At 42.1% G+C, this 72,089-nt stretch overlaps 2 protein-coding genes and 1 long non-coding RNA gene across 3 annotated transcripts; 2 read left to right on the forward strand and 1 right to left on the reverse strand.

The window, feature by feature from the left end:
* Positions 1 to 7,265: 7,265 nt before the first annotated feature.
* Positions 7,266 to 8,315, forward strand: LOC309481068 (trace amine-associated receptor 13c-like; the record flags this gene model as incomplete). The annotated part of the gene is made up of 1 exon (XM_082145805.1): positions 7,266 to 8,315. The coding sequence occupies exon 1, from the start codon at positions 7,305 to 7,307 to the stop codon at positions 8,313 to 8,315; it is 1,011 nt and encodes a 336-aa protein (XP_082001931.1). The 5' UTR covers positions 7,266 to 7,304.
* Positions 8,316 to 50,838: 42,523 nt separating this feature from the next.
* On the reverse strand, positions 50,839 to 51,345 carry LOC309481460. Its single transcript, XR_014200023.1, has 3 exons — positions 51,285 to 51,345; positions 51,060 to 51,189; positions 50,839 to 50,964 (listed from the first exon to the last, which is right to left on the reverse strand). It is a non-coding gene; the product is annotated as an uncharacterized lncRNA (long non-coding RNA).
* Positions 51,346 to 54,878: 3,533 nt separating this feature from the next.
* On the forward strand, positions 54,879 to 56,060 carry LOC309480051 (uncharacterized protein). The gene is made up of 2 exons (XM_082144413.1): positions 54,879 to 55,539; positions 55,755 to 56,060. Exons 1-2 carry the CDS (start codon positions 54,899 to 54,901, stop codon positions 55,867 to 55,869), a joined length of 756 nt encoding a protein of 251 aa, XP_082000539.1. The 5' UTR covers positions 54,879 to 54,898; the 3' UTR covers positions 55,870 to 56,060.
* Positions 56,061 to 72,089: the final 16,029 nt, after the last annotated feature.

Genomic DNA, 72,089 nt, shown 5'->3' on the forward strand with positions numbered 1-72,089 from the left:
ATCGGAGGCTGTAATATGCTGTCCTGGCTTCCCTGGCTGTTTTCCAGGAAGTCGTCCTTGGGTGCTGAATCTTGGAGCAGTTCTGATGTGTCTGTCTGTGATGAGCTCTGTGGGCAGGGCTCCGCTGAGATTGTGTCCGTGAGCAGAGGTTGTTGTGGCTCAGTGGTGTTATCATTGTCCTTGTGTGATATGTCAACATCATGTCCATTCTGAAGTGAAGTCCCGTGGTCATTCATACTGTGTCCAGGTGTGTGTGTGCCGTTCTGATTGAGTGGATTGGCACACACTGCAGAAGGATGATTGAGGGAGAAGTAGATATTGTCCTTTAGCACTCTTGAGCCAAGTTTGTTTGGATGGCGGCCATCCTGATGAAACAGTTGTCTCTGACTCCAGAAGAGATTGAAGTTGTCAATGAAGTTTACTCCTTTTATCTTGCAGGTTTTTTGCAGCCATGTATTAATCCCAAGCAACCGTGAAAACCTGTTTGTTCCTCTTGCTGGGAGTGGTCCACTGATGAATGTCTGAACTTTCAGTTTTTTAAGTGTTTCAAAAAGTTCATTGAAATCCTTCTTAAGGAGTTCTGACTGCTCTTTATGAATGTCATTCTTCCCCACATGAATGATGAGTCGATTTGCAGTCTTATGTTTCATTAGAATGTTCTGAAGTTCCCTGTTTACATCAGAAGTTGTTGCTTGTGGAAGGCAGCATGTAGTTGTATCCCTGCTGCTAATGTTTCTGATTATGGAGTCCCCCACTATCAGAGTCCTGGGCTCGGCTGTGCTCTGAGCTGAGTGCCGCTGTCTGCTCGACCTTGAGCACCAGTTAGCATCAGTGTTAGCTACTGGCTGATACAGTCTGTGTTCAATCACATTCATCACGTTTGGGGATTCCTCATTTACATTCATTAGTACTTCAAATCTGTTCTCAAGATGTATAGGTGTTGGTAGGAGACCAGTGTTTGCAATCCTTGTCAGAGCTGTATCTGGGGTAGAGGATGCTACTGCGGTAATATGTGAGGCTCGTGACAATCTGATGTCTCGAGTGCCTTTGGGTCTCGCTCCCTGTTTGTGCCATCGATTTGTAAGTCGATCGGCTTGTTTCTCTACCTGTCGAGGAGCACTAGTTTCATGGGACTCACCGGCTATATGCTGAGGGCGTCCATGACGAAGCTCTGTTGTGTGTTCCGTCTGGTTTGGTGGTCCCGTAAATAACTTTGTTTCAAGAACTGCAATCCTTTGTAAAAGTCTGTGGCAGTTAGTGCAGCAAATAGATTCCAGAAGAGGCATTTTCTCTCTTATCCTTGTGGGCAGTTGTGTTTTCCTTTCCCCGGAATGTAAGCTGGTCGGGTAGAAGAATTCTGCTTTTTTGTAGTAATCCAAACTTTGTCGTTTGAGCACTGTGCTGATTTGCTGAAGTTAAAATTAGGTGATAAAAGGAGCTAAATTATAAAAATGTAGAAGATAAAATATAAAAGCGATAGAGCAAAGCGCGGAGCAGTAAGCAAGAGCGTCCGAACAGTAGCTGAGCAGGAAGTCTAAACTTTTGTCAGATCGTTGTTTGGTGTCCTCAGTGTGTGTTCTTCGTGTGCCCGTCTGCTGTCCTGTTCCTGGTTCGAGTTCCTGTTCAGTGTCTTCGTGGTTTTCGGCTCGTCTGGATGTTCACCTGCACTGGATTCACCGTCACCACTCTTCACCAGCACGCTCACCATCTTGTCCCTGCGCCACTAGCCCACCCGAGTTTCTGAGTTTGTCTTTTGATCCACCAAATAAAGAGTTTACTTGCATCCTTGCTTCCGCTTTGTGTATTATGACAGAACGATCTGACCAAGCGATGGAAGCAGCAAGCGGACCCTCTTCTCCTCTGGAAGAATTCATCAAGTCCAGCATTTCACGGATTGGATACCCAGGAGAGGAACATGAATGAGTCGGGTCGGGCTATTCAAGCTCTTGTGGCGCAGGTGTCCTAGCTCACCCAGCAATTACAACATCCGCCCGCTCCCCCCTTACCACCAGAGAGCGTCTCCAAGTCAGAGCCCCGCCTACCTGTTCCCGAGCCGTACAACGGTGAGCCAAACTATTGCAGAGCATTCCTAACACGCTGTTGGATGCATTTTTCTCTGCAGCCTAGGACCTTTGCCAGTGAACGGAGCAAGGTGGCATTTGTGCTCACGCTACTGACTGGGAGGGCAGCGCTATGGGGGACAGCGGTGTGGGAGAACCAAGATCTATGCTGCGCCTCGTTCCAGACACTCTCCGCCGAAATAAAGAGAGTATTCGACCGCGCGGTCGCGGGAAGAGAAGCGGCACGGATTCTCGCGGACCTCAAGCAAGGCGAAATATCTGTATCTGATTACTCTATCGAGTTCCGGACTTTGGCGGCAGAGTGTCAGTGGAACGAGGAGGCGCAGTGGGATATGTTCCTGCATGGGCTGGCTGACTGCGTCCAGAGGGAGATTTATGCTCTGGACTTACCCACTACACTCAATGAGTTGATCGAACTGGCGCTTCGTGTGGATTCCCGACTCTCCCGAGTCGAACGTCGGATGTTACCTGCTCGTGTTTCTGGAGCGGCTGCGACTTTGCGAGCCAGCGGCAGGGACGCGGTCAGCCCCGTCTACGATCACGAGCCCATGCAGTTCGGGCGAGCTCGGCTTTCCTGGGAGGAGAAGGAAAGGCGGAGATCCCAGGGCCTTTGCCTTTACTGTGGTGCAGCAGGACATAACTGCTTATAACTGCCCGGTAAAAGGGCAAGCCCGGCAGTAAATCTGAGGCAACTGTCGGGTGGGATCTCCGCTGAGAAGACCTCATCAACATCTACGCTCCTCCCGGTAAGACTAAGATGGTCAGCCCACACTCACAACTGTCGAGCACTACTGGACTCCGGGGCAGAAGGCAACTTCATGGACTACACATTTGCACTCAAGATTCAGGCTCCCCTTCTACACCTCACCCGTACCATCGCAGTTCACACTCTCAACGGCCAAGCTCTTCCCACCATTTCATTCACCACTGGACCCATCACACTCATCGTATCTGGCAACGTACATCTTAGTTACCCCTGATCCATCACGTCAGTTCGTGGTGGAGGTCGATGTGTCAGAGGTGGGGGTAGGTGCAGTGCTATTCCAACGTTCTCCTGCAGACGACAGAATGCATCCGTGCGCGTTTTTGTCTCACCGTTTGTCCCCTGCCGAACGTAATTATGATATTGGTAACAGAGAGTTGTTGGCAGTCAAGTTAGCATTGGAAGAATGGCGTCACTGGTTAGAAGGGTCAGGGGTACCTTTTATCGTTTGGACCGATCATAAGAATCTGTAATACATTAGAACCGCTAAAAGATTGAACTCCAGGCAGGCTCGGTGGGCACTTTTTTTCGGACGTTTTGACTTTACTCTCTCGTACCGCCCGGGTTCCAAAAACATCAAGCCCGATTCTTTATCGCGCATTTTTGACCGCTCCGATCGCCCGTCTACTCCCGAGTGCATTTTTCCGGAGACCCTAATTATCTCCACACTCACATGGGAGGTCGATTCGAAGGTCAAGACGGCCTTACAAGGGGTAACGCCTCCGGTCGGTTGTCCACCGAACCGTTTATTTATGCCAGAGGGATTACGGTCCGACGTTATTCAGTGGAGGCATTGTTCCAATGTGGCTTGTCATCCAGGAGTCAGTTGCACTACATCTTTAGTCAAGCAACGATTTTGGTGGCCACGTATGGCTCGCGACGTTCACAGTTTTGTTTTGGCTTGCTCAGTTTGTGCCACTGGTAAGACTTCCAGTCGACCCCCAGATGATCTCCTTCAACCGCTGCCGATCCCTTCGAGACCCTGGTCCCATATCGCACTAGATTTTGTCACCGCCCCCCCACCCTCTCAGGGTAACACAGTAGTTTTGACCGTGGTGGACCGGTTCTCGAAGGCGGTCCACTTCATTCCCTTGCCCAAATTAGCCTCAGCCAAGGAGACAGCGTTAACAGTCATTAACCACGTCTTCCGGTTACATGGCCTCCGGATAAGACGTGGTTTCCGACAGAGGACCCCAATTCGTGTCCAAATTTTGGCAAGAGTTTTGTAGATTACTGGGTGCGACTGTTAGTTTGTCCTCAGGGTTTCATCCCCAGAGCAATGGCCAAACTGAGAGAGCCAACCAGGATTTGGAGAGAACGTTGCAATGTCTGGTCTCCAAGAATCCTTCCTCATGGAGCTGATATGGCAGTTTTTCACCTAAACAATCATCTTTGGCGTAAGAGATAGTCTGGAATCAAATAATCATTTCAAAAGTAATTTATTTCTTGCAAGAAGGCCCAGTTGCCACACAGAGGTAGACAGTACAGTCTGTGGAACAAGTGCGACGCGGAGAGAGGGGCAGGCCAGTCTTTATACTGTGTTATTGTTATCTCCAAGGTTCTTTAAACTCCATAGATGGATAAGACACCACCAGTGATCCTATTATACACTGAACTTTAGTTTAGCTTAACTTACAGCCTGCAAGTCCTAAATTGGACAGCCCTTTGACCTTAGGGGTCAGGGCTTCAGCCTTCAAAGCTCTCCCCCTCTTCTCCTGCTTCGCAGGCGTTTCACATCAATCATTATATCACATGGTCAGCAGCACACATAGAAGTCAATCCTGTGTATGTTAATGAAAATCAAAGTACGTAATGAAAATCAAAAATCTCCCATTACAGAGCCAACAACTGTCAATGGTGGAGTACGCCCACAATTCGTTACCAGTGTCATCTACGTGCCTATCTCCGTTTGAGTGTAGTCTAGGTTACCAGCCACCAATTTTTCCTAGTCTGGAATCCGAAGTCGCGGTCCCCTCCGCTCACGCTTTCGTCCAGAGGTGTCATCGCACTTGGACTAGAGCCCGCGAAACTCTACTCCAAGTGAGAGCGCGCACCAAGGCCAAAGCCGATCGCCACCGGTCTAGGCCTCCCGTATACGTCGTTGGTCAAAAATTGTGGCTTTCTACCAAGAACATTCCTCTCCGTTCCGTCTCTAATAAACTTGCTCCCAAATTTATCGGCCCGTTCACTGTCACCAAGATCATTAGCCCGGTGGCAGTCCGCCTCAAACTCCCTCCAGTGTACAGGAGAATTCATCCCGCCTTCCATGTTTCCAAAATAAAACCCATGTTTCGTTCTTGTATTAATCCGCCTGTCCCGGTTCCCCCCTCTGCCGCAACTCGTAGAAGGGGAACCTACATATTCGGTTAATCGTATTCTGGACTCAAGGCGGAGGGGACGCGGGTTCCAGTACTTGGTGGACTGGGAAGGTTACGGTCCGGAGGAGAGAACTTGGGTGCCTGCTAGAGACATCCTGGATCACTCCCTTATTGATGATTACAATCGACAGGTAAGGGAGTCTGGGGACGCCAGGAGGCGTTCCTAGGAGGGGGGTACTGTCACGGTTCATGAATTCACTGTTTTCTTCGTGTCTCGTGTATTTGTTGTTCTGTGTGTGTGGGTGTGTGTGAGTGGGCGTTACCGCTCGTTCCAGCTGATCAGCGCGCCAGCTGATCTCATTCCCCGCACCAGCTGCTGCCAATTCACTCACCTATAAGTTCTCATCGCACTCTCCTTTTGTCAGATCGTTGTTTGGTGTCCTCAGTGTGTGTGCCCGTCTGCAGTCCTGTTCCTGGTTCGAGTTCCTGTTCAGTGTCTTCGTGGTTTTCGTCTCGTCTGGATGTTCACCTGCACTGGATTCACCGTCACCACTCTTCACCAGCACGCTGACCATCTTGTCCCTGCGCCACTAGCCCACCCGAGTTTCTGAACTGAGTTTGTGTCTTTTGACCCACCAAATAAAGAGTTTACTTGCATCCTTGCTTCCGCTTTGTGTATTATGACACTCTTTAACCTGGCATACACATAGAGCATTATACATTCCTATTATTCAAATCAGTTAAATGATTATTAGGCTGCATATCGTCGTTGTCAGGCGGAATCCTCGTATCTCCAAAATCATTATTTAGGAAATTATTTAATAGGAAATTTTAAAAAACTGCATTTTTTTTTTTAGTTATTAAACATTGTTTTGTTAAAGTTGGTATTATACCTTATATTGCTTTCATATACTGTTGTATACCAACATTAACACAACATTTGCCCCAAATCATGTTTAATCGGAGATACGAGATTTATGACTTGGGAGCAGGGAGATACGAGGTTATGCTGTCATTGATAAGAACAGTACGTCGCTGCTGCCAGCAATGTTCATCAAAGTCTGCGGTCGCGTTGAGCCTTTTGACAAGAGATAAGGCTTTAAGAGCTATTCAAATCTAATGATTGTGGTTACATACATCTCCCTAAACTCCATTTTAAACGTTTAAGAGTTATGAGTAACCTCAGATGACTTATTATCAGGAGTAAATGAGAAACTTGCCATTGCATGTTTGACCAAAGAAACAGTCAAGTGACCAATCCTAAGTCACAACTTCACTACATGCATTCTACCAGCACTGCTTCCTACTGTTTCCTTCATTTTTCTGCTGTGTAACAAGAAAAGGGATATGCGCCACCCAATGGTCAAAGTTGACACAATGAACCTTAGATGGCACGAGCAGAAAAAAACATATATATTTTTGTCCATATAATGGATGTCATTGGGTGCTGAAACATTTTATTACACATATGTTCAATTCAATAGCTTTTTCACTGTTCAGTATAAAGATTATTTCACCATTTTTGATAATGTGTTCTGTATACGGGACAGTTATTGCCCACCTACTACATTGCAATAGTTAATTTACAGGGTAAACTGGGAGGATTATGGACAGCTCAAGCATTCTTGAGTTCCAATGGATGACATAACCCCTCTATTTATGGACCCCATTCCTAATTCACAGAAATCATCTTAACCACACCAAGGAACCCCTCGATGAGTTCCAGGAGCCGCTCAAAGGAAGGGTGATCTACAGTGGCTGATTACTGATTAAAGCAGAAACCACCACACCGGTGTTCAGTTCAGTTCCACCTGTGCTTTGCTTTCATGTGGAAATACTAAACAATACCAAAACAGCGAAGAAATTAAGCAAAAAAATGTATTAATACTAATAATAATCCATTACCTTTTGAACACAGTGTAAGAAAATTTGAATCTGGACTGAAGAAATCAATTGCATTTCAAAGCTAATGTTCAACAAGAAAAAGATTTAAAATAAGAAATAATTAATAAATAAATAAAAATGTTTGAATGTTACATCATCAGTGGGCAGTAGATGGGTGGGCCATCTGATCTAGACACTGTATAAATGATATGACAAGAAAGAGAGCAGAACAAACTCCTAACATGAGGAGACTCACTCATGGCTAATGAGACAGAGGATCATGAGACTCATTACTGCTTTCCTGCCATCAACTCATCATGTATCAAGAGCTTTGAATTCTCTAGACATGAATACATTATTATGTATGTGTTTTTTTCATTGCTGTCAGCATGGACTGTGTTTCTGAACCTGGTGGTGATCATCTCTATCTCTCACTTCAAGAAGCTTCACACTCCAACAAACCTGATTATTCTCTCTCTGGCTGTGGCCGACATGCTTTTTGGACTTTTTGTGATGCCCGTAGAGGCCATCACAACGATTGAGGCTAATTGTTGGTACTTTGGAAAAACTTTGTGTAGTCTGTATCTTTTAGCCTTTACATTGCTCTCCACAGCATCTCTCAGTAGTTTAGTTTTAATTGCTGTTGATCGTTATGTGGCTGTGTGTTACCCTTTACATTACTCACAGAAAATAACCACAACTAAAACTGTAATAAGCATCTGTCTGAGCTGGGTTTTTTCATTTTCTTATGCTCTTGCAATGATAATTGTGTATAAATATTTTAACATTAATTCATCCACAGTTGAGGTGTGTTATGGAGATTGTGCTATTAGTGGGGGACTTCCCTTTTTTATCGCTGATGCCTTAATTACTTTTATTTTTCCATGTATCATATCCCTAACTTTATATATGAGGATTTTCTATGTAGTACATCAGCATGTGAAAGTTATAAACTCTCTGATGAATGGTGGTAAATGTGTAACAGAAGGTTCATTGAAGAGGAAATCTGAGAGTAAAGCTGCTCTGATATTAGGAATCATTGTGATGGTTTATATGATTGGCTATGTTCCATACTATACCTGTTATATATTGATAAACTCTGCCTTAGCCAGAATTATTTTAACATGGATGTGGAACATAAACCCATCTCTGGATCCTCTGGTATATGCTATATTTTATCCCTGGTTTAAAAAGACAGTTAAACAAATTTTAACTCTGAAAATATTTCAGCCAGGATCCTCTCTGGTCGATATTTTTACAGAGCATTAGTTGCAATAAAACTGGTAAAGCTGTCACTCATAAAGGATATGATTATCTTTGTAGGATTTATATTTGTAATTTACACTACTTGTATCTTTGTTTTATTTCAGAGAATATGTTTTCTGCTTTTGATGTTCAATTTGAACAATTAATTAAACTGAAATTAGTTCATAAATTGTATTAAATTAGCTCATTAAATAAACTAAATTGTAAATGTAGATATTATGTGCTTTATGCTTAATCACTTTCTTCAGTCATGTTGCATCTGTGTTATCAAAAACATAATGACAAAAAAGGGACAGTCATACAGAACTAAACTCGGTAAAAAAGTGATGTCCTCTAACTTTCAACTGCGTTTATTTCCAGAAAATGTCTTAATGTATAAATATTGTTATGAACATACAAATATTCAACAACATAAACATAAAATAAACAAGTTCCGCAGACATTTGACTAAAAGAAATGGAACAATGAGTCCCTGAACAATATCAAAATAAGCAGTCATATCTGGTGTAGCCAGGAGCTGCTGTAAGTCCCACAGATCATCCTCATGGACTGTAGCAGACTGGCCTTTTCTTACTGTGAGATGTTACCCCACTCTTCCACCAAGGCTCTCAAAGTTCTCAAACATGGTTCCTGGATTAGAAATCACAGTTTGTGTGCATGTTTGTGTGTGTGTGTGTGTGTGTGTGTGTGTGTGTGTGTGTGTGTGTGTGTGTGTGTGTGTGTGTGTGTGTGTGTGTGTCCTGGTACCCAAACCCAAACGTCCCCACAAAGGTAGTAATATCAGAAATGTCTGACATTATATATGTTATATATTACATAATGTTTGCGCATATGTTTGATGCAGACTCTGAATCTGTTAAATCTTTTACTGCTATTTGTGGTGAATATCAAATTCCTAGAACAGATTTTTTTAAATATCTGCAGGTTCGTCACATTATTATATCTCTACATAAAAAGGGACAACTTAGATTATATCCTACTGAGTTGGAACAATCTATTATCTCTGCTACTTCGGTTAAGGGGAAGATATCTCATCTGTATAAAATTTTGTTAGAAAGCTCCCAGAATTCTTTTTCTTCTTTAAAAACAAATTGGGAATTAGAGCTTAAAAAGAAGTTTAGTGAAAAAGAATGGTTAATGCTGTGTACTGATTTGACCTTACCACTGAGTGACATTAAAGTTAAAGAAACTAACTATACATTTCTGTATAAATACTACATAACTCCAGTGAAGCTTAATACATTTAATTATACAAATTCTCCTATGTGTAGAAAATGTGGAACTGAGTTAGGAACATTTATGAATTTATTTTGGTATTGTAAAGCTGTTTTTTCTTTTTGGGAGAAGATTCATAAAGTAATTCAAGATATGTACAACTGTACTTTTGAGCTATGCCCTATATTATATTTACTGAATTATGATATGGAAAATAAGTGTCCCTTTATAAGAAAATGTGTGTTTACAATGTTTTCTTATTTTGCTAAAAAATGTATACTTACTGCATGGATTTCCCAGTCAGGACCCAGATTGGGTCAATGGCTGGAGCAGATAATAGATTTCTTGCCCATCGAAGAAATTACAAGTAAACAGCATTCAAGACTGCAAGAGTTCCGATCTATATGGGCCTTAGTACTAAATTATATAGAGAGAGACTATAAAATGATAAACTCAAATGGAATAATGGATAACCCACAGACTGTGGTAGTGTAGATTCTTCTATTTATTTATTATTATTTTTTCCTGGTCGATATACTTGGTAGTATTTTCCTTGATGTTTTTTGTGATTGTATTGTTTGTGAAATATGTGTTAAATTGTAATAAAAAAAAAATAAAAATAAAAAAAAGAAGAAATGTCTGACCTTGAGGAAACATTTTTTATGGTCCCCATGAAGAAAACATTTGATAAATTATACTAAATTATGTTTTTTTGAAAATGTAAGTTTTTTCTGTGAGGGTTGTGTTTAGAGGTAAGGTTAGGTTCAGGGGATATAGTTTGTACAATGTATAAATCATTATGTCTATGTCCCCATAAAATATGGACACCCAACATGAGTGGTGTATATACAATATTCATTCATTTACACACACACACACACACACACACACACACAGACACAGACACAGACACACACACACACACACACACACACACACACACACACACACACACACACACACACACACACACACACACACACACACCCACACACTCTCATTACATGCAACAACATTTTTGGTTACATTTTATTTTAAGGTGTCATTGTTACAGTGTAATTATATATTTAAGTACTTGAGTAACCTTAATATAAATTGAACACACAAAGCGAGTGACCAAATGACAACCAGTCAAGATTTTGACCAGAGCTGGGTTTCCCGAAACCTTCTTAACGCTACGTCGTTCTTAAGTTACACCTTAAGCTTTACCTTATCGTTAATACGTGTTTCCCGAAACTTTCTTAGTTAGTCATACGTTCGGAAGGTTGGTCTGGACCACTCTTAGCTTTACCTTATCACTGTTGCAGGTCTATATGGATATAATTCTGAAGTTTTAATACACCCAGACAGTGTTGAATTAGGCTAATTCAAGTGTTTTCAATGTAAAGAATAAAATTGTCATTACACTGATTGTTGTTAGAATTTTAATTATATTATTATATATAATACAATTTTATAAATGTATTTAAATTAAAGAGCGCTTTTAACCCTCTGGGGTCTGATGTGTTTTTGGGGCCCTTGAGATGTTCTGACATGCCCTGACATTTGTGCTTTTTTCAGTTATTTATAAACATGTTAATGGCAAAGGTGTAAATTCACTCTATATAGCACAAACAGGGCTACCATAATATGTGAGGAACATGTATGTAGATGTTTGTATTTTTAAGAGAATAATGTTTATGCGTGATTATTGAAAAAAATAAGAATGAAAGTTGCTGAAACAAGACCACAAAACTCATACTAAATATGCGTCAATAAGACTTTTGACTAATGGATGTTGTCGCTTCGAGTTCTGGTTTCAAAATTATGTGAAAATAGTCTTGCTTTATCGTTCACAATAAAACAATACATTGATTTAAATTGTGTAAAACAGGTTTTGCTTGGAAAGCCAATATGCGAGGGGGGCGTGAAGGAGGAGTGGTTTACACCTGAGAATACAATGTCCCACCCATTATGCGTAATGACTCTGCATAATGAGCCATTCATTCAGGTGTGATACTGACTGAGCCAAGAATGAATGCAAGGACAAAAGATATATTTAGAAGAAGACTTATATTGACCATTTAAGATTTTGCTTACATCTTATCTTGTAAATATGTTTTGCTATTTTATTAAAAAGGTTACAATTACAACAATAATTACAATTTCAACAATATTTCAAGTGTACTCTTTCTTTGTAAAAAAAATGATTATAGCCCTACATTTTATCATATGTATTCATTAGTTTGAATATAGCCAACATTGGAACAGCTAACATCTTAGTTGATGACTTTATTTTTGACAAAAATAGTATTATATATATATATTAGGGCTGGGGGAATTAACGCGTTAATCTTTGCGATTAATTTGAAATGTTTAACGCGTTAAAAAAAAATAACGCAATTGACGCAGCACTTTTTTTTTTTGCCTCGTTTTAATGATTTCCTGTTGCGTCTGCTATTAAAGGCGGTCAGGTTTCATTCTCGGGCAGCTTTCATGAGCGGGTCTTTTCCGCTCGGTATGTGCGTCGCGCTCTGTGCTCCGCGCGCACGCGCGCGTGAGTGTGTGTGTGTCGGTCGGTCGGCCGGTTGGCGTGCTCTGTGCTCCGCGCGCGCGCGTGCGTGCGTGCGTGTGTGTGTGTCGGCTCGCTCTGTCGTTAATGGCCCAGCAGCGGCGAGCTCTCCGTTCCGTGTGTGTGTGTGTGTGTGTGTGTGTGTGTGTGTGTGTGTGTGTGTGTGTGTGTGTGTGTCGCTCTGTCGTTAATGGCCCAAAGGCTTCAATCATGTACTAAGCACTGGAAAAGTAAAGTCCACTCAAGTAACGTGAAATTTCTCTGTTGACTTCTGTTTGCTGAGCTGGTATAGCCATGCTGGGCAACAATGGTAAAATGACCTGCTCTGATCACATGCTCTGGTAATAATAGCTTTGTAGGACTATATTTTGTTTTAATAATTAATAAAGTAATAATAATAATAATAATCTGTTAAATTGATTATGTTGATTGATTATTGAAAAAGAATAATATATTGATATATTGATGTTTAATATTTTAATATAGGGCTATTTTCTGTTCCCTTTTTTTCCTGTGTTGTTTAATTAGGTGATTCTAAGTTTAAATATTGATGATTACAAGCTTGGGGGAAGCGCAATTAATTGCAATTAATTACAGAAATTGTGCAATTAATTAGTTAATTTTTTTTAATCGATTCCCAGCCCTAATATATATATATATATATATATATATATATATATATATATATATATATATATATATACATACACACTACTGGTCAAAAGTTTTAGATCGGTAAGATTTTTGATGTTTTTAAAAGAAGTCTCTTCTGCTCACCAAGGCTGCATTTATTTGATAAAAAACAATAAAACAAAACAGTATTATTGTGAAATATTAAGACAATTTAAAATGACTATTTTCTATTTTAATATATTTTAAAGTGTAATTTATTCCTGTGATCAAAGCTGAATTTTCAGCATCATTACTCCAGTCTTCAGTGTCACATGATCCTTCAGAAATCATTCTGATATGATGATTTGATGCTCAAAAAACATTCATTATTATTTTCAATGTTGAAAACAGTTGTGTACAATTTTTTTTCACAATTCTTTGATGAATAGAAAGTTCAAAAGAACAGAATTTATTTAAAATAGAATATTTTCTAACATTATAAATGTCTTTACTGTAACTTTTGATCAGTTTAACTCATCCTTGATGAATAAAAGTATTGATTTATTTTATTTATTTCCCCCAAAAATAAAACTAAAATTCTTACTGACTCCAAACTTTTGAACGGTAGTGTTTAATGTTACAAAAGCTTTCTATTTCAGATAAATGCTGTTCTTTTGAACTTTCTATTCATCATAGCATCATGAAATAAAATTTTAAAAAACTGTTTTCAACACTGATAATAATCATAAATGTTTCTTGATCCTCAAATCATCATATTAGAGTGATTTCTGAAGGATCATGTGACACTGAAGACTGGAGTAATGATGCTGAAAATTCAGCTTTGATCACAGGAATAAATTACATTTTACTATATATTCACATAGAAAACAGCTGATTTAAATTGTAATAATATTTCACAATATGACTGTTTTTGTTTGTATTTTTAATCAAATAAATGCAGCCTTGGTGAGCAGAAGAGACTTCTTTTAAAAACATAAAAAATCTTACCGATCTAAAACTTTTGACCGGTAGTGTGTGTGTGTGTGTATATATATATATACTAGGGGTGTAACGATTCGTTTTAACAACGATTCGATTCGATTCACGATTCATGGTTGTCGATCCGAAACGATTCAGTGACTTGAAATCGATTCAGTCACTTTTTAGCCAAAAATTATTGTAAGTGAATCAGGTATCAATTAATTATGGATATAAACAAACAAGTAAAACACAAATTAATGTCAAATGCATTCACATTTTATTTTAATAGGTAGGACTGAACGAATATGACAAAAATGATAATTGTTGATTATTCCCTTGAAATTGTAATTGTGATTATTAATTACGATTATCACAACATTGAATTATGTTTTGAATAGTTTGGCTATGGGACCCACATTTCCCCATGGTCATCAAGCCGCAACCCACCTTTTTAGGAATTATATAAGCCTATTATAATACATTTGTTTACACAAAAATTGTTGACACACAAGTTCTGTCCCCCTTTACTTAACAAAAAAAATTTAAGAATATGACAAATACTGATAGACAGTAGGCACTGCGAGGTTAAGCTATTAAATAGCAGTCCCAAACTAGTTTTTGTTAATACAATCTTGGTATGAGCCACCACAGTCATATAAAAATATACAAAATAACCAGTAAGTGGCATTTTGTTATGGAAACAAACAACAATTAGGTTACCATGGTGATACACAATACTTAGAAGCACTGGTAAAGAAACATGGAAACTGCTCCTGATAAATAGTAACACACATGGTGTACCAATAACGTAATTTATTGGTATTTTACTTTTTTTTTCTTAACTTACTAATTTACGACGTTGCATTCTCGTATGACTTTAGTGAAGTGACAGGAAAGTCCGTTCCCTTTCAAGGGAACTTCGAGCTGCGTCGAGACGCGGTGGGAACGCCCTGCGTGATTGCGTCGTGAAGCACGTGTATAATCAGTCCAATGGAAAGACGAGACGTCATAGGCGGGTGACGTCATCGACCAGGAAACTATAAGGCAGCCCCGCTGACACAGATCGCGTTAGCTTCTGTGCCTTCAGCAAGCGATCTGTGTATTCTGTCCTTGTCATATTTATTGTTGTCTGTCAAATTGCAATATATATATATTATGTCAAAAGAGAGCGAGCAAGCGTTGTGTTGTTCCCTCCCCACGTTATATCACGGGTGGGGACACACACTTCAGCTTTGTGTTGCTTGTATGGGAGTGGAGCATGCCAACAGTCAGTTCTCGAGGGGGCTGACTGTGAGCATTGCGAGAAGCTGTCCGTGAGGACGCTCCGCTCCCGCCGGCCGTTCTTCGAGGAGGACGGTTCGGTGCGCGCGCCCCGAGGCGCGGGTCCCGCTGCTGCCGAGGCACGGCGTCGACGCGCATCTTGGGGATCGCAAATGGTTCCAACAAACACCTGTTCGATCCAGTGCCTTATCTCGGGGAGAAGCACGCTCTGCGGTTTCTCCTCCCCGGGATGAGGCACTCATGCTGCGATTTCCAGTTCCGAGGAATTGGTATCGTTATAGTGTTTTTGTTTAAAAAAGAAATAAAAGAAAAAATATAAAAATAAGGCAGATGTTTATGAGTTTTCAATAAATAAATAAGTCAGCTCATAACTCTGTTGAATAAAGAGGAGCTTATAAAAGGAGGTTTTATATAGTGCTGTTGCTAAGTTAAATATTACTGGCCAGCCGAACATATATGAGAGTGAAAATATAAGGAAAACTCTATATCTCAGCCTCCTCGTCGGGGAGTGCCGTTTTTTCCCCTATCTCCACACTGAGGTGTCGAGATCGTGGAATAAACCGGTTTCTGTTTATGTGTTTTATCCCTAAACTTCTACTATAGTAATGTTATGGGTATTAAGTATCATGGTATGACAGTGCCTCGGGTTAAAGAGACGCTTGCGAGCTATCTCTCTCCCGTGTTGGCGTCATCATAACCCCGACGTTACCCACCAGCCACTATAAATAATAGATAAATATTATTAGGCAGCACTGGTAGGTAAAGTATATAAGCATGGATGAATGAAAAGAAAAATTAAGATAAAATATGGATGCTTTTCTTCTGGATGCTCCGCTTTAAAACGAAGAGATAAACTCTTCAGCGGCGTTCCAAAGGTTTCTTCCTCACCGATCGATGGGGACCTGGGTGGCGGTCACAGTCTAGCCAGTTAGAGATATGCAAGATCTGAGGACTGCTTTATCTCTAAAATAGCTAAAAATGGAAGAAGCCCTGACGCCGAGGCGGCAGGCTTCTGAGGGTGGTCCCCTCCGGGGTAGGGACGGTTTTGAGAAATCGTTTCTCCTCTGCGCCCTCTGGGGTGCGACTCTCTGAGGAGGGTCGCAACGCTGGCTGTTCGGTTTTCCTGCCGGTTCGCCGTTTCAGGACACCGAGGTGTCAGCGTCCCCAAACGATCCTCCGAGGAGGGACGTAGAGCAGTCAGTTCGGTTTCCCTGCCGGTTCGCCGTTTCAGGGCGCTGAGGTGCCTGCTTTTTCCAACGATCCTCCGAGGAGGGTCGTAGGAACAAAGCTAGTTAGAGGTAGGCAAGATCTGAGGACTGTCGTTATCTCTATTAAAACTTAGACAAGAAGTCCTGACGCTGAGGCTATCAGGCTTCTGAAGGTTCCTCCGGGGCAGGGACGGTTTTGAGAAATCGTTTCTCCTCGGCACCCTCTGGGGTGCGACTCTCTGAGGAGGGTCGCAGCGCTGCCAGTTCGGTTGTTCCCTGTCGGTTCTCCGTTCAGGGCACCGAGGTGTCAGCGTCCCCATACGATCCTCCGAGGAGGGGCGTAGAACGGTCAGTTTGGTTGTTCCCTGCCGGTTAGCCGCTTCAGGGCACCAAAGTGACTGTTCAACCAAATCCAGAGGCCAGTCTCGAGAGACTGGTTCTCCTAGTAGAATTTCTGGCAGCGTGGAAACTACTGCCATATATTTCTCAGTGGGTCCTGCACACTTTAGAAAAGGGTTTCAGAATTCAGTTCGGTTCTCGTCCGCACAGATTTCTAGAGGTCCTCCCCACAGTGGTGGACCCCGAGCAGGCTCTGGTTATGGAGCAGGAAGTACTGACACTTCTGCAAAAGGAGCTATAGAAGGGGTTTCTCCTCCCAGCAGACAGTCAGGGTTTTACAGCCGTTACTTCATTGTTCCGAAAGAGGATGAGGGGTTGCGTCCTATTCTAGACCTGCGTCAATTAAACAGCAGGTTTCAGAATCTCAAGTTAAAGTATGCTTACGCTAAAATGATTGTGTCACAGATTCAGTCCGAGGACTGGTTTGTCACAATAGACTTGAAGGACGCTTACTTATCTATCCATCCTCATCACAGGAGGTTCCTGAGGTTTGCTTTCGGGGGCGAAGCATACCAGTATCGGGTTCTTCCATTAGGCCTTTTTTATCACCCCGCACCTTTACAATATGCGTGGATGCAGCTCTGGCTCCTCTGAGACTCCAGGGCATTCGCGTATTATACTTTATCGACGATTGGTTGATCCTAGCTCAATCTGAGCAGATGGCAGTTCGGCATCGAGATGTCGTTCTCTCTCATTTAAAGATGTTGGGGTTGTGGCTCAACGCCAAGAAGAGTGTGCTCCTTCCAGCTAAAGAAAGGCAGAGGACCACTTTTCTGGGTGTTTTATGGGATTCGACAATAATGCAGGCACGTCTGTCTCCTGCACGTATTTCTGCGATTCTCACAGCCGTAAAGGGGGTAAAACTAGGCCAGTCACTCACTGTGAAACAGTTTCAGAGACTGTTGGGGCTCATGGCAGCTGCGTCCAACGTAATCACTTTTGGCCTTTTGTACATGAGACCTTTGCAGTGGTGTCTCAGGATCAAGGGGTTTTCTCCGAAGGGAAATCCATTTCGCACGATCAAGGTCACGCGGCGATGCCTTCGTGCCTTGGTCATGTGGAAGAAACCTTGGTTCCTCGCCCAGGGCCCAGTGCTGGGGGCTTCTTGTCGACGCGTAACGCTTTCGACGGATGCTTCCCTCACAGGATGGGGGGCGGTCATGAGTGGCCGCTCGGCGAAAGGTCTTTTGCAGGACCATCAACGTTCTTGGCACATAAATCGGCTAGAAATGATGGCGGTATTTCGAGCTCTCAAATACTTCCTGCCAGACCTGAGAGGTCACCATGTGCTTGCCCTTCCGGACAACACACTGATGGTCTCGTATATCAGAGCAGATATCCTGTTGAGGCAGGGGCTGAGGCCCGGGGAATGGGGACTTCAGCCCAAGGTGGTGGAGCTCCTTTAGGAGAACTTCGGTCAAAACTCAAGTCTACCTTTCGCATCGTTTATACAACGCATTGCCCATTTGGTTCTCCCTGATGCATCCAGCTCTGCTTGAACTGGATGCAACGTATTAGGTGTGGTTGAGGCTACACCTATACGCATTTCCCGATATCGTTGCTCCCGGGAGTTACTCTCATCTAGAGTTATGGATACTGTGGGCTCGGTCTCTGAGGGGGCCCAGCTCATAGATTCAGGTCTCTCGACTGAGGTCGTGGAGACCATACTCCAGTCTAGAGCTCCCTCCACGAGAAGACTGAATATGCATTGAAATGGAAACTGTTCTCTGCCTGGTGCGGAGAATGCCTTCTGAAATCTTGCTATCTGCCCTATGGTACAGTACTTGATTCCTGCAATGAATGTTTCTTTGCTGGGTTATCTCTGAGGAGAGATCCTTATTTCATCTTCTCTGTGGTACTTGAGGCTGAGGCCTGCACGTACTTGGATTTGCACCTGGTATGGTGATAGTCTTTCCTCACCCCTTGCCGGGTTGTATTCCTACTAAATTTGTGGGTCATTTGTGCTGCAGGCCTTCTGTCCTCCACCTTAATACAAGCCAGATCAGGAAGAACTTAATCTGTTTTGCCCTGTCCGGGCTCTTGGATGCTTATGTCCACAGAGCTGCCCTGTGGCATATATATAAGAGCAGTTATTTGTCTGCTTCAGGTTACCTAAGATAGGTTGCCCTGCATCTAAACAGATAATGAGCAAGTGAGTAGTTGAGGCTATCTCACTTGCTTATGAAGCGGCCGGACAGCCTTCACCTTTGGCTGTCCCGGCCCATTCTACCAGGAGTATGGCTGCCTCTAAGGCTTTATTATCAGGAGTTTCACTCTATGACATCTGTAAGGCGGCAGGCAGGTCCTCACCGCATACATTTGTTAGATTTTATGACTTGGACCTAGGCTCCACTCCAGGGTCTAGGGTGCTTGTTTCCTAGTATGCGCATGGTCTTCATACAGAACAGGCATTTGTCATATGGCGTCGTGGGTATAGGGTTCCCACCGCGTCTCGACGCAGCTCGAAGTTCCCTTGAAAGGGAACGTCTCAGGTTACGTATGTAACCCTGGTTCCCTGAGAGGGAACGAGACGCTGCGTCGCCTTGCCATACTCCCTGCATGCCTGTGATCGACTTGCTTCGGCCTTTCAGAAGCTAACGCAATCTGTGTCAGCGGGGCTGCCTTATAGTTTCCTGGTCGATGACGTCACCCGCCTATGACGTCTCGTCTTTCCATTGGACTGATTATACACGTGCTTCACGACGCAATCACGCAGGGCGTTCCCACCGCGTCTCGACGCAGCGTCTCGTTCCCTCTCAGAGAACCAGGGTTACATACGTAACCTGAGACGTTTTTCTGAGGTGAGAGACTTTGCGCTGCTTGACTGTTGTCGCGCTGCTGCTGGCGCGTCACGCATGGCGACGACGACACAGATAGGCAGACTGAATCAAGTCACGTTTAACACCTTTATCATTAAATGTGCAAAGAAAAAACATCCATATAAAGTCTAACGTGCTTAAATCCAATGCGCTATTTCCTAGTATCGATACAATCGATTCATTACCTTTTAAAACGATATTAGATCGATATATGTCGTCCGGAAGGCCAACTTGCCGAGCACAGATCAATCCAGTTGGATCATAGGAATATAAATCGATACATCGATGTAGGTGATGAATCGTTACACCCCTAATATATACAGAACATATGAGCAGAAATTGCTAAACAAATTTGCTTATTTGATGTGGCAGTATATTCTACAGTAAAAACTGTACCCAAATCTAGTCAACAAAATGTTGTCTTTCATATTTCGCCTGACTGTAACGTTGTTTTTATGAAATATTAGGGCATATAAATATTAATTTGCAGTTTAATACGTTGCTTATACAAAGACATTTTATTTCAACATATTTCAGTCGGTTTTTACTCATCTCAGTATAGCAAAGCATTTTAGTTGATTAAAGCGGTTTATTCTTTCACACACAGACACGCGATTCATATTATAGAAACACGATTAATCTTTTTGCGGTTTACATAGGCCTACACTAACGTTATTCCATAACGTTATTTATTCCACATTAACACTTGAGAAAAGATAACTTAGCCTACCTCACTCCTCAGTGGGATCTATTGCTCCTCATATCAGTACTGTTCTGAGGAAACTTTTTTCCAGGATTATTAGGTAGGCTATATTATGCCTCACTCGCGGCGCGCTGTTTATTATTTGTTTATTATTTAGGATCCCATTAGCTGAAAGTCTATGCAGTCAGCTAGTCTTCCTGGGGTCCGCTCTAAAAATGTACATTATTACATAACAACAAAAACATTTCGTCATAACAATTAACACATACATATTTCATATCAATACCTACATACACAAACAAACACATACTCATACATACATACAATTTAATTTCAATTTATAATCCGAATAAATATAACATTATTATAATAACCTTACTTAAAATCAAAATAACAAAACCTACATCAATAAAAAACACCTAACACCTTTTTTAAATGAAAGCTTATTACAAAGCTGACGCACTTGAATGGGAATGTTATTCCAAATGACAATAGCTCTATACAATAATGTTTTCTTCATAAAATTAGTTTTTGGATAGGGGGTCGTTATATAACCATTAATTGCCTTTCTGGTGTCATGGTTATGCACGGAATTACAATATACTATTTGATTAAATGATGTTTTATTAACAAAGTTCGGGAGGAGCAGGTTCAGATAATTAACCAAATTATGCACAGCTGGAGATTAATCAGTAATCAACTCAATGACAGAGTATAAATTCACAGCAGACCTATCTCTGTTCATTGAAAGTTTGTCAGCATTTGGCTGCGCCCTATCTTGCCAAGATGTCCGAATCAAGCTCTCCCATCCGATGAAGGAATTTTCCGTCCTTTTGGAATATTTGCCAGAATCCTCGGGTGTTATATTGCGGGCATCAAGCCAAATAAACGGGTCTTTGCCACCACGGGCGAAATACCAGCGATCTTCTTCCGCATTTATTTTTATTTATTTTTTTCTAAATCAGATCATTCAAGTAACGTTTTTCCCTGCCATGGAGAATGGTCATAGGGCCTGCAAGCACCACGCTCACGTTTCGGGCAATGCCGCCCTCTTCACGCGAAAGAACGGGCTTCTCCAACAGCTCCAGGCCGAAGCCGCAGGCCCTCAAAGAGCAGCGCCGCAGATTCAGTACCGGTCGACCAGCCTACGCTCTCAACCCCGTTGGCCGAACACCGCGAGCGCTCCGCTCCGTGGTTAAATTTCGCATCGCATTCAGTTGTTCAGTTATAACGAGGGGGACACGTTTTAAATGGTGTTGGTCCAAATTATATTCTGTCATTAACGCGCTGCTTTCTTGTGACTAAAACTCACAAGTAGGCCTACAGTAGCTCGCGGCCTCGTGCATTACGTGCTGAACGCATGCGCTCAGAATCTTTAACCTAACTTGTATCATTAACCATGTCCTGCAATTTATCTGCATAAATCGCGTAGAAACTTAGTTATAGCATAAATGTTTTTATACATGGTTACAAGCAATGTGCTTTACACCAATAGTTCAATGATCCTTAAATGAAACAAAATGAAACAAACACAAAGTGCCTAAACTAAATTCAGGCAAAGAGTTGTCTTTTCCGTAAGCTGTCTCCTTAGAAACCAGCAACAGATAAACGAACAATCGTTATCAAAAATCAGTGTACTTGACGTTGTTAATCATCGGTTCTCTGTAACTCTGGCTATTTGCTCCATTGCCGCAGCAGTGATGTTTTCTTCTGCTACCACAGGTTTTATCTTACTCCGGCTTTTTCTCCATTGCCGCAACAGTGTCTCCTCTGCTCCCGCAGGAGCTCTGTTCCCTTAGCTAATCTTGTTTACTGCCACTGCAGTGTCTCCTCTGCTCCCACAGGATTTCCGTTTCTCTCGCTAATTTTCTCCCCTGCCACAGCAGTGATGTCTCCTCTGCTCCTGCAGGAACTGTTTCTCCGGCTAATTCTCCTCTGCTCCCACAGGTTTTCTGTATACTCCGGCTAATTCTCAACTGCCACAGCAGTGATGTTTCCTCTGCTCCCGCAGGTTTTGTTACTCCAACTAATTCTCCACTGCCACAGCAGTGATGTTTCCTCTGCTCCCGCAGGTTTTCTGTTACTCCGGCTAATTCTCCACTGCCACAGCAGTGATGTCTCCTCTGCTCCCGCAGGTTTTCTGTTACTCCGGCTAATTCTCCACTGCCACAGCAGTGATGTCTCCTCTGCTCCCGCAGGTTTTGTTACTCCAGCTAATTCTCCACTGCCACAGCAGTGATGTTTCCTCTGCTCCCGCAGGTTTTGTTACTCCGGCTAATTCTCCACTGCCACAGCAGTGATGTTTCCTCTGCTCCCGCAGGTTTTGTTACTCCAGCTAATTCTCCACTGCCACAGCAGTGACGTTTCCTCTGCTCCCACAGGTTTTCTGTAATTCCGGCTATTTTCTCCACTGCCACAGCAGTGATGTTTCCTCTGCTCCCACAGGTTTTCTGTAACTCCAGCTAATTCTCCACTGTCGCAGCAGTGATGTTTCCTCTGCTCCTGCAGGAGCACTGTTTCTTTAGCTAATCTTGTTTAATGCCAATGCAGTGATGTTTCCTCTGCTCCCACAGGTTTTCTGTTACTCTGGCTATTTTCTCGACTGCCACAGCAGTTATGTCTCCTCTGCTCCCACAGGTTTTCCGTTACTTCGGCTATTTTCTCGACTGCCACAGCAGTTATGTCTCCTCTGCTCCCACAGGTTTTCTGTTACTCTGGCTATTTTCTCGACTGCCACAGCAGTTATGTCTCCTCTGCTCCCACAGGTTTTCCGTTACTTCGGCTATTTTCTCCACTGCCACCGCACTGATGTCTCCTCTGCTCCCGCAGGAGCCCTGTTTCTTTAGCTAATCTTGTTTAATGCCACTGCATTGATGTCTCCTCTGCTGCCGCAGGAACTCCATTTCCCCAACTAATTTTCTATGCTGCTGTAACAAGGCCGTCTCCTGCTCTCGCAAGAGCTCTTTTTCTCTGGCTAATTCTCTACTGCCACAGCAGTAAGGTTTTCCTTCGCTCTCATGGGTTTTCTGTTACTGGTTATTTTCTCTCCTGCCGCAGCAGCAATGTCTCCTCTGCTCCTGCAGGAACTGTTTCTCCGGCTAATTCTCTACTGCCACAACAATGAGGTTCATTTGCTCCCTCAGGATTTCTGTTACTCTAACTACTTTCTCCCCTGCCGCAGTAGTGATGTCTCCTATGCTCCCGCAAGCTCTGTTTCTCTGGCTAATTCTCTACTGCCACAGCAGTGAGGTTTCCTTTGCTCCCACAGGATTTGTTACTTAAGTTCATTTTCTCTACTGCTAGCAGGGATGGGTCTGCTCCAGCAGGAGAACTGGTCTCCCAGCGGACACTGCATGCATCCATTTTACTCTCTTCTCTTTCCAGCGAGCATTGGTCTCCCAGCGGACACTGCATACATTTTTCTCTCTTCTCTGTCCAGCGAGCATTGGTCTCACAGCGGACACTGCATGTATCTGTTTTCTCTTTTCTGCAAGCATCAATCTCACAGCGGAGGCAGTCCTTCCGTCCAACCTCATAGACTGCCCAAATAATTCCAAACACGAATTCTTCTCGCCACTCGGCCACCTAAACGATGCTATACACAAAATTCCGCAAGGCCGCCCTTTCATCACGCACCTCCTCGCCCTAAGTTTATGGATAACTTACTCTAATCAGTGGAATGGCTTAACCTTTTTCTACGATTACATCTCTCTCCCCCTCGATTAAGCCGTTGACAGCTCCTTCCAATAGTCGTCACGGCTTTCCCAGAGGGGAAAGTGGTCAACTAACAGAATCCTGGTCCATCGCGACAAACTAAACTATGCACTGCGTCAACAAAGGTCGTTCTTACTCACCCGCGTTAATTGCCACTCCTCAGATGCCTCATCTGGAGCTCCGCTTGATCAGTTTGTAATACAGTAACTGCCAAACGCGTTCCAGGAGCACCCATTACTCTTTGCAGAAATTCAGGACGTTGGTGCCAGAAGCATAAAAGCTCAAAAGAGCTATCTAACCAGCATTCAGTTTTCAATAAATTAGTCTACGGTAAGCCTGCCCCCCGCCATAAATAAATCTCAAACATTCCTGCTCATTAAAGGATTCAAGAGCTTATCCCACTCGTCTGGATACCAGTTAATCTATTGCAATTGACATACTCACCAAATGTATTCCGACACTGTCTCGCATACCATTCCACCAACTCCGTCTGCGCACTGGAAGCACGTCTGTCTTAGCTGTCTTCGGTTTTCTCCACCGCTCCGAATTGACTATCACATCTAACGTCGACTCAAATACCCATACTTCAATCTCATATTTACAGATCGTAGATATCGAAACCATATTTTCTTCATTAAACAAGTAGTAAACTGATCGAGCAAAAAGTTCACTTCGTTTATATTTTCAATCTGCCAACCCCATCCAACTGTACCACTCTCGTTTGATTTACTGCAGTATAAACGTTCAATGTTCAAATCCCTACTCGGCCCACATCAGAAGCGTTCAAAACCTACATCAGATCCAGCCGCTTCCACATCAAAACGCTTACCAAGCCATAATTAAATTATTCATTTCCATCACCTGCTGCGCTCCATCCATTGTCACTCTCAGTACCAAGTTCCAACCCACTTCCAGTATCATTTGGTTCGCTGCGTTCAAGCTCGATACAATAAACATCTACAATACAGCGTATTTTTACAAACAATGGCAGGCTCCCCCGTTCGCACACGTAACGGCTCCTCGTTCAAGGGCCGGGCTCTGTCCCCCTTCCGAAGCGCTGATCGAGCCCTTCCGTTCGAATCGCAGTGAGAGTCTGCCCGTCTTAGTCGTCGTGGGACGGCCGCGCTCGTGTCGCTGTGTGGGCTCCCCATTCGTCGGGCCGCGAGGGTTCTGTTCCCGTGTCCCAGCCCCCTTCGAAGCGCCGGTCGAGCCCCCCGACAGAGTCCAGCGGGCGCCCTCCCTTCCGCTGGCGAGGCCTACCCATCCGATGCCGTGAGCATCCAAGTTCCCGTCGGACGCTGCGAGGGCCCTCCCAGTTGAATGGCTAAACTCTTTCTCAAATCATGCTCGTAAAAATCTTGCGTCATCGAGTTGACAATTCAACTGCCGAATGGGCTTATCCATCCGATGCCGTGAGCATCCAAGTTCCCGTCGGATGTCGCGTGAGCCCTCCCGGTCGAACAGTCAAGCTCGTTTTTAGTAAATACCTTCTCATGCCCTGCACTTTTTGGGGGGATTAATTCCACATCATTTTACGATTGCTGTCCTGCGCTCACCTGGCTTTTATGGGGGGAGTACTCTGGGTTCGGGCCTAACTCCGAGCTCGGAGCCCTCCCCCCGGACAGCACGCCAAATACGCATAAACTTATTGTACTAATTATATGTAGATGTGAACTCGTGAAATTATGTTTTATTAACAAAGTTCGGGAGGAGCAGGTTCAGATAATTAACCAAATTATGCACAGCTGGAGATTAATCAGTAATCAACTCAATGACAGAGTATAAATTCACAGCAGACCTATCTCTGTTCATTGAAAGTTTGTCAGCATCCCTCCTCCACCCCATCTCCTCACTTCCAGTTCCATCTACACTTACCAACTGGGGGGAGTACTCTGGGTTCGGGCCTAACTCCGAGCTCGGAGCCCTCCCCCCGGACAGCACGCCAAATACGCATAAACTTATTGTACTAATTATATGTAGATGTGAACTCGTGAAACAGAGTAATCGGCATTTTCATTTTCAATGTGTTATATATCATAGTACTTAAAGTAACTGTTATTCTTTGGTTTAAAGTAAGCCATGAAAGAGTAGAATACATCTGATCTCTACTTGTTTCAATTGAGCAGCCCAGAACAAGTCTTGCTGCTTTATTTTGTGCAACCTGAATTTTTGTCAAGTCCTTTTTTGATGCTGAGGACCACACCTCAGTGCAATACGACAAGTGACACAATATTAATGACTCTGTTACTATTTTTAAAGTTTTCTGATTCACATACTGACAGCATTTTTTTGTTACTGCAATGCCGCATCCTATTCTGTTAACAATAGTATTTATGTGTTCTGTCCATGAAAGACTACTATCAATAACCAAACCCAACAATTTAGCCTTTTCTACTGTTTGTATTCTTTGCCCGGCTAAATGTAACTTTAATTTTGGTTTAAGCATCAATTTTTGTTTTGATCCAATGATCATGCTTTTAGTTTTGGATATATTTAATACTAATTTGTTTCCACTAACCCACTTATACACTGAATCTAATTCTCTAGACAGAACCTGATTGAGTTTGTCACATGAATCTGAAGCATAGTAAACAGTTGAGTCATCAGCAAACATTGTCATTGACGCTGTTTTGACTGTTAAGGGCAAATCATTGATAAAAACCGAAAACAGAAGAGGACCTAAACAACTACCTTGTGGTAAACCACAAACTAAACTTTCATAATTAGATAAGGAACCGTTATAAAAAACCTGTTGCATTCTATATGAAAGATAACTTTTCATTAATGTAACAGCAGAAGGAGAAAATCCGTAACTCTGTAATTTCTCAATTAAAATTTGATGGTCTATTACATCAAAAGCAGCACTAAAGTCCAACATGACCACACCAACTAATTCCGAATTATCCATACTTCTAAGCCATCCATCAGTCATTTGTGTAAGAGCTGTACTGGTAGAATGTGCCTTTCTATATGCATGCTGAAACATAGTCATCAAATTATTATTCTGGAAATAATTACAAATTTGTGTATGAATAATCTTTTCCAGGACTTTACTGAGCGCAGGCAAAATACTTATAGGTCTACAGTTATGCCCATTAAAAGTTAATCGATTGTCTTTTATTAATGGGATAATTTTCCCTTCCTTCCACAAAGATGGATAGATTCCACTCGTTATACACAGATTAAATATATAGCATAACGGAGCAGCAATATATTCAGCTGTTTTATTCAATACTATGCTGTCCATGTTGTCTGTGCCTGGACTACCATGTGTTGGAAGAGACTTTAACAGGGCCATAACTTCTGCAGTTTGCACACTATTAAAATTAAAGCTACACACTTTATCAGCCATAATTTCATTTTTAATCAATTCACAGTAATACAATTTTTGTGTACTAAAACCTTTTCTTAAATTACTAACTTTATTTTTTAAATAATTATTAAAATAATCAGCAATGTCTTTGGATTCAGTTATAAAACGTCCATCGGACTCTACAAAAGAAGGTAATGCATTTCTGTTTCTACCCATAATTTCATTTAGAATATGCCACAGTTTTTTACCATCATACTTAACACTGTCAATTCTATTTTTATAATACTCTTTCTTCTTCCTTTTATTTATTTTAGTAACTTCGTTCCTTAGTTTACAGTATTTTAATCTATCGTCCAATGATCTCGTTATCACAGCAACATGTTTAGCTTCATCTCTTTGCTTCATCATATTTTTCAATGTTGGATCAATCCACCTCGCAGTATGTGATTTTGATCCCCTATTTTTCATCGGTGCATATCTATCAACAATGTTCAAGAGCACACTCATAAAAACATTTAAAGAATTTTCAGAGTTGTTTTCACAGTAAACATTTTTCCAGTCAGCATTTGCTACTTCTCCCACAATATTTTCGATAGCGGATAGTTTATAAGACCTTTTATAATTACTAAAAGTAGTTTTAGCTTTAGGGACTTTAGCTTTCTTATTAACAGCAATGAGATTGTGGTCACTGAACCCTACTGGTATTGACACTACATCAGTACATAATTCTGGTACATTAGTATAAATATGGTCAATACATGTTGCTGTTGTAATGCCCGCCTTATTGCTAAAGATTCTCGTTGGCATATTAACTATTTGTTGTAAATTACAAACACTTATATAGGAAAGCAATTTCTTTTTCTTTGTACATTTGTCATCATTCCAATCAATATTCATATCTCCAAACAAATAGAATTCACAATTGACATCAGAGATTTTATCAAGCATTTCACCTAAGCATATCAAATAGTCAACGTGTGCATCAGGAGGTCTGTAACAGCATCCGACAAGCACTGGTTTCATATAAGGTACATGGATTTCTATCCATATAGCTTCAATGTCATTGCATATTAAATTATGTTTTAACCTACAAGGAATGTTACTTTGCACACAGATAGCTACACCACCACCAAATGTATTTCTATCCTTTCTAAAAACATTAAAACCTTTAAGTGATAATTCAGAATTCTTAATAGAGCTATCAAGATGTGTCTCAGATAGGGCTAATATATTAATTGAATGTTTATGCACTAAATTAATAATGTCTTGAGTTTTATTCCGTATACTACAAATATTTAAATGTGCCAAAACCAAACCTTTACTAGTTTTAGTTGTACACATTAGTATAATACAAGGAATGCAATCACAAAACACGTCAAAAACATCATCTTTTTTACCTTAAAATGTATCTCAGTCCTGAATCCTTTCATCTCTTGGCAAAATTACCAATTTATCATACCTTAGAATTGCCTTATGACCTTGGGCTCTAGCAGCTTTAAGCTTTGGCCACAGTTCCTTTCTTCTTTGAAGCACAGCCTCAGAGTAATCTTCATTTATATAAATGTTAGTCCCCTTGAGCTTCTTGGCAGAGGAAAGAATACATTGTTTATCCTTAAGACGCAACAGATTCACCATAATTCTCCTAGGCCTTCCACCCTCCTGGTACTGACCCATCCTCTGGACACGCTCAATTTCAATCTTCCCATCCAGTCCAAGGTTATTGGAGAACATGTGTTGTATCTTCTGCTCCAAACCACTCCAACTCTCTTCCTTATCATCTGTTATACCATCGATGACTAGATTTTTCCTTTTATGTTGACTCTCAATGTAGTCAAACTTAGTAAACATGTCACCAATGTCTCGTTTTAGATTCATTATGTCGTTTTCAAAAGATTTTATTTTGGCCCCAGTATCTTTGTATCCTGATTTTATCTCATCCATCATTTAAATTCTATTCGGGCGCTGTGTTTACAGCTGATGTGGGCGTTTCACAGGTCTGAAATGGTTCTCAGAATTTGCGTTTGAATAGCGCGCGCTCTCCGGGGCGTGGTCACATTACATTTGAATGAGCGCTAATGAGCTCGACTGGAATCGCTCTCTTTTAATACAGATTTCACAAGCTGAGAATATTAGTTTTTTATATAAATTACGTCATTTAAAAGAAGAGAATTCAAGCTTCATGCCTGTGTTGTCTGTATGCCTGTTTGACTGAGTATTCGCTGCGTTTCAGAATGGACTTAACTGACAGAGAGAAGGCAGAACTCGCATCATGTTTATTTTTCTTTATTTGGCAAAAAGCACAACACTTTGTTTTTATTGTGAGTATACACAAAAATAATACACATTTAACAGAATCGATTGATGTATGAAACTTGTTTGTAATATCAAAGTCAACAGAGCAAAATGAATCTCTTTTGAACTGATAAAAAAAAAAGCGAGCTGGTATCGCCGGCGATACAGCCGACCCCAGGGGGTTAAAGGCCAGTGAAAGCATAGGCTACTGTCATTTAAGTCCTATTCGGACGCTAATTGTTGTTCATGGGCTCGTACGGTATTTTAAACATTTACGGGGTAAGTCGGTTATTTTAGTGCAGTCCGAATCCATAATGTCAGTGTTTTTTCTCACCCAACCCGCGTAAAAATCCCTGTTTTTTGACAAACAGGTCGTACGGTAATTTAATTGCCATCTGAATCCACATCTCTGCGTTTTCAAAAAGAGATTCAAAATTCACTGTTTAAATCCTTTTTGATCACTGCCGAGCACCGTACGTGACGGACACTTTTATTACTGAAATGCTTGAAAGTATTTACAAGAACAATATTTCATCACAGCTCCACCTCAGCGAACAAAAATGGGAAAGAGAAGAAAGCACATAAAAAATTTAAATGGTTATTATGGCAGCAATATATGATACAATTTTAAAATATGTAGGCAAAGCTATTATAGGCTATTATAGTTTGGATTATTTTTTATAATATCCCATGAGTCCTAGTAAATGCAATTTCAACTATTTCTAAAGTGTTTTTTTTTAATGAAGAACACCGCTTTCTCACATAAACAGCCCCTGCAAGAGAGAATAATTGATTCTCGAGCCATCGATATCAACCAATTCAGCACCATCACCACGGACAGCACCGGGTAACGTCGCACGTAAGAAGGTATATCTTAGGCAGCTTCCTAAGGTATAGTTCGGGGAACACGACTTGAAATGGTATACCTTCAGTTAAGTTATACCTTAAGAGTCTTCGTAGCACGCTAAGGCCGCGTTTACACTGCATGGCTCAAGTGACCCAATTCTGATTTTTTCCTCTCATGTGGCACAGATCGGATATGACCGGTGAACGTGTAAGCAGGAAAAAAACGCATGGATTCCGATTTTCTCAGATCGGATTCAGGCCTCATTCATATGTGGTAATAAATCGGATATGAATTGGATACGTGCATTTGCGTGTGCCATGTAAGCAGACAAATCGGATATTCCCCAGTAAATGCGAGTTGTACGTCAGTGACGTCAACTCAGGTGGACGCCACCAACTGAGATCACATGACTTATTATAGGCGCAATGGAGGACGAAGGATACACACAGTGGAGCAATGCGGAGGTTTCATGTCTTTTAAGTCTTTGGGGCGAAGAGACAGTGCAGGCAAAAATGCAGGGTTGTTACAGAAATAAATCCGTGTTTGAAGACATTTCACGAGATATGGGGAGGCACGTTTTTAAGCGCTCGTGGCTACAGTGCCAACGTAAGATAAAAAGCTTGAAAAACAAATACAAAGCGATAAAAGACCACAACAATAAGAGTTGAAATAGCCGTGCAACATTCCCATTTTTCGACCAAATGGAAGGTATTTTGGGTGACAGGCCAAGCTGCTGACCACCCGAATTACTAGATAGCTTCAGAGAAGATGATGTCGCTTCATCAGTGGACTGTGAAGAGCCGGAGTGTGAGAACATTAACGTTCCAGGTAAGGGCAAACTAAAGTTTTTTTTTTTTTTGATAGTGTAGCATTTTAAAGATGTTTCAGCAATCGACAGATTAGAAAAATATGTTAGCAATTACAGTATTACAGCTACCATCATTAATTACAAAGTATGATAGCTATGACTTTCTAATTTGATGAATGCTTCAATATTATATAATATGCAATAGACTATTACTTAAGTTGTTTATATATATATATATATATATTGTTTTTTTTTGTTGTTATCATAGACTCTAGACTTAAACATGTGATCACAGTTAGTCATACTTCTTTAGAGTAATATCTGATATCTTTAGTTCATATCAGCCACTTTTTGTAAATTTACAAGTCAACATTTGTCAAACAGATGAGCCCTCTGACACGCCACAGACCGCCTCGAGTAAGACCAGTGGTTCTACCAGAAAGACTCGGGAGATAAAATATAACAAGTAAATTTATTAATAGCTCAACAAGCATAGTCTTTGGCGTAGGCCCCGTCCTTAGCAAGCAATGCGAGGGTAACGGAATCTGCAAATCCCGCCTGAAGATGAAGGCAGGGGCGCAGCCGACCCCCCGGAGGCAAAGGAAGGGACCATCCTGGTGGTGGTGGGGAGGATGGAGGGAAAGGACCATCTTGGAGGTGGTTGGGGAGGATGGAGGTAATTGGCGCAGTCAGTATCTGCGAACTCAGACGGATGTAAGTACCATTCTTTTATACTGAGAGTGTTAACACATGATTGGTCCGCCGGGACGGAGCCCACCCCCGAAGACTGTAAGTAGGAGTACCCACCAGTCGTGGATCCTGCAGTTCCTGGAATGAGAAAGAAAAGTTAAGAATAACGTGAAAAAGCATTTTTATTTTATTTTTTTTTATTTTTTTATATATTTTTTTTATATATTTTTATTTATTTATTTTTTTATATATATTAAAAAATGAACTGCATAAAGACAAGGTCACGATAGACCATACGTGAAAGCCATAATATTGCTTGATTATGATGACCACTTAGACAAGGCCTCAATGGACCATAATACCAAATTTGCTGTGCATAGACATGATGTGATAGACAACATAAAGACAAGGTCCAAAGACCACACATAATAGCTATAAAGCACGAGGTCGTGATGACCACATAGAGACGAAGCAGCGATGGACCACTTGACCCTGATAGACTGCACATAAAAGCCATTGAGGCGCCAGGTCGTGATAGACCACATAAACAAGGTCATGCTTGACCACAAGGCCACAATGGACCGCACATAAACACAAGGTCATGCTTGACCACAAGGCCACGATGGACCGCACATAAACACAAGGTCATGCTTGACCACAAGGCCATGATGGACCGCACATAAACACAAGGTCATGCTTGACCACAAGGCCACGATGGACCGCACATAAACACAAGGTCATGCTTGACCACAAGGCCACGATGGACCGCACATAAATACAAGGTCATGCTTGACCACAAGGCCGGCTCGACCACACATAACAAGGCCGCGATGGACCAACATACCTCAATGGGCATATGCAGACAAGCCATGCAGGCTACACGGCCATAATAGACCACATATAGCTGGCCATGATGGCCATTAGACACAAAAGACCACAAACGAGACAGGCCACGATAGACCGGACGGCCATTGGACCACATAAAACCAAGGCCTCGATGAGCCACGAGGCCATAATAGCCACATATAGGACAAGGCCACGGTAGGCCACACGGCCATGGGAGACCACATAGACGAGACCGCTTAGGAGCCACAACGGCCGCTAATGCCACACAGAGACAAGCCTATAAGACAAGGCAACTAAGCCACACAAAACCAAGGCCTCGATGGACCACGGACCCCGATGGGCCACACACAGGACAAGGCCACGATAGGCCACACGGCCATGATAGACCACACAAAACGAAGGCCACGATGGACCACAGACCACGAATGGCCACACATAGGACAAGGCCGCAATAAGCCACAAAGCCACTAAAGGCCACACATAAACAGGCTAAACATAGACACGGCCATAAAGCCACATGAAACCACGACCTCTAGAGGTCACTAGACCTCGATGGGCCTTGCAGGACAAGGCCACGATAGGCCACACGGCCATGGGAGACCACAGAGACGAGACCGCTTAGGAGCCACAACGGCCGCTAATGCCACACAAAAGACAAGTTTCACAAGACAAGGCCGCTAGGCCACACAAAACCAAGGCCACGATGGACCACAAGACCACGATGGGCCATAAAGACAAGGCCACGATAGGCTACACGGCCAAAATCGACCACACAGAACACGGCAATGATAGCCACTCAGGACAAGTCCACAAACGGCCACGAGGCCGTGATGGACCACACATAGACGAGAGACAAGACCAGACAGGCCACATGAAACGAGGCTGCAATAGCCACATGGAGACTGAGAATCTAGGGAGGTTTTTAGGAATTTACTCATAGATCGAAGGGACAAAATGTATTGCTAATTTTAGAATTTGTTAATGTGATACCAGAACTTTAGTCATTTGGAGTGCTTAAGAAAGAGTAAAGAAATTAAGTGAGAACGTAAATCAGAAAAAAGAAAGACCATGGCAAGATCGGAGTGTTTAGATCTGAAGTAAATTCCCCTGGGTGCATGAGCCATGAATGCTGTTAAAACATGGCTACAATCGAATATGAAAATAGAAAGAGAAGACCATTTCGAATGGAAGGTAATTAAAAGGGGGGTTAAATGGATTCCACTTTCTGTAATGTTGCTGTTAAAGCATTTCAACAATTGCAAAGTTACAATGCACAAAGTCGAGCATGGAGGACTTAATTTAAAGAGATTGCTTTGTAAGGACTACAGCAACGCTCAGAGGGACTGAGCAGCATTCCTTCCGGATAAGTGGCATTGCAAACCCTAAAGTTACATGAATCCAGCTCCCAGATATGATTTATAGCCTATCGAGACAGGATGAGATAGTGAATGGCTAGAAGATTACTACGCATAAGCTACATAATTCATCGACTAACCATCCGGAAATGGTGTCTACATGTTGACGCTTCTGAGTCTCTCCATCTTTGAGTAGGTTTGAACGAAGCTAAAAGTTTTGAAAATGTCTGTGAGTAATCGGAGCTGCAAAACGAGCTGTTGAAACTCCACCCCCTGTGCCAGGGAGCAGCAGCCTGACTGCATCCAAAGGGACAGACAAAAACATTGCACTTTACTCACGCTCAAATGACAATTCCAGCATAATAGAAGAAAATATCTTTGGAGCATTCCAAGTCAAACCCCTCACACACACCCTGGGGACACTGGAGACCCACCAGACATTGATTTCGTAATTGTAGACTTGGAAGGAACAACCGGCCGTGATGAGGATGGGAAATAAAGGAATCTGAAAAGAAAACCGAAACATTATAAACAAATACAGCAGAAATATAAGCTTTTAAGATGTAGGGAGCCACGCCTCCAGTGATATATGGACTAGCTGGATTGAGCAGAGCGACTAATTTACATGATCACTGTTAGAGGAGACGGGGTGATGGACAAGGGTTGCTCAAGGGCAGAGCCACCTGAGGACTAGTGTGTAGCTATAGCATTGCAGTGGTCAGGAATGTGCTCAAGCAACCTTAATCATGAAATTGGAGACTACTGATTGCCAGATAAACATCTCAGGAATAGCATGTTCGTCTAATGAGAAGATCTGCCTTGATGCAACCGATCTTTGTTAGCACATACAACGTAATTTTTGCCACCACTTCGGACCCAAAAGGATGTTAGCAGCCACTATAGGATAATTTCTGTAAAACGTGAATGAACAAAGCCTGAGCAGGCTCAATAATTATTATTATTATTTCTTTCTTTCTTTCTTTCTTTCTTTTAATTAATTTATTTATTTAATAACCACTAAATCTTAATCTTATTAATCCTATAACAATACTTACCTGAAGTAAGGTGACGGCATACCGATAAGATACAACCTCAATCACACTTGATATTCTGTTGTTGACTTTTGAGCGCAGAATCTATTTCTCAGCTGTGCAGTGTACACCTGACATTACTCTCGAGTTGCCTTTGTACGAGTGAAGTTTTATTCACGGCCGAGAGATCGCTGGCCATGGCAACCAAGTGAGTCCCTTGAATAGAAAAATCTCTGAACATTTAAATCATACAGATGAGTAGTGGGGTTGGGGTTGGGGTTGGGGTTGGGGTTGGGGTGGGGTTGGGGTTGGGGTTGGGTTGGGGTGGGGTTGGGGTTGGGGTTGGGGTGGGGTTGGGGTTGGGGTTGGGGTGGGGTTGGGGTGGGGTTGGGGTGGGGTTGGGGTGGGGGTGGGGGTGGGTGTGGGGGTGGGGGTGGTGGCACAATGGATAAGACACATGCCTTTGGTGTGAGAGACCCGGGTTCGAATCCACTGTGAGACACCAATGTGTCCCTGAGCAAGACACTTAACCCCTAGTTGCTCCAGAGGCGTGCGACCTCTGACATATATAGCAATTGTAAGTCGCTTTGGATAAAAGCGTCAGCTAAATGAATAAATGTAAAATGTAAATGAGTAAATATAAAGTCACTCGAGTCTTCTTGGCTAAGATTCCTGGTGATTGGTTGAATGATATAATTTAAACATAACTATTAGGTCTACTGTGTTAATCACATTGGCAAAGTCCGTGACCTTTGACCTGAGCATCCTAGTCTGCCTTCTTTGTACATTTAATATCAAATACCTATTACGTAAATATTTCTATGACACATATTGGTGGATTAACGTAGTCGCCGAGAACAGTTGCGTTACAGCGATTGTACAATATTTCTGTTACTGAAGAACTTAAATGCAAGTATTAAAAAATCTTGATATGAAGAAATATATATCAGCACTGTAAATGTATAATTTATTTCCTTTGTATTATATACTCCTGCAACATAGGAGTATATAATATAGGAGTACCCAGTATATATAGGAGTACCCATATAAGCCCAACATCCTTCATAACCATGACTACTAATGCATAACGTCCAATGACAACTTGCTTCCTTTAGGTTCAGCTTCTTCTTTATGATATAGTCATATATTTCCATGAATCATTTCCAAATGTATTTAAAAATAAAAGTAAAAAATAAGTTATAATTTAACAGCATTAACTGCTGTAGCTTTATGTTTGAAAACGAGCTGAGATATACATACAAATATATTCCCCCTATTGATTGGTTTAAGTCTGCAATCATCCAGGTATAAGTCGAGATCTTACCGGCGGTCGGGAAGTGGTTGACAAAAACATCTCCAGTATTACCGAATTCAGAAAAGGCGTAAAACAAGTTGGATAGGTAGGCTATGCTACTGCTCCTTTAAGACGGAGTGCACTCTCAGGATGGTGAGTGAGCGGGTGAGGAGCGCGAGCTGTAAGCATATGCATATAAATCCGATTAATGTCTTAGTTGCTCTAAAGCTTGTTTTAAATGTTATTCAGCAACCCAGTTGTTAGTATTTTGCAACTGCCCATGAGTGCGTGGGATCAACGATGCTGAAAATAGATTACCATTGAGCTGTGGGATATCAGTTACGCAAGTCTTTGCATACACTTGCTACAACCAGCGAGCTATCCGGCCCTAGTAAGTAGACTGTAGTGTAGTGAGTAGACTTTTTTTTTATTTTTTTTTTATGAAAACTACCACGTCACCAGTCGCCATTTAAACTTGACAGCTGATGAAGGGAACAGTAGAGTAGCAAGTTATATACTTACCTGAATGAAGTTTAATCATAGTAAATAATGGGGACATGTAAACAGTGGCCGCTGAAGCTCAACGTAAAACTTTGAAAGTGGAACTTGAAAAAACCCTGTGTGGAAATCATCTCTCATGGGATTTCAAGCTGCCACGCGCTTGTTTCCTGCACAAGTGTGTCGCACTCGCGCACCGCGAAAGTTGCTGAGATCTAATCAATGATATGACTTGTGTTGTTAGGGTTGGAATCAAAAACGCGAGAGAGCGAACTCCGGTGTCGGTTTCTGCGGAGCGTAATTGGCGCCGTCAGTATCTGCGAACTCAGCCGGATGTAAGTACCATTCTTTTATACTGAGAGTGTTAACACATGATTGGTTAGAAGTGAGTTAATTCATGACGCGCTGATTGAGTCTTCCTGGCAGAACTTAACGCTAAGCTTACATTTCATCCAATGATACCACATCATTCAATGAGAGAACCTCATCCAGTGTGAGCACCACAGAAGTACCTACAAGGGCCTCAACACCAACACCTTGCTCAAATCAACCGGACCGTAGTACACCAGGTAGGATTAATAGTCATTTGTATAACCGTAATTCTTTTTCTTTTTTTTTACAAATAAGTAATTTCATTCATTCACGGTGTAAAGTAAATTTTTTTTGTACAAAAAGAAATATTACAGCAATACAGCTATAATGTTATTGGTCAACACTCATAGTGCAGTAATTGATAAAGTAGTCAACAAACAAATTGCTCATTATCTAAAAACATTTGTCTTTTTACAGGTGCACCTACCACACGTAGAAAGCGAAAAAATAAGCTTGAATCCACAATGGATGTTTTTTCAAAGACCATCAAAGAAGCCCTGTCTCAGGCAGATGATACTGAGCTACAGCTTAAATTGCAAGCAGCCCAGCACGCCCACGAATTAAAGATGATGACAATGTTTACACAGTTTCTTGCAGGAAGACCATCGTACCAGTCACCACCTCACCCAGGCCATGCCACAGGGTCAAGCTATTACCCAGATCAGGTTCACCCACCTAGGTTTAGTCAAGGTTTGTCCCACCCTGGTCCCTTTACTCAGGATCACACACGCCCAAGTTTTCCCCAAAATGATGGCCAACCCTGTCCCCCCTTTTACCAGGATTATATCTCTGCTGGTCCCTTTCACTATTCCCACCCTCCATTCTTTTCAGATAATCGTACACCCCTCCTACCTCCTGATACCCCACCTCCAAAAACCTTCACCACCCTTCAACCTCCACCCTCTCAACAGGGCCGCATCTGCTCTAAGCCAGTCAGTTCCCCCAATCCAAATTCAAACATACCCGAGTTACAATTTTCATCACCCCTGCCTTCAGAGGATGACTAGTAATTTTCAAGTCATCTTGTAGTTTTTTTTCTAGTTTTTGAATAGTCAGGATGACATGTTTTCTAGTGTTTTCAGGCTTAGTATTAAGGAGAATGTCAAGTTCAGACTAAACTATAGTTTTTTTTTTTTTTGGAAGAGCATTTTTTTCTTATTGTAATGTGTACAAAATGTTTGATATATACACAGACTGGAAAATGTTAATTGTTTGAATAACAATAAAAATAAATACAAGTTCAGCATTAGGAATGTTGTCTTATCTTTTATTACATTGTTTACATTTATTATTGAGCAAAATATTGGGTCAGTGCCTCCCTGATTCTTAGTGGCTGGATGTCTGCAGTGCCCAACGGGTCAACATCACCTGGTGGTACATCAGGAGGTCCAGCTGCACTAGGATCTTCACTGTAGGCCTCATTGTGTTTTTCACAGATGTTATGCAGAGTGCAGCATGTGGAGATAACTGTGGGGACCAGTGATATGTCCACATCTAGACGTTTTGACAAGCACCTCCACCAACCTTTTAATCTTCCGAACGCACACTCCACCGTCATTCTAGCCCCGCTTAGTCTCTTGATAAAATGACGCTGGTGTTCGGTCAGATTCCCAGTTTCCGGGTACCCCTTCATTAGCCAGGACCGAAGTAGGTAGGCTGGATCCCTCAACAGCATGATGGGCACTTGTGTGCCCTGGATCTCCTCAGTGGTCTTTGGTCATGAAAATAACAAATTACAACTCTTGCTGAAGAGAAATACTGTGATAATGACATTACTATGCAACTCAAGGTAAATGTTTTAAGTTGCATGTCAATAACATTGATCCATACTTCATGACAATAACTTTTAGCATGATTAATAAATATGTGAGTAGATAAAGCTGGGATAGTTCAGTATAGTTTATGTACATACCTTTCTATACTATGTATGCTTTGCACACATTAGCTGTGTCCCAATCTGAAGACTGCATCCTTCGAAGGCTGCGGACTTCAAACGATGCAGCCTATGCGTCCTCCGAACGACACACCATGTAGCCTTCGTAGGATTTCCTAATTGTGCAGCCAGGTGTTCCCGATTACCGCTCCAGGCGCCAAGCAACGGTGCGAGAGTATGCTGCCATCCTGACAATTCATTTGATATAATTAAGTAAACAGCTATGGAGCCAGAATTGGCTATTGTCATTTTTATGTTTTATATTTTACTGGAGGACCAGGTCATGTAGGCCTACTTTCGGCTTAGCCGAAGATTCAAATGTTCATTTATATCTTACCTTGATGCGATTTTGTAGGCTAGTGTATTCTTTTTATTATGCACATAAATGGACCATGGTAAATATATTTACACAGGTTTTCAACCCTATTTGAATATAAAACTCAGTTGAATATAAAAAGTCCAGTGCGAATGTTACTCCCACTCGTCATCGGCAGCTGTCAGTCACTGTTGCTAGGCGACAAGAACAATCCTCCTTCGCTAGACCGGTCCGAGCGCTTCAGATGCGCTCTTTGAAATGGGACGGTGCTGTAGTTAGCAACAATTTGTTAATATTGTGACAATAGGCCTACATTTTGTTAGTTTAATTTTCAAAATAACCAGTGGTGGTATGTAAGGAACTACATCGTTAATACTCGAAGTGATTTTCCCACACAGGACAGCAACACTACAAAATTATTTTACGATATGATGCATTGTTTTACAATAAACTACACAAAAGTATATAGTTTAAATGTATCAACCTTGAAAATATTCAGAAGTAAAATGCAACATATGCAGTAATATAAAAGCAGAACCATCATAAAAACCCTGACAAGGTTTTTTTTCCTCCAGAATTCCTTTACTTTAATGTACTTAAGGTATCAAGAGTAAGAGTATGCAAGATAAGTTTGCTTAACTAAGGTTTGAAATATATGACTAGTAGTTTTTCCCCAAAGCGGTATTAGTGGTTATTTAAAGTACTTCAGTGTAATAAAGTATCTCAATATTTATTCCATGAGTCAGCCCTGCAAACCTGTTGGTAGACGTGGATAGTGTAAATATGCAGTCAAACACTCTGGAGAGCATCCCAGATGATGTCCCACCAGCAGGAGGCCTTACCAGGGTCTCTATTGTGGAGCCCATCCCGGTCCAGCAGCAAACCAGGGTCTCCCACTCAGCTGAATAAAAGTCTACATCATTTTTTCTTATTTTATGTACTGTAAATTTAAATGTTTATGTTGATTTTGATATGTTTAAAATATGTTGTAAATAGTTGGGGGAAAAAAGTTATAGAAGAATTTGTTTCATGTAGAAATTATGACTGTCATTACAAAAATAAACAATGTCCCGAGCAATGAATTCTCTTTTATTTACACATTTAAAGTTGCATAATTTTTTTTTCCTTTTAAAAAATATAAGTGAAAAAAAGTTAAACAAGAATATATATATATATATATATATATATATATATATATATATATATATATATATATATATATATATATATATATTTCTCAATGATTCTTTCAAGAGGAGAAAACAGCCTGTCCATTCTCTCTTGTGCTCTCCTCGCCTCTGCAGTCCCATGTCTTCTCTAATCAAGTCCAAAAACTCGTCCTCTCTGTCTTGCCTTCATCATGGTGCTGGTGCTGATGCTGATGCTGCTGGTCCTGGTGCTGATGCTGATGCCTCTGGCTCTTCCTCTTCTTGGTCACACACTGCTGAACTCGGCCCTGGTGTGTCCTCAGGGATTGAGGCAATGAGGGTGCAATGCCTCTGTCCCAACATCTCATCCATGAGGACAAACCAGGGCCAAGTTTCAGCAGTGGGTTTCCCACTCACACCCTCTCCTGTCCCAGGACACGTGCAATCCTAAGGCAGAGCAAATTAACCATGGCTTGTTAATAACAACAGCACAATACATTTCAGCAAAGATGTGATCTCAACTTTCTTACTTTGTATTTTTAAAATCATATTCATGAATACTCAAATTTGGTTAAGCACAGCACTACAAAAACACATAAAAGTGAAACCCCAATGCCTTATCTACTGCTTTTCTTATTGTTGTGGGCTTTATAGGGTGAGTGATATTTCTTATTTACACAAGTTAGACAGACTAGTGCATATATTACAATAAAATTTAATTTAATTTATTTCGTTTATTTATTTTTTTAATTGCAGTTTAATAAATTGAGCTGTCTGCTCCTTGCTCCCTGAAACAATTATTAAACTAATATTAGCACAAGTTTTGCCTCAGACCACCTGACAAATGAAGCCACGCAATGGTGATTTAAGTTAAGATGAAGTTTATAAGAAAGAAAAACTTGTGGCTTTTAACTGTGGTTTCACTAGCTATTTGAGTAAATGAAAACATAATACTTACATTTAAATGTGAATTTGCCGTCCACCAGCGAACTCTCGGCCGTCATTTTTTTTTTTTTTTATAAAAATGCTGTCGTCACCGACGCGCGATGACTTATGGGGTAGGATAGTCCGCTAAGTGTCCATTTATGTATCCTTCCTTTCACGGGTAAACGAAGGGTGCATTTGGCGTCGCTTTAGCCTTCGTCGCGCCGCGATTACGCAACCGGCCTTCGAATACGGACTTCGGAGGATGCAGAATTGAATTGGGACAGCCTTCATCGCGCCGCGGTGACGCAATCGGCCTTCAAATGCGACCTCCGAAGTGTGCAGCCTTTGAATTGGGACATCCTTCGTCGCTCCGCTGTGACGTTTCGACGCGCCGCTGTGACGCAATCGGCCTTCAAATACGGCCTTCGGAGGATGCAGACTTCACATTGGGACACAGCTATTGAAGGCTGAATTTGAGTTTACAAGAAAAAATAACTCACGTTTGGAAAGAGGACTCCTCTTTCTGCCTTCTCGTAGATAACAGAATTACGAAGAACCCTGGAGTCGTGAACACTTCCTGGCCATCCGATGTTGATGTTTGTGAAACTATTGGGGTGGAGGTATTAATTGTACATTAATAAAGAGAAAAACATGATATCAGAGTGACAGTGACAGAAACAAATGAAAGACAACACGTAATAACACAATAACATGGGAAAAGGCATAGCAACAACCAGGGAGACAAATCAATATAAATTATGTATGTCCTTACCAGTATTTGTGGTCCACAACTGCTTGCAAGATCACCGAATGCCATCCCTTGCGATTAAAATAATCCGCATGGTTCTCAGGTGGAGCAATGACTGGGATATGACTCCCGTCTATAGCCCCGGCACACTGAGGGAAACCCCAGCGATTTTTAAATCCTAGAAGTACGGTTTGGAGCTCCTCACCTTCTGGCAGCTTGAAGAACTCGCGCATCATCTTATTTCGCACGGCATGGCAAAACTCCCGGACTATTAGGCATACTGATGCGTCACTTATGCCAAACAGATGTGCCAGTGTTCGATAACCAGCTCCTGTCGCGAGCCACCATAGTCCAACTCCAACGCGCTTCTGCACTGAGATTGCCTGGCGAAATGTCGTGTCCTCGTAAGAGAGTATTGGTGACAACCGCACACACAACATTTCAAAAGTTTCTCGTCGCATACGAAAGTTGCTGACCCACAGTTCTTGACCCCAGGTTCCAACAACGTGATCCCACCAGTCTTGAGTCCTTTGCCGCATCCAAACCTCCCTTTGAACCGATGTTGCAGCGATCATCGCTAAATTCGCCCAGGCTGCAACAAGGACTCTCCTCTTTTTTCTCCGCCGTACGAGAATGTTTTGCTGATTTTTTTGTTGACTTTTCAAAATATTGTGGAAAGCAAAACACTGTATAATTTTATTTGCATCTGCATCCATTGTATTTTCGTGCTGTTTTACTTCCTTTTCCGGGTCAGAGTGTCTACATTTGGTAGTTTCAGCAGTGTATAGTGTAAATGCAAAAATCGGATACGGGTCACTTTTAAAAGATGATGTAAGCGGGTCGTCAAAAAAATCGGATATAGTCAGAAAATCGGATTTGGGCATCAAGACCTGCAGTGTAAATGCGGCCTAAGAGACAACGTTATCGGGAAACTCAGCCCCGAAAGGTTGCTTTGCTGAAATATCATATACTGTAGTGGGGAATCAGGAAAGCAGATAAACAGTCACCAGAGGCGAACCAACACTGAATGGGGGCCCCAGGCAAAATTAATCAATGAGGCCCTTTTTTTATATATGTATTTTATATATGTTTCATATATAATAGATACGATTTTTTTTGTTAATATATCTTCATTACCTAGAGATATTATTATACAAAATTATATACAAATATACAAAAAGTAGTCAAAACACAGAACATCTAATGCCTGGGTTAGATTACACAATTTTTTTGTCTGTTACGATAGTCCCTGTTTCAGATTACGAGATTTTGACTCCTAAAATATTGTTGCGTCGTGGACAAGAAACATGTCTGTCATGAATTAGATCCAAGGGTTAGGGTGTGGATAGTGGACTGTGGATAGGTCCCAAGCCGGTACCGAAGGTGGCCGAGGTGGGTTAAGCCTCCTGGCTCCTCTTAGGAAACGAACAATCAGGTCGCTTTTACCCAGGGAAGAACCAGCCACCGGGGAGTGGAAAGCTGCTATAGCTGCCACATACACTTTGAGCGTGGAGGGGGAACGACCCGCGTCCAGCAGCTCTTGGAGAAACGTAAGTACCATTGGTACGTCACAGTTATGTGGGTCCAGGTTCCAAGCTGAGCACCAGCTGGTGAACACTGACCATTTAAGATGGTAGAGGCGTCTAGTTGACGGTGCTCTAGCCTCCATTAAGGTATTCAGAACTCCCTCTGGGAGGTCCTGGGGTACCCGTTGAGGGGCCACGCGTGGAGGGCCCACAAGTTGGGACGGGGGTGCCAGATTTTCCTGTTCACCTGCGTGAGGAGATCCTTCCTCAGCGGGATAGGCCACGGAGCTGTCGCTGACAGCTGCATCAGCTCTGGGAACCAGATCTGGGGTTTCGCCAGAGGGGGGCTACAAGAAGGACTGCACACTTGGTGTCCCTGATCCGTTCGATGATCTGAGGGAGCATCGGGACCGGAGGGAATGCATAAAGGGGCTGGCTGGGCCATTCGCGTCCCTGCTCTTCGAGAAGAAGATTGTGCAGTGAGAATTGTCTTCTGAGGAAAAGAGTTCGACCTCTGCCCTGCCGAAGACTTCATTAGTGTAAAGTAAAGTGTAAAGCAAGTAGCCAAGACAACATAGAAATAAGGTTAAACAGGGCTTATTGTACACACATCTGAAAATGACTACCTTTCTTTTTCTTTTAATTAGGTGAGCAATTTCTGTAGTTGCTCACTTCTCTCAGCAATGCCATCTATGATCTAATCACTATCCAAGGCCTTTAACCCCCTGGGGTCGGCGGTATCGCCGGCGATACCAGCTCGCTTTTTTTTTTATCAGTTCAAAAGAGATTAATTTTGCTCTGTTGACTTTGATATTACAAACACGTTTCATACATCAATCGATTCTGTTAAATGTGTATTATTTTTGTGTATACTCACAATAAAAACAAAGTGTTTTGCTTTTTGCCAAATAAAGAAAAATAAACACGAAGCGAGTTCTGCCTTCTCTCTGTCAGTGTAGTCCATTCTGAAACGCGTCCAAAAATGAACAATAACTCAGCAAATACTCAGTCCAACAGGCATACAGACACACAAGCATGAAGCTTGAATTCTCTTCTTTTAAATTAAGTAATTTATATAAAAAAAACAAATATTCTCAGTTCATGTAATCTGTAAGAAAAGAGCGAGATGTCAGTCGTTCTCATCTCATCTAATTATTTTTAATGTGATTCCGCCCACGGAGAGCGCGCGCTATTCAAACGCAAATTACTTAAGCAATCCACGCAAACCTGTGAACGCCCCCCCATATCAGCTCGAGAAAACACAAGTTTAATCAGATCATTGTACTTGTTTACACCGTCTCGCAGCGCTGTGAGGAATAATAATAATGGAAAATGTACCTCAGAAGTGCGGGTATTTCGAGGAGCAAGGATCTGACTGAGCTGAGGAATACTGAAGTAAGTTTTTTTTCCTTCTCAAGTGAATCGCGTTTCTGTTTGTGAATGAATGAACGGCAGAGATGCATGCTGTTTACCACAGCTTGCAAAAAGACAGTTTAAATTTAAATCGCATTTCTGTGTGTGAATGAATGATGATGTTTTAGCAAACTGTATTGCTATACTGAGATGAGTAAAAATCGACTGAAATATGTTGAAATAAAATGTAGGCTATATTTGTATAAGAAACGTATTAAACTGCAAATTAACATTTATATGCCCTAATATTTCATAAAAACAACGTTACAGTCAAGCGTTTCAGTGTGTGAATGAATGTTTCCCTTTTAGCAAACTGTATTGCTATACTGAGTAAAAATCGACTGAGATATGTTGAAATAAAATGTATTTGTATAAGCAACGTATTAAACTGCAAATTAACATTTATATTTCTTATAGTAAAAACGAAAGACCTATGTTACAGACATGAAAGACAACATTTCGTTGATTAGTTTTGGATAGATTATACATTTACATACTGTAAAATATCTGCCACCTCAAATAAGCTTTTGTTTGCCAATTTTTGCTCATATGTTAAATATAGTATGTTTTGTCAAAAATAAAGGGTAACACTTTATTTTGATAGTCCGTTTGTTGAGACTATACTAGTTATTAGTAGCCATTCAGTAGCTTGTCAACAGTGCATCAGTTGACATTCAACAACACTGTTTCAACAGACAAGTAACATACGTTCAACTGACTGCCTATAGACTATAAGGTACAATTCAAGTGTTAATCTACAGATTTTACAAAAAAAGTGCCTGTTGACTGTCAATGTTATTTTGCAACAGGTTATTAACCAATTGTCGACTAACTTTCAATTGTCAACTAACTTTCTGTAGATTGAGTACCAACAACTCAAGATCAATCTGTCAGTTAAATGTCAACAGTCATGTCAGCATATGAAGTATATGATACTGTATATCCTACTCAAGGGGTCTCATATGCATCAAATTAATGATTATTTTAGCTGATTTAAAAATGTTTTTAAATCAGGGTTAGGGGTTGGGGTTGACTTTCCCAAAGTCGACTTTCCCAAAAAGTCAAAGCCAAAGACAGGGTTAGGGGTTGACTTTCCCAAATCAGGGTTAGGGGTTGACTTTCTCTATACAGCTGTTTTTTTATAAAAATTTTTTATATACTGGACCTGTAATATACTGTACTTAGGGGGGAGGGACTTGTGTTTGAGTCGGGTGGGACTTGTTTTTTGGGGGTGGGACTTGTGTTTTTTTGGGGGTGGGACTTGTTTTTTTGGGGTGGGACTTGTGTTTTTTTGGGGTGGGACTTGGGTGGGACTTGTGTTTTTTTTGGGTGGGACTTGTGTTTTTTTTGGGTGGGACTTGTGTTTTTTTTGGGTGGGACTTGTTTTTTTGGGGTGGGACTTGTTTTTTTTGGGGTGGGACTTGTGTTTTTTTGGGTGGGACTTGTGTTTTTTTTGGGTGGGACTTGTGTTTTTTTGGGGTGGGACTTGGGTTGGACATGTGTTTTTTTGGGGTGGGACTTGGGTTTTTTTTGGGTGGGACTTGGGTTTTTTTTGGGGTGGGACTTGGGTTTTTTTTTGGGTGGGACTTGGGTTTTTTTGGGGTGGGACTTGTGTTTTTTGGGGTGGGACTTGTGTTTTTTTGGGGTGGGACTTGGGTTGGACATGTGTTTTTTTGGGGTGGGACTTGTGTTTTTTTTTGGGTAGGATTTGTTTTGTTGTGGGTGGGACTTGTATTTTATTTGGGTGGGTGGGACTTTTATTTTTTTGGGTGGGACTTGTGTTTTTTGGGTGGGTAGGATTTGTTTTGTTGTGGGTGGGACTTGTATTTTATTTGGGTGGGTGGGACTTTTATTTTTTTGGGTGGGACTTGTGTTTTTTTTGGGGTGGGACTTGTGTTTTTTGGGTGGGTAGGATTTGTTTTGTTGTGGGTGGGACTTGTATTTTATTTGGGTGGGTGGGACTTTTATTTTTTTGGGTGGGATTTGTGTCTTTTGGTTGTTTGGGACTTGTATTGTTTTGGGTGGGACTCTTTTTTTTGTGTTTGGTAGGATTTGTGTTTTTTTTTTGGTGGGACTTGTGTTTTATTTGGGTGGGATTTGTGTTTTTTGTGGGTGTATTGAAAATAATTTCATCACATAGACATCACACAAGAGGTACGATTAAGTAACATTATTTATTGAACATAATTATAATTGTACAAAAATAAAATAATCTTAAGTGTTGGTGCTTGATTAGATAAATGTTGAACCAAAAAGTCGTTGAACGTCGAACAGGAACAAAAAAAAGAACTTTTCGACTTCCTCTGGAGATGTGGTCATCCAGTTACCAGGGGGTCCATGATTCTGAATAACAAGGGAAGTTGTGGATAAGTAAAAAAATATATTGCTTTTTGCTTGAATTAGATATGAAATAGTTTTTTTGACCTATTGTTGTCTTTGTCTCTTCTTTTTGAATGCTTGAAAGGTTCTCACTGGGCGGTTCATTTCTTTACATGTGTTGAGGTATGTTCTGTAAGCCTCAGCATGTGTCAATTCGGGGTGAGCCATCACTAGTTCCACCTCTTCAGGCGTCCACCTCCCAAGGGTGTTTGCAGGAATAGTTGTGGTCTCCACCCTTTCAACCAGTTGTTCTTCCTCTTCTTCTGCTTCACTTTCTTTTTCTTCTGGTTCTTCTTGTGTTTTGGGGGGGTTTTGAACCGTTGGGGGACGCATATTTGTATCGGCCTGAATTTTGGGGACCTTGTATGGGACCGATTCATGGAGCCGGTTCACACGTGGAGAGTGTAGGAGAATTAGTTGAGATAGCAGGTGTGCCTGCTGCATCTGCTGCTGGCTCATTGGGAGCTTGCTCATGAGGGACCCAAGTGATGAAAATAAAACAAAATCCCCATTCTGAATGAGTGCGATTGAACTCAAAAGTTAGGATTGAGATTTTTTGATCCTTTGTCAGGTTTTTTGGAAGTCTTTGCAGGCATGGATGTAGCCATGGCATGCCCCTCTCCTTGTACGCTTGCAGGTTTTTGCCATAGGTGAGATTGTCTCTTTCCATACCTGCACAGATGTCCCCCATTAGGGTTGCTGCCTGAGCTTCAGACGATGGCATCCCAGTTTCAGCATACAGCTCGATGTAATCCTTCTTATTCCATTTGGCCTTTGGGTGTCGGTTCTCATCCCAGAACACAATTGCCGGAAAGAACTTAAATGTTGAAAGGGCCAGCTGCAGGCACATCTTGACGTCCTGACCCGCCGCCTCAACGAGTTGGAGAGCCCTTTTAAAGGTGTGCGGGTACTTAAAAGCATCCCGCTCCACCAGGTCTTTGCTGAAGTCGGTTACTGTCCTGCACCCGATCAACTTCCCAAACAAAGGGGGGGGGTCTTGTCTTTAAGCGAATGGGTTGGTATTTGATCATTTCGTTCGTGCAAGTCACTCAGAAGGACTTGCACGAACGATTCTCCAACGACGACTGGTGGGGCCTTCAGGGAATCTGTAAGTGGGAAGATCCTCACTCTCATTTGTTGTAGTTGGTCTTTGAACCATGTGCTGAGTGGTGGTGGATATTCTCCCACGCTTGCACTCCCCGCTGGAGACAATCCCAGAAAGCCTCTTCTTTTGGTGAGGCTGTTTGTGTTAGTGCCATTTGTTCCCAAACTAACAGAGAACTGCACTGAAGTTCTGCTGTTAGGTTTCCCAAAGAAAAGCTCTTCTAGAGCTAACTCGAGCTGGAAGGCAGTCCAACTGTTGGTGTAACCTCCCTGTCCTTTGCATTCTGCCAAGAGATCGTACAGGCTTTGAGTGAGGCATTCCGTCACTGGGTTGATGACATGCCGCAGTCCCAATTTCTTTGAATTGTCTTTGAAGACAAGGACCATAGGATAGTCTTCGAGAAGGTTGTAGATGTCTGCTTCGTCATAGAAATGACGTGGTTCCAAAATTTCAGGAAGGTTCTCCTTTAGCAGAAAGACTGCCTCCATTCTTGCGTATACATGGCAATTTGTTTTGCCAGAAAGGTCCCGCATGCAGTCAACATAATCCTTAGCCTGCTTCAGCAGGGATTGGCTGTGTTGTGGATTGTGAAGACCGCAAGTCGTAATTACCCTACTGACAGGATGTTTGGCTACTTTTCCAACATGACAGTGTGGTGTTGTTGAGTATAGTTGGACAAAGTTCAATTCTGCGTTAGGTTCCATGCCACTGAATACCATTTTCAGATTGTTGTCAAGGGTATGGGGATGCTGGTCAAGGTTGGATTGGTAGTTGCTTGCCTCAGGTATCCCATAAGCAGTAAATAAGGACCCCCTGTGTCCAACCACCTGTTGCAGTCCATGCCGTGACCACATCAATTCCATTCTGTAGTCCGCCGGACGGATGGTGCAGGCTGCGTGGACAGATATAGCTTCAATTGCTCTTAGGTCGATCATTTCAGCCAGCTTGATGGGCTCGTGGTCCTTTTGGCCAAATTTAGTCAGAGTGACAACAAGCGATTGTTCAGGATTTGTGTCTACTTCACTTATTGCCTCCATCAAGAGTTTCAGCACAAAGGGTTGGTCCTCTTTCAATATGTTCATTCGACCGAGGTTGTAGCTGTTGTTTTTTAGGATTGTTTCTCTTTGTTTCTGCTCTTGGTGGCAGATTCTTGATCTTGTTGGAGAACACATTAAAGACTGTGTTGATCACCACGATGGCATTGGCACGGGCGGCATTTTCTGACATAAAAACTACGCCAGGGTGGGTGTGATGGGCGGACAAGACGCTCAAATTTAAAAAAAATTCCTCCATCCACGAAGGCCAACACAGTGCCATAGGTTTTTTGTAGAGCGGAGAACCTAGCACCTCTGTAGGTCTGGAGTTTGAGGTGTTTCTTCAAAATGTGCCAGTGGTTTTGAAGATTTGGCATCAAAAGTTTCCCCACAAACAGGTAGTGCAATTGAATTTTGATTGCAGACATATCTTTGATGTGGATGACGATGCCATCAAAGTCATATGCACATCGTAGGGCACGTTTGGCTTCTAGAACTGTGGTCGGGAAAAGTGGAATGTGGAGATCTTCATCCAGCAGGAAGTCGTTCACAAAATTATGTGAATACATGGCATCCAGCATGTTTTTTGTGTTCTCTTCCGGTGAACCACTGAAGTGGTACCAATACAGGTCATCCAGCTCCTCATCGCTGTAGTCCTGTTGTCCAATAATCTCCATTTTCTGAAAGAAATCGATTCTAAAAATAAGAAAAAGGGTTAGGTTAGCTAAATAAAGAAAATCAAGTACAGTACGCGATTTGTTAGCAAAATGCTAATATAAATTTGGATCGGGAGTCAAGCGGGCGGATGTATGAACATCAAGCTTCTACCAGCTCTTCTCCCTAAGAATAAATGCAACCAAACATACTTCGTCCTTATTTATTTATCAAAATTGAAATTGTAAAAAAAAAAAAGTTAAGTGTTGGTGCTTGTTTAGAAAAAGATAAAAAAAAAAAAATTTCGAACAGGAACAAAAAAATTTGTGAAACTGGAACAAAAAAAAAAACAACATCGCGATTTCCTCTGGAGATGTGGTCATCCAGGTAAGTTGGTTACCAGGTAGTCCATGATTCTGCATAATAAGGTAAGTTGTGTATTAGCATAAAATACAGTGATTTTTACATCAGTTAAATGATAGGAGATAAAGTGGAACAAAAATTAACTTACCTAGTGTTGTCTCTGTCTTTGAACAGGAACAAATAAAAAGTTGTCAAACTGGAACAAAAAAAAGAACATCGCGATTTCCTCTGGAGATGTGGTCATCCATGTGAGTTGGTTACCAGGTGGTCCATGATTCTGCATAATAAGGTAAGTTGTGTATTAGCATACAATACAGTGATTTTTACATTAGTTAAACGATAGGAGATAAAGTGGAACAAAAAATTACTTACCTAGTGTTGTCTCTGTCTTTGAACACGAACAAATATAAAGTTGTCAAACAGGAACAAAAAATAAAAACACAGCGATTTCCTCTGGAGATGTGGTCATCCAGGTGAGTTGGTTACCAGGTGGTCCACGATTCTGCATAATAAGGTAAGTTGTGTATTAGCATAAAATACAGTGATTTTTACATCAGTTAAACGATAGGAGATAAAGTGGAACAAAAAATAACTTACCTAGTGTTGTCTCTGTCTTTGAACAGGAACAAAAAAAAAGTCGTCGAACAGAAAAAAAAAAAAGTCGAACAGAAAAAAAAAAAAATCGTCGAACAGGAACAAAAAATACAACATTTCAATTTCCTCTGTAGATGTGGTTAGGTGAGAGAAGATCCAAGATCCAAACCTGAGGTCTAAATCTGGTTATGCACGGGCCCTAACACAACTGGCCGCTTCGCACACACAAGGATGGACCAAAATAATGTCCAGAGAGATGTATAAAAATATAAAAGAGGGTTAAATCACCGTGGGGTACGCCAATTAGGGTTAAATGCAAGAAGAACGAATGGTAGGTGTTAGTAGGAAAGTGAGAGGGGCATCAACACAACTTACCCACGTCTGTATGGACGAAGGGAGACATTTAAACATTAAACAGACTAACTCACGCCTGTTTGGGCGATGAGAAAAAATTATATTAGGCTCTGCTACATCACCACACACCAAATGATGGAGGCCATCTTGTATTTTACAGTCTGCGTCATTCAGGGGCATTTCGCGACGCGTTTCGTGCTCGACCAACTGCACTCGTCAGGCGATTTTGAATGACTGTCTCTAATCCCCTCAGCTTTATGGCTTTCAAAAAGGGGCGTGGCCCCTCTAACTGTCACACAAGCACCTTTCAGCATAAAATAATGCGTCATGAGTCATTTTTCTGCTATCAACCTTCTTGTTTTTAATTTTAAATATTTTTATAAATGTATACAAACACCCACAAACATCACCAGGAACATCCAAGCGTCGTGAACGAAGTCCAGAGTATCAGGCACTGGCTGAGTTAGGTGAGAGAAGATCCAAGATCCAAACCTGAGGTCTAAATCTGGTTATGCACGGGCCCTAACACAACTGGCCGCTTCGCACACACAAGGATGGACCAAAATAATGTCCAGAGAGATGTATAAAAATATAAAAGAGGGTTAAATCACCGTGGGGTACGCCAATTAGGGTTAAATGCAAGAAGAACGAATGGTAGGTGTTAGTAGGAAAGTGAGAGGGGCATCAACACAACTTACCCACGTCTGTATGGACGAAGGGAGACATTTAAACATTAAACAGACTAACTCACGCCTGTTTGGGCGATGAGAAAAAATTATATTAGGCTCTGCTACATCACCACACACCAAATGATGGAGGCCATCTTGTATTTTACAGTCTGTGTCATTCAGGGGCATTTCGCGACGCGTTTCGTGCTCGACCAACTGCACTCGTCAGGCGATTTTGAATGACTGTCTCTAATCCCCTCAGCTTTATGGCTTTCAAGAAGGGGCGTGGCCCCTCTAACTGTCACACAAGCACCTTTCAGCAGGCCCTCTAGCGCCACCAGGTGCCGAGCAATGTTACTGCACCCGCCGGTGCCCACTATAGACAGACAGACAGACAGACAGACAGATAGATAGATAGATAGACAGATAGACAGATAGATAGATAGAACGATAGATAGAACGATAGATAGACAGATAGATAGACAGATAGATAGATAGATAGATAGATAGAACGATAGATAGAACGATAGATAGAACGATAGATAGATAGATAGATAGATAGATAGATAGATAGAACGATAGATAGAACGATAGATAGAACGATAGATAGATAGATATAGTTTTTTTTATCAGTTATGGGGTCAAAGGTCAGTTTTCTATTCCTAGGGATATATATGCTTCCATTGTTGCGATTTTATACTTTCCCTGTGTGAATCCTTTTACCTTTGTAAATAAAATGAAAAAATTTGCATTAATAAGATCAAGTTATTGTAAAATGTTATAAATACTTATAGGTAATGTTTATAAATGTTTTAACCTATAACAATACTCAGGAATATCACAGATTCTATGTACATAGTTGTATTAAAGAGTACTGTCAGAGCACCCTAGTAATATTGATAATAAAATAAAATAAAATAAAATAATATAAAATAAATAAATAAAAAATATTCGAATGGGTGTCTGGGACTTGGTTTTACTTTACATGTGTGAATCCTTTACCTTTTTGAATAAAACAAACAACAACAAAAATAATCATTGAAGGCTTAAATTAAATGCTTAAAAAACACTTGGGTTGTCAGAGTCTTGTGTTTGAGCGAAATGTCTGTAATAGTAATACTGATTATAAAACATAAATAAAAAATAAAACAAACGATCAATGCATATGGTTCCCAATCCTCTATTAAACTTACCAGTAGAAAAGCATCAGGCTTTAAAGATTCCCCCATCCTTTGGCTCCCTCTACTGGTCACATCACAGATCGACAGGTGCTGTAAATGGAGCATACATTTGTAAACGTTAAAACATTTAACCTTAACGATTTCAAAGATCATATGTGCATGATTGTATAAAACGATACTACAGGCACACCACATTTTAAATGAGCTGGATCAATACGTTTGTATCCACTCAAGGTGAATTCGGGACTTTTATCTTGTTTTCCCGTTATTATTTTTATGATGTCGATATTAATGTTGTAATTATAAAACTATACTTTTATTACCGAGTGATGGAGAAATAGTCCCTGGAAATGAAAGTGAACTGTGAAGGTAAAAAATGACAGATTTTTTTTTTCCTAAAGGCTAAATTGTTAAAATACATACAATTTGTTGGGTTAAAATTTGTATATATATAGATATATATATATATATATAGATAGATTGTAGCGTTTTAAAAATTGTTTTAAATAATCGTCCTATATTTGTTTTCTAGGTTATTACAGTGCTATAAGAATAATACAGCGCTATAACGTGCGATTTCATTGCATAACTTAAAATACGACACCTCATACAGTAGAAACGCTATGTGAATGGCAGTAAATTCTTGAAATCTGACATAAAAATATTTTTTTTATTTAATGTTAATTTTTTTTTTAAATCGGGACTTTTATTATGTATACGAATCCGCGATAAACCTTGAACCCGCGCATCGTGACCAACGGCGGCAAGCACCTGCCAGCGCACATGGGGTCTGTTCTGCACCCGTTATAATCCATCTCCTCAGAGACGAAAAATTTCAAAAATGGACAGGTGAGTGTTTATATATGTTTAATCTTTGACGTGTAATAGTTTGTGTGTGTCAAACCATGTAGTTTATTGGCGTTTTTTCTTGGGTTTATTCAGTGAGGATTTCGAGCCGTTCGATGTGGCATGTGCAGAGAACACACGCGGCCTTGTGACCGAGTTTCAAAAGTTCCAGAGTGTGTCTGAGTTTTTAAGTACGGATTCCCCGCGCATCCCCATATTTCCCACCGTGTTAGACAAGGCCCGCGATGTAGTGAGGTACTCGTATGATTTCGACGGGGTCGTCATCCACCTGGAGGATGTGAGCTGCCTTAAAGCTGGGCTCCACTACCTCTTTGTGGGCAAAGTTGACCCATCCAGGGTGTTAAATCACTGGCACATTCTCAGGAAGCACGTGGACTTGACTGCCTACACATCTGAGGGCGTCATGTCCTTCCGCAGGTCGATGGGCAGCGTTTTGGCCTACGTCGACGGTGGCTACTTTCTAAACATAAGTTGCGTGCCGGTCGACCCGAACAACACTGCCCCCATGTTCCGTAGCGATTTAATGGCGAAGGCGCATGCCATTGGCATGATTAACGCCGTCTACAGTAACTTCACCGCCCGGCTGAAGGGCCTGCCGCCGCGTGACTTGGCCAGAGCCAGCATCATGAAGAATGACCTCGGCAACCTGACCAAGATGAACGTCCTGGCCGGCGACCAGAGGTTCCTGCTTGACCTCTTAATGAGCTCAGTCAAAGATGTGAACGTTGACGTGGACATGGGTATTTACCTGACACTCACCAAGTTCGGGCAGAGGGACAGTGGGTGGTTCGACCTTAGGCGGCTTGTCGACACGCGGGGAGTCGCCGACATCTCGTATCACGTGGCCGTCAACATCCACCCTTCTAGCGACGGGACCGTCAACCTCCTGTGGTCACGCTGTGGGCTGCAGGAGGTGGTGGGTCAGCGGGGGACCCTGTTCTCCTCTTATTCAATGACTGAGACGGCGAACTTTCAGAGTAACCTCGACCACCTGCCCATGGACGTTGACCCGAGGCTCATGGACGTCATACTGAGCCAAGACGTCAAGGTCAACTTTTTGCAGCTGTACACCGTGACCCCACATTGCCACACGCCGGCCGCGGCGAAGCACCCGGTGAGCCGTGTCGTGACCATGTGCGACATGCACAATGAGCGACACCGGAGGATGATCAACGCATCAGCGGACCGGTAAGTCGGGCATCCATGCAGAAGAGCACGTTTGTTTATAAAACTACACCTGTATTACAGAGTAACGGAGAGAGAGTAATCGTGAACGAATGTGATAGCGAAACATTCGGCAAAAATGTAACACTAAGAAAAAACACACACACACACACACACACTAAGATGAGCATCGAAAAGCCTTGTTTAAAGTAACTGTATTATCTTCTGTCTCAATGCAGGTACGTGGCACACACAGATGACCTCGCGGCGAAGACGGTGACCCAGGCCTACGCCAGGTTCGAGGGGGTCTTTCTGGTCGGGCCCCAATTTCACGAGGTGCTTCACCTTCAATAAAATCCTCATGCTTTTGCTTATAAGGTTTTGCACGATCTGGCACCTCATAATCTCTCTGAGCTTTTAACCCTGTACACACCAGCACTTGATATCACACACACACACACACACACACACACACACACACACACACACACACACACACACACACACACACACACACACACACACACACACACACACACACACACACACACACACACACACACAGGCACACTTCAAAGTCAGATTAGATTAGATTAGATTAGATTCAACTTTATTGTCATTACACAAGTACAGGTACAAGGCAACGAAATGCAGTTTAGGTCTAACCAGAAGTGCAATAGCAGCAAGTGCAGGATATACAGTGGTTCCATAAGTGCAGAACATGGATATGTACTGAATAAATATAGAGTTGAATACTATTATAAACAAAAATTTACAGATAGATTTGTCCTATGAATATAATATACAGATAACTATTACTGTGAACAGAATTTACAGCTAGATATGTACTGAATATAATATACAGATGGCTATTACTATAAACAGAATTTTTACAGATAGATATGTACTGAATATATATACAGATGGGTGTTACTATAAACAGAATGTGAGCATAATATACAGATGGCTATTACTATAAACAGAATTTTACAGATAGATATGTACTATGAATATATATATACAGATGGGTGTTACTATAAACAGAATGTGAGCATAATATACAGATGGCTATTACTATAAACAGAATTTTACAAATAGATATATGTATAAGTTAGGCTAAAATGAGCAGTATAACAATGGATTTAAAGTAGTGCAAATAAAGTTTGGACAGAAGCTATCCGAGTGAAAGTGCAGTGGAAGTAATTGCATATTACAGTTAAAGTATGGTATTGCAAATGTATATGTAAACAGTCGGTACTGTAAATAAACAGTCGGCAGTGCAAATTGAGCATATTCCAGTCAAGGTAGTAGTGCAAGATGCATATGTAAACAGTTGTTTCTGTAATAACAGTCAGCAGTGCAAATGAACATTATAGTATTGCAAATAACAAATAACAAAATGGAGGCAGGTGTGAGGAGGGAGAGGAGAGTCAATCAGTATATGAGGGGAGTGGGATCAATGAGGGTTAGAGTTTAATAAAGAGACAGCTCTGGGGAAAAAACTGTTCTTTAGTCTGCTGGTCCTGGTCCGGAGGCACCTGAAATGCCTGCCGGAGGGCAGGAGAGAAAACAGTCTGTGGGCTGGGTGAGAGGAGTCCTTAAGGATGCTGCGAGCTCGATGCAGACAGCGTTTCCTCTGGATGTGCTCGATGGCAGGTAGTGGAGTCCCAGTGATGCGCTGGGCGGTTTTCACCACCCGCTGCAGTGCCTTGCGCTCTGCAACAGAACAGCTCCCATACCACACTGTAGCACAGTTGGTCAGGATGCTTTCTATTGCACAGCGATAGAAGTTCACCAGGATAGTGGAGGAAAGCTGATTCTTCCTCAGTGTCCTCAGGAAGAAAAGGCGCTGGTGAGCCTTCTTGACCAGGCTGGAGGTGTTGGTTGTCTAGGTCATGTCCGCCGAGATGTGGGTCCCCAGGAACTTGAAACTGGAGACACGCTCAACAGCCATTCCATTGATGTGGATGGTGTCGTGTGTGCCTCTTGACACTTTCCTGAAGTCCACGATGAGCTCCTTCGTTTTGGTGGTGTTGAGGAGCTGGTTATTTTCAGTGCACCATGTGGCCAGGTGCTTGATCTCCTCCCTATAGGCAGTCTCATCGTTGTTGCTGATGAGACCAATCACCGTAGTGTCGTCCGCAAACTTGACGATGGAATTAGATCCGTACACAGGCTTGCAGTCAGAGGTGAAGAGGGAGTAGAGAAACGGGCTTAGCACACAGCCCTGTGGTACACCAGTGTTGAGTGTGATGGACGTGGAGCAGTTGGAGCCTGATCGAACATTCTGGGGTCTGTTGGTCAAAAAGTCCAAAATCCAGTTGCACATGGAGGTGTTGATGCCCAGGTCTCCAAGTTTGGCTATTAACTTAGTTGGGATGACAGTGTTGAATGCTGAGCTGAAGTCAACAAACAGCATGCGTGCATAAGTGTTCTTATTGTCCAGATGTGTGAGCAAAGAGTGCAGTGCCATGGAAACTGCATCCTCTGTGCTCCTATTGCTACGGTAGGCAAACTGGTGTGAGTCCAATGTGGATGGAAGAGAGTCTTTTAGGTGTGCCAGGACCAGCCGCTCAAAGCACTTCATTACGATGGGTGTGAGTGCTACAGGGCGGTAGTCGTTAAGGCACTTCGGGCTGGAGTGTTTTGGCACTGGCACAATGGAAGTGCATTTAAAGCAGGTTGGTACAGCTGCTTGGGCAAGAGACAGGTTGAAAATGTCTGTAAAAACCCCAGCGAGCTGCTCCGCACATGCCCTGAGTACGCGTCCAGGGATGTTGTCTGGTCCAGCAGCCTTGTGCGCGCTGATCCTGCTCAGTGCATTGCAGACATCTGTGGAGGAGAGTGTGATCGGCGGGTGGTCAGCTGAGGATTTGAGCTTGGTGGCAGTTTCTCTGTTGTCTCTTTCAAAGCGAGCATAAAAGTCATTTATAATAATAATTCGTTACATTTATATAGCGCTTTTTCTGAGACCTCAAAGCGCTTTACATAGATGGGGGAATCTCCTCAACCACCACCAATGTGCAGCATCCACCTGGATGATGCGACGGCAGCCATATTGCGCCAGAACGCCCACCACACACCAGCTTACTGGTGGAGAGGAGACAGTGATGAAGCCAATCAGTATATGGGGATGATTAGGAGGCCATGATGGACAGAGGCCAAGGGGCAAATTTGGCCAGGATGCCGGGGTTACACCCCTACTCTTTTTCGAAGGACATCCTGGGATTTTTAATGACCACAGAGAGTCAGGACCTCGGTTTAACGTCTCATCCGAAGGACGGTGCTCTTTTTGGCAGTATAGTGTCCCCGTCACTATACTGGGGCATTAGGACCCACACAGACCACAGGGTGAGCGCCCCCTGCTGGCCTCACTAACACCTCTTCCAGCAGCAGCCTGGTTTTCTCAGGAGGTCTCCCATCCAGGTACTAACCAGGCTCAGCCCTGCTTAGCTTCAGTGGGTAACCAGTCTTGGGCTACAGGGTGATATGGCTGCTGGCCATGGACGTGGAGCTCGTTCAGGAAGTTGACATCAGTGGCTGCGGGGGTGGAGTGAGAGGGTTTGTAGTCACTGATGGCCTGAATGCCCTGCCACATGCGCCGAGGGTCAGCGTTGGAAAAGTGTCCCTCTATCTTAAGCTTGTAGCAGTGCTTGGCCTCTTTGATGCCCCTTTTCAGATTTGCTCTGGATGTGCTATAGGCTTGTGCATCTCCTGATCTGAAGGCAGTGTTGCGTGTCTTCAATAGGAGTCGCACTTCCCTGTTCATCCATGGCTTCTGATTTGGGTATGTGGTGATCTGCTTCTGGGTTGTAACACTGTCAATGGTGGTATTGATATAATCCAGTACAGAGGAGGTGTAGCAGTCAATGTCCGTGTGAGAGCCACTGGTGGCTTGAGAAGCAAACATACTCCAGTCTGTGTGTAGAAACCTTTCCTGGAGTGAGGAATCTGCCCCCGCAGGCCACACCTTGATGGTCTTCACTGATGGCTTCACGCGATTGATGAGAGGTGCATATTTGGGGGTGAGGAACAAAGAAAGGTGATCTGACTGTCCCAGGTGGGGGAGGGGTGTCGCGACGTAAGCTCCAGCCATGTTTGTGTAAACATGGTCTAAGGTTTTGTTTCCTCTGGTGTGACAGGAAACATGCTGGTGAAATTTCGGTAGCACTGACTTTAAGTTTGAATGATTAAAATCACCCGCAACAATAAACGCAGCTTCCGGGTGAACGGTCTGTTGTTTACTGATGGCTGCGTGAAGTTCTTTCATAGCAAACTTGGCATCAGCATCCGGGGGAATATAGGCTGCAGTTATAATAGTGGAAGTGAACTCCCGCGGTAGATAAAACAGTCTACATTTAACCATGAGAAACTCAAGGTTAGCTGAACAATGTCTCCCAACAATAGCAGAGTTTGTGCACCAAGCTTTGTTAATGTAAATGCACAATCCACCACCTCTGGTCTTACCGGAGCCATCTAATGTTCTATCCGCCCGGAATGTATGGCGTCCCGCTAGCTCAATAGCGTTGTCCGGTATTCCGCTGTTTAACCATGTTTCCGTGAAAATTAGAACATTACAGTTCAAAAGTCTCTTGCTGTATGTGATGTTGAGTCGAATCTCCTCCATTTTGTTCAACAGCGACCGTACATTGGCAAGGAAAATGCTGGGTAAAGAGAGCCGGTGTGGTGTTAGCTTTAGCTTAGCTCTTAGTCCTCCGCGCTTCCCCCGCCTTTGTTTACGATCTCGACGCCGCCTGCGAGCACTTCCGCCCGGCCGGGCAGAGTGCATAGCCCCGGGTGTTTTGGCGATCTCAGGAAGGAGTCGAAGGTTGTCCATAAAACTGTCGGAAATTCGCAAACCAATATCCAAAAGCTCACCTTGGGTGTACGATGTTAAGGCACAACTGTTCTGCACGAACAGACCCGAAATGAGCAAGAAAAATACTACTAAATTGCAGAATCTGGAGAGACCGCGAGCCTCGCGATGTACTCGCGCCGCCATCTTGGTTCAACAAGATCTAAGTGCTACTGCAAGGTTTGTTGATACTTCTAAACATAATGTTTATGCTGCATATGCTACCTAAATTATTGATCGTCTAAAAACCTAGTCATGGTTATTGTTATGTCTATTCTTACCCGTTTGGTACCAATTAATTTGAGTTATTAAAATTTGTGTTTTTTTAGGTTTGAAATAAATGGTTTAATACTTTGTCTTTTTCTTATATAGCATGGTCATATTTATCTAAGCATATTTTGGTATATTTGTATAGTCTCACCTAACACACATATATATATATATATATATATACAGTACCAGTCAAAAGTTTGGAAACACTACTATTTTTAATGCTTTTGAAAGAAGTCTCTCATCAAGCCTGCAGTTAAAAAAACCAACAAAAAAAAAAACCAACAAAAAAAAACAGTAATATTATGAAATATTATTACAATTTAAAATAATGGTTCTCTTTTTTAATATATTTTAAAATGTAATTTATTTTTGTGTGATGCAAAGCTGAATTTTCATCAGCAAGTACTCCAGTCTTTGGTGTCTTATGATCCTTCAGAAATCATTCTAATATGCTGATTTGATACTCAGTTATTATCAATGATGGAAACAGTTGTGCTGAATCAAATAATCCTGAAAAAAGTATATCAGGTTATAAAAAAATATTAAGCAGCACAACTGTTTCCAACATTGATCATAAATCAGCATATTAGAATGATTTCTGAAGGATCACAAGACACCAAAGACTGGAGTACTTGCTGATGAAAATTCAGCTTTGCATCACAAAAATAAATTACATTTTAAAGTATATTAAAAAAGAGAACCATTATTTTAAATTGTAATAATATTTTATAATATTACTGTTTTTTTTGTTTTTTTTACTGCAGGCTTGATAAGAGACTAAGAGAATAAGAGATAAGATAAGAGAAAAATAGTAGTGTTTCCAAACTTTTGACTGGTACTGTATATATATATATATATATATATATATATATATATATATATATATATATATATAATGGCCGGGACTCGATTAAAAAAAAAATTAATCTAAACAATTAGAGGCTTTGTAATTAATGAATCGAAATAACAGTGTTGATTTATCAAGATCGGCTCGCGCTGCTTTGGTTCAAACTGATAAACGGTCCGTCAACCACACAATAACAAGCAGTTTCGTTCCGCTTGCATTACGTTTGCCCTTTGATGTCGGACAATGTTGTGGTCGCGCCGGCGAATTATGAGATTTTCGTTATTTCAAATAACAACCCTTCCTCCCACAAAACTCTCCGGTTCTATGCGATTCACGTAAATGACCCAATTGACCAAGAAAACTACAAGTTTGCAGGTGTGGGTCTGAAGTCATGAACGCTAGTTGGTGCTCCAGTATAATCGGTCCGCCGAAACTCATCCAGTGAGAAACGTTCTGCGGTGCAAAAATAAGTGCGATTAAAATGTGGAAAAAAATGTTTTACGCGTTATTTTTTGTGTAATTAATTCATCTTAATTAACGTGTTAAAGTCCCGGCTCTAATATATATATATATATATATATATATATATATATATATATATATATATATGTATCTATACATATATATATATATATATACATATATATATATATATATATATATATATATATTTTTTATTTTTTTTTTTTTATTTTTTTTTTACAATTTTAACATGTGATAAAGTAAAAAAATTAAGAGCTCAAATTCGTTTTATACATTGGTTCATAGAGTTTAGCCTATATGCAGCCATTCAGTACTACAGCCATCTAGTGGTTATTGATATTATTGTTTTTTGTTAATTTTATACCAACATTAGACACAGGGTGGCGCCACTTCAAGTCACTTCATCTTTAGCTTTTAGCTCTCTGAACTTACTGGTTTGATTTTTATTTAATTTTTAAATCAATTTAAATAAATATTAAAACTAACATAAAAATAAGCAGAATTTACATATAAAATGTTGTGCTTTTAGAGGTAAATAAATTCATAAATAACACAAAAATAAGAAATAAAACAACAACAACAACAAAAAAACGAACATAAAGTGATAGTTTTATTTTATTTTATTGAAGATAGTGATATTTAACATTTTATAAAGAAAAACAAAAAAAAAACAACAACAATTGGATCCCACGTGAGACCCTTTTTTTGTCCACAAACACGGAATTAAGGGCTGTAATGTGAGTGCGGCTCGAGGGTTAAAGCTTATTTGTTGATGCCGTTAAAGATACGATACTGTTGTTGGTATGGTTTTATTAGGCATTTTATTTTTGTCTACTGTCATTAACGCATTGCATGTATAATTGTATTTTGTGTCTTGTTCCTATATTCTGTGAAGCGCTTCGAGATGCTACAACGATGCTATAAATAACGCTTATTATTATTAATTATTATTATTATTGTTCTTACCAGGTCATGCCGGCCTCCGATTTCTTCGCAGAGCCTATGCTCGACCGCCTGCTGGAGACGGTGCCGATGCTTGTGCCTTTCCGGCAGCAAGACGGCGTCGGCCTCCAGCACGTGGTGCACGCGGTAGCCAGCCACCTGAGCGGGTCCCTCCACGACCTCCTGGACCATGCGCGCGGCATGGGGGGCTACGAGAATAGCTGGCGCGCCTTCCAGCTGGAGCTCGCGACCGAGGAGCTATTCTACGGCCGGCCGCTGTGCCGCTCCACGCGGCAGTTCAGCCGGGCCCTGGGAGTGAGCGCCACCAGCCCGAACAGTCTCACCAGGATGAGGGGCTTCCTCTGCCTCGGGCCCATAGGCAGCGCCAGCGTCGGGGAGTCTCCTCCCCCTTTGGAGACCTGGACCAAGGACGATGTCCAGAAGGCCAGAGTCCTCCGCCTTTTCCCACTGACCGACAGCCTGGCGGCAGGCCATCAGATCGTCGGGGAGCAGATGGCGAGGATCCTCCTGTGCGACCTGTACCAGCGGGACGCCCCCCTGCCCGGCCAGTCCCTCAAAGGCCCGACCCTTCCTTTCGGCCGGCTGGTCGACTGCCGGTCGGTCTCAGAGTTCGCCCGTGAGGTGGCGGACATTAGAGCCTTCGGGTACCCCCTCACGTTCGGCCGCGCGGTGCAAATGGTGACCGCGATGGGGTACGACCCGGCCCACTGCCTCAGCCTTGGCCTCGCCCCATACAAGTACTTCCCGCACATCAAGTACTGGGACGAAAAACGGCACCTCAAGGCCAAGTGGAATAACAAAGACTACGTGGAGCTCCACCAGCCGGCACACACACCGTCGGCCGCCGGACGCGCGGCCTCCTACCTCGGTGACATCTGCGCGAGGATAGATGAGCTCGGGCTGTCGTACTCTCGCAACCTCGTGTGGTACCGCGAGCACGGGATGCCCTGGCTGGAGCGCTGCGTGGAGCGTCTCCCAAAGGGGATGCCCAAGGAGAGGGCGATCAACTCCCTGACCTTCCTCAGCTGCATTGGGCTCATTCAGAATGGAGACTTTGTCACCTTTAGTAAGATGGCGGAGCTCGAACGCTCCATGCCGGTGTCCCAGCGTCACCTTCAGGATCTGCACATCCTATCACAGCTGCTACTGATCCAGAACCCCGCTGTATGGAGGTTTCATGAGAGCATACCATATAAGCTGGTTGTGCCACGAGACGCGCCCAGCACACCCGCCCGTCCGCGTCCGCCTCCCCAGGAGGAGAGAGTGGAACCCCTGGATGTGGAGGAGGAAGAGGAACAGGTCGAGGAGCAGGTCGTGGAGAGGATAGAACCCACCTCGGTTCCGGCCAGCACAAACAGCAGGTGGATAAATCTGGAGGTCGGCCTCATTGACCTCAGCCCTGACTTGAGCCACCCCGCCGCCTACAACAGCTATGTAAAGCGCTGCACTGAAATCTCCGTCTCTGTCCGAACCTTTGTTTCGTTTAAGAGAAAAAGGCAGCGCCTGATGGCAGTGCAGTGAGAACCTTTCCACGTTTATTTTTTTATTTTTTTTTGCACACTGTATATAGTTCTTTGCATATTTTTTTTTTTTCGTAAGGGCGTGTTTTTCCTCTTCTTAAAGTATATTTTTATTTTTAAATAGGATTTTTTATTCGATTTATTTATTTGGATTTGAATTTGCGCCAAACAGCTTATTTTTGTTATATATTTATACACACACACGGGCGCATATATAATTTTTTTTTTTTTTTTTTTTCTATTTGTAAATAGTTATGGTTCGTTATGGTTAGGGTTAGGGTTAGGGTTAGGGTTAGGGTTAGGGTTAGGGTTAGGTTTTTTGTAAATATTACAACAGCTCCCCCCTCTCTCTGGCACTAGTCCAGAGGAGAAAGGAGACTGAGGAAGGCACGGGCCGACGCATGTTAGACTATACCATGCTCCCCCTTGGAGCGTGCTCCCCCTTGGAGCTAACCCCTACTAATCTTCCAACTAGGTTTATGACCATAAGGGCTCTAATGGGTAGGGTTAGAGTAGAAATAGGTACAGACCTAGTTGTATACTTCACAGGGTTACTATGGGTAGGTTTAGGACAGAATAGATACAGGCCTAGGTCTACAAACCACAAAGCTACTATGGGTAGGTTTAGGACAGAATAGATACAGGCCTAGGTCTACAAACCACAAAGCTACTATGGGTAGGTTTAGGACAGAATAGATACAGGCCTCGGTCTACAAACCACAAAGCTACTATGGGTAGGTTTAGGACAGAATAGATACAGGCCTAGGTCTACAAACCACAAAGCTACTATGGGTAGGTTTTAGGACAGACTAGATACAGACCTAGTTGTATACTTCACAGGGTTACTATGGGTAGGTTTAGGACAGAATAGATACAGGCCTAGGTCTACAAACCACAAAGCTACTATGGGTAGGTTTAGGACAGAATAGATACAGGCCTAGGTCTACAAACCACAAAGCTACTATGGGTAGGTTTAGGACAGAATAGATACAGGCCTCGGTCTACAAACCACAAAGCTACTATGGGTAGGTTTAGGACAGAATAGATACAGGCCTCGGTCTACAAACCACAAAGCTACTATGGGTAGGTTTAGGACAGAATAGATACAGGCCTAGGTCTACAAACCACAAAGCTACTATGGGTAGGTTTTAGGACAGACTAGATACAGGCCTAGGTCTACAAACCACAAAGCTACTATGGGTAGGTTTTAGGACAGACTAGATACAGGCCTAGGTCTACAAACCACAAGGTTACTATGGGAAGGTTTAGAACAAAAGTAGGTACAAGCCTAGGTTTACAAGCCACCGGGTTACCATGGGTAGTTTTAGAATAGGAGCTGGTACAGGCCTACATCTATCTCGATAAGGCACCACCAATTGCCAAACTGTTGTTTCAACTACCAATCAACTAGGCTGAAAAACCCACAGGATTCCTACAGTTAGAACCTAATTTCGCAAACCACTAGAATTCAAACTCCCTTCCCTATTCCCCAAGCAAATGCGAGAGGGAAATATTGAAGACACTCTCATCAGTAGTGTACCCCAGATTCATTGGGTGTTTCGGCCCTTTAAACACTAGACACCCTCCTCTGTGGCGGCCTGTCCTGGATGATCAGTCCAGGACGAGTGTCTCATAGCCAATCCTCTAATCAAACCAGATCCTCACAAACACTGTGGTTGGGCTCTGGGTACAGAATTTTACCGAGATTAAAATGAACCACTGTTCTCTTTTCCCTTCCAGGACTACCGCTATCTGTGCCAACCTCCGGCATTGGAACTGACCGCTGCTCCTCTTTACCACGACAGGACGACTGCCGGCCGCACTGATCTCCAAATCTTTGAACTCTCAGGTAAGAACGTGACTAATTCCTCCTGAAACTAACTGCTCTTTTCCTTTTCCATTACAGGACGACTGCCGGCCGCCCTGATCTCCAAATCGGGACTATCAGGTAAGAACATGACTAATTTCTCCTGAAACTAACTGCTCTTTTCCTTTTCCATTACAGGACGACTGCCGGCCACCCCGATCTCCAAATCGGAACTATCAGGTAAGAACATGAATCATTTCTCCAGAAACTAACCGCTCTTTTCCTTTTCCATTACAGGACGACTGCTGGCCACACTAATCTCCAAATCGGGACTATCAGGTAAGAACATGAATCATTTCTCCTGAAACTAACCGCTCTTTTCCATCACAGAATGATTGCTGACCCCCCAATTGGAACTCACCAGGTAAAGTAACCTGAAAAACGACCAAACCATTTGTTCTTACACTGCTACAAAACGTTTCGCCTCGAAATAACTTCCCAGTCTCTCAACCCGGTCAAAAGAAGACTCACAATGAGGCGGGCGTCGAGACTGGCGGATGCGGAGCATCAAGCTTCTACCAGTCCTCTGCCCTAAGAGTCAAGACCAACCAAACCGACGCCATCCCATTACAGGACGACCGCTGGCAGTGTTGACTCCTGAATTGGAGCTCCAGGTAAGAGAATCCGCCCCTCTACCGTAACCGAAGACGATGCCACGATCAGTGTGTAAGTATGTTGTTGCAGGATGTGCTGTTGCATGAAGGGTGCTAGCCACCCATAGAAGATTGGGCGCCATTTAAGACCTGTTCGCCCCAGGTCACCTTCCCTGCGTGCTGTCCAAGTGGACCCAGGGGGGCTGGATACGTACCGCTTTCCCAGGCAACCCTTCGTTAACACCGCAAGGTATCCAGGTTACCCGAAAAAAGCCTGCGAGGAATGGTCTACATCCGGGGGCCCTTTGTCAGTCCCACTGACTTAAACACACAAGGAGTCTTGCCCAGGAAGTCCCCAAATAGCAGCAACCGCCGCCAGGTCCTTCTAATTCCAAAGACAAGACCCCCCGTACCCACTCTATTCGAAGGGTCGAGATTGGCGGATGCACATTTCTGCACACCAAGCTTCTACCAACCTCTTCCCTCGAGAGCAGAAGGAAAGACAAAGCAACTGAACAGATCAAATCCTTACCCAAGGACGTTAGGGTTAGGTTAGGGTTAGGGTTAGGGTTAGGGTTAGAGTTAGGTAGGGAGGTAAAAACGACTTTCACCCTCATTAGTAACCACCCTCATTTGCATAAAGGGCATCTGATTGGCCGAATCTTAACTGTCCATATGTCTGCAACGGTGTGTTTTATCTGTACGAAACTTGGTTTATATAGTAATTGATGTATGGCTAGTCGACTGGTGGTGGTTTGGTGCGCCTCTAGCGCCACCAGGTGTGTAGACACGGTACTGCACTTTATTTTTTAGATTTGTTTTTTTTTAACAGGGGTCTATTTTATAAATTGCTGTTGTATCTAGGGTTATTTTATATAGGGGTGGTCTATCCTGGTATATTTTGGGTAGGGTCTGTGTAGGTCCCGCCAGTGGTCAGTGTTTTTTGGTTTTGTTTTCTGTTTTTTTGTGCAGGTGGTGGGTAGGTTTAGCTGGTTAGGTGAGGTAGCGTGCCAGGCCTTTGGCCTTTGACCCTGCATCCATGCAGACGCCCTGACGCAAACTGAACTTGAGTTTTCCCCCAGCTGTTCACCTGTCAATGCAAAATGGTTGCATTTGCCGTGCATATCAGCACGAGTGCTGAAACAGCACCAATGCTGACAGGTAAGTGTCTATTTCTATAGATAGATTGATGGATGGAGTGATGGATGGATGGATGGATGGATGGATGGATGGATGGATGGATGGATGGATGGATGGATGGATGGATGGATAGATAGGTACATGAGTTGAAACAACTTTTTGTTAAAAAAAATGTTTTTGTTAAAAAAAATGTTTTTGTTTGAAAAAGTGAATGTTTTTTAGGCCTGTGTTACATTGATGGATGGAGTGATGGAGTGATGGATGGATGGATGGATGGATGGATAGATAGATGAATAGATGAATATATAGATACATGAGTTTAAACCACTTTTTGTTAAAAAAAATATGTTTTTGTTTGAAAAAGTGAATGTTTTTAGGCCTGTGTTATACATGGATGGATGGAGTGATGGATGGATGGATGGATGGATGGATAGATAGATAAATAGATAGATAGATGAATAGATGAATATATAGATACATGAGTTTAAACAACTTTTTGTTAAAAAAAAAAAGTTTTTGTTTGAAAAAGTGAATGTTTTTAGGCCTGTGTTATACATGGATGGATGGAGTGATGGAGTGATGGAGTGATGGATGGATGGATGGATAGATAGATGGATAGATGGATAGATGGATAGATGGATAGATGAGTTTGATCGACTGTTTGTTCATATTTTTTTATTGTTTTGTGTTAAATATTGAAAGTAGTCTTTGGACTAATGGTTAGTTTGGGTTTAGGGTTAGTTTGAGGCTATGGTTAGGTTAGGGTTAAAATGGCATATAGGTAGGGAGGTAAAAACGACTTTCACCCTCATTAGTAACCACCCTCATTTGCATAAAGGGCATCTGATTGGCCGAATCTTAACTGTCCATATGTCTGCAACGGTGTGTTTTATCTGTACGAAACTTGGTTTATATAGTAATTGATGTATGGCTAGTCGACTGGTGGTGGTTTGGTGCGCCTCTAGCGCCACCAGGTGTGTAGACACGGTACTGCACTTTATTTTTTAGATTTGTTTTTTTTTAACAGGGGTCTATTTTATAAATTGCTGTTGTATCTAGGGTTATTTTATATAGGGGTGGTCTATCCTGGTATATTTTGGGTAGGGTCTGTGTAGGTCCCGCCAGTGGTCAGTGTTTTTTGGTTTTGTTTTCTGTTTTTTTGTGCAGGTGGTGGGTAGGTTTAGCTGGTTAGGTGAGGTAGCGTGCCAGGCCTTTGGCCTTTGACCCTGCATCCATGCAGACGCCCTGACGCAAACTGAACTTGAGTTTTCCCCCAGCTGTTCACCTGTCAATGCAAAATGGTTGCATTTGCCGTGCATATCAGCACGAGTGCTGAAACAGCACCAATGCTGACAGGTAAGTGTCTATTTCTATAGATAGATTGATGGATGGAGTGATGGATGGATGGATGGATGGATGGATGGATGGATGGATGGATGGATGGATGGATGGATGGATGGATGGATAGATAGGTACATGAGTTGAAACAACTTTTTGTTAAAAAAAATGTTTTTGTTAAAAAAAATGTTTTTGTTTGAAAAAGTGAATGTTTTTTAGGCCTGTGTTACATTGATGGATGGAGTGATGGAGTGATGGATGGATGGATGGATGGATGGATAGATAGATGAATAGATGAATATATAGATACATGAGTTTAAACCACTTTTTGTTAAAAAAAATATGTTTTTGTTTGAAAAAGTGAATGTTTTTAGGCCTGTGTTATACATGGATGGATGGAGTGATGGATGGATGGATGGATGGATGGATAGATAGATAAATAGATAGATAGATGAATAGATGAATATATAGATACATGAGTTTAAACAACTTTTTGTTAAAAAAAAAAAGTTTTTGTTTGAAAAAGTGAATGTTTTTAGGCCTGTGTTATACATGGATGGATGGAGTGATGGAGTGATGGAGTGATGGATGGATGGATGGATAGATAGATGGATAGATGGATAGATGGATAGATGGATAGATGAGTTTGATCGACTGTTTGTTCATATTTTTTTATTGTTTTGTGTTAAATATTGAAAGTAGTCTTTGGACTAATGGTTAGTTTGGGTTTAGGGTTAGTTTGAGGCTATGGTTAGGTTAGGGTTAAAATGGCATATAGGTAGGGAGGTAAAAACGACTTTCACCCTCATTAGTAACCACCCTCATTTGCATAAAGGGCATCTGATTGGCCGAATCTTAACTGTCCATATGTCTGCAACGGTGTGTTTTATCTGTACGAAACTTGGTTTATATAGTAATTGATGTATGGCTAGTCGACTGGTGGTGGTTTGGTGCGCCTCTAGCGCCACCAGGTGTGTAGACACGGTACTGCACTTTATTTTTTAGATTTGTTTTTTTTTAACAGGGGTCTATTTTATAAATTGCTGTTGTATCTAGGGTTATTTTATATAGGGGTGGTCTATCCTGGTATATTTTGGGTAGGGTCTGTGTAGGTCCCGCCAGTGGTCAGTGTTTTTTGGTTTTGTTTTCTGTTTTTTTGTGCAGGTGGTGGGTAGGTTTAGCTGGTTAGGTGAGGTAGCGTGCCAGGCCTTTGGCCTTTGACCCTGCATCCATGCAGACGCCCTGACGCAAACTGAACTTGAGTTTTCCCCCAGCTGTTCACCTGTCAATGCAAAATGGTTGCATTTGCCGTGCATATCAGCACGAGTGCTGAAACAGCACCAATGCTGACAGGTAAGTGTCTATTTCTATAGATAGATTGATGGATGGAGTGATGGATGGATGGATGGATGGATGGATGGATGGATGGATGGATGGATGGATGGATGGATAGATAGGTACATGAGTTGAAACAACTTTTTGTTAAAAAAAATGTTTTTGTTAAAAAAAATGTTTTTGTTTGAAAAAGTGAATGTTTTTTAGGCCTGTGTTACATTGATGGATGGAGTGATGGAGTGATGGATGGATGGATGGATGGATGGATAGATAGATGAATAGATGAATATATAGATACATGAGTTTAAACCACTTTTTGTTAAAAAAAATATGTTTTTGTTTGAAAAAGTGAATGTTTTTAGGCCTGTGTTATACATGGATGGATGGAGTGATGGATGGATGGATGGATGGATGGATAGATAGATAAATAGATAGATAGATGAATAGATGAATATATAGATACATGAGTTTAAACAACTTTTTGTTAAAAAAAAAAAGTTTTTGTTTGAAAAAGTGAATGTTTTTAGGCCTGTGTTATACATGGATGGATGGAGTGATGGAGTGATGGAGTGATGGATGGATGGATGGATAGATAGATGGATAGATGGATAGATGGATAGATGAGTTTGATCGACTGTTTGTTCATATTTTTTTATTGTTTTGTGTTAAATATTGAAAGTAGTCTTTGGACTAATGGTTAGTTTGGGTTTAGGGTTAGTTTGGGGCTATGGTTAGGTTAGGGTTAAAATGGCATATAGGTAGGGAGGTAAAAACGACTTTCACCCTCATTAGTAACCACCCTCATTTGCATAAAGGGCATCTGATTGGCCGAATCTTAACTGTCCATATATCTGCAACGGTGTGTTTTATCTGTACGAAACTTGGTTTATATAGTAATTGATGTATGGCTAGTCGACTGGTGGTGGTTTGGTGCGCCTCTAGCGCCACCAGGTGTGTAGACACGGTACTGCACTTTATTTTTTAGATTTGTTTTTTTTTAACAGGGGTCTATTTTATAAATTGCTGTTGTATCTAGGGTTATTTTATATAGGGGTGGTCTATCCTGGTATATTTTGGGTAGGGTCTGTGTAGGTCCCGCCAGTGGTCAGTGTTTTTTGGTTTTGTTTTCTGTTTTTTTGTGCAGGTGGTGGGTAGGTTTAGCTGGTTAGGTGAGGTAGCGTGCCAGGCCTTTGGCCTTTGACCCTGCATCCATGCAGACGCCCTGACGCAAACTGAACTTGAGTTTTCCCCCAGCTGTTCACCTGTCAATGCAAAATGGTTGCATTTGCCGTGCATATCAGCACGAGTGCTGAAACAGCACCAATGCTGACAGGTAAGTGTCTATTTCTATAGATAGATT

Source organism: Leuciscus leuciscus, assembly GCF_965113295.1.
Source record: "Leuciscus leuciscus genome assembly, chromosome: 18".
Classification (NCBI taxonomy): Eukaryota; Metazoa; Chordata; class Actinopteri; order Cypriniformes; family Leuciscidae; genus Leuciscus; species Leuciscus leuciscus.

What these genes read in the sequence shown, in the direction of transcription:
- LOC309480051 (XM_082144413.1), top strand. Translation starts at nt 54,899, where the DNA reads ATGATTAACGCCGTCTACAGTAACTTCACCGCCCGGCTGAAGGGCCTG. An exon ending in ATCAACGCATCAGCGGACCG is followed by an intron (nt 55,540 to 55,754) that starts GTAAGTCGGGCA and finishes GTCTCAATGCAG; the next exon opens with GTACGTGGCACACACAGATG.